Source organism: Chamaea fasciata, unplaced genomic scaffold (genome assembly GCF_029207755.1).
Source record: "Chamaea fasciata isolate MVZ Bird 193981 ecotype frontalis unplaced genomic scaffold, bChaFas1.0.hap1 SCAF_13, whole genome shotgun sequence".
Classification (NCBI taxonomy): domain Eukaryota; kingdom Metazoa; phylum Chordata; class Aves; order Passeriformes; family Sylviidae; genus Chamaea; species Chamaea fasciata.
Genome location: NW_027094098.1, coordinates 4,139,789 through 4,211,877, shown reverse-complemented (window position 1 = coordinate 4,211,877; position 72,089 = coordinate 4,139,789). Strand labels below are relative to the sequence as shown.

General features: G+C 41.8%; 1 protein-coding gene across 3 annotated transcripts; it reads left to right on the top strand.

Annotated features, from left to right (window-relative positions):
* The first annotated feature begins 18,147 nt into the window (after positions 1-18,147).
* PPARG (peroxisome proliferator activated receptor gamma) lies at positions 18,148-71,305 on the top strand. Of its 3 annotated transcripts, none has more exons than XM_066195570.1 (7): positions 18,148-18,204; positions 50,447-50,674; positions 52,804-52,973; positions 54,981-55,119; positions 59,647-59,846; positions 63,034-63,484; positions 70,390-71,305. In XM_066195570.1, exons 2-7 carry the CDS (start codon positions 50,455-50,457, stop codon positions 70,635-70,637), a joined length of 1,428 nt encoding a protein of 475 aa, XP_066051667.1. In that variant the 5' UTR covers positions 18,148-18,204; positions 50,447-50,454; the 3' UTR covers positions 70,638-71,305. The 3 variants fall into 3 exon arrangements, with proteins under 3 accessions (XP_066051667.1, XP_066051665.1, XP_066051666.1); XM_066195568.1 differs by lacking the exon at positions 18,148-18,204 and adding an exon at positions 18,681-18,770; XM_066195569.1 differs by lacking the exon at positions 18,148-18,204 and adding an exon at positions 18,764-18,801.
* Positions 71,306-72,089: the final 784 nt, after the last annotated feature.

The window sequence follows — 72,089 nt, the reverse complement described above, 5'->3', positions numbered from 1 at the left end:
GGCGCTCCCGGCCGTGCCCAGCAGGCGGCGCTGGCGCCCGGGGCTGGCGGCACCGGGGACACCCTGCGGCCCGAACGGCGTCTGGAATTGCGTCCCGAGCTGCATCCCGAACCGCATCCCGAACTGCATCCCGAGCTGCATCCCGAACTGCATCCCGAACCGCATCCCGAACTGCATCCCGAACTGCTACATCCCGAACTGCATCCCGAACTGCATCCCGAACCGCATCCCGAACCGCATCCCGAACTGCATCCCGAACTGCATCCCGAACTGCATCCCTAACTGCTACATCCTGAACATCATCCCGAACTGCATCCCAAACCGCATCCCAAACTACATCCCGAACCGCATCCCGAACTGCTGCATCCCGAACCGCATCCCGAACCGCATCCTGAACTGCATCCCGAACTGCATCCCGAACCGCATCCCGAACTGCTGCATCCCAACCGCATCCTGAACCGCATCCCGAACTGCATCCCGAACTGCATCCCGAACTGCTGCATCCCGAACCACATCCCGAACTGCTGCATCCCAACCGCATCCTGAACCGCATCCCGAACCTCATCCCGGACTGCATCCTGAACGGTGTCCGGAACTACAGCCCGGACCTCATCCTGAACCGCATCCCGAACCGCATCCCGAACTGCTGCATCTCAACCACATCCTGAACCGCATCCCGAACTGCATCCCGAACTGCTGCATCTCAACCGCATCCTGAACCGCATCCCGAACTGCATCCCGAACTGCATCCCAAACCGCATCCCAAACTACATCCCGAACCGCATCCCGAACTGCATCCCGAACTGCATCCTGAACGGTGTCCGGAACTACAGCCCGGACCTCATCCTGAACCGCATCCTGAACCACAGCCCGGACCTCATCCTGAACCGCATCCTGAACCTCATCCCGGACTGCATCCTGAACCGCGTCCGGAACTGCAGCCCAGACCTCATCCCGAACTGCTGCATCCCAAACCCTGTCAGGAACTACAGCCCGGGCCTCACCCCAAACCTCATCCCAAACGGCATCTGGAACTACAGCTCGAACCTCATCCCAAACTGCATCCCGAACAGCGTCTGGAACTACAGCCCAAACCTCATCCCAAACCGCAACCCCAACCCCATCCCACAGCCCAAACCACATCCTGAAGTTCATCCTGAACTTCATCCCGCATCCCTCACCTCGCACCCCGAACTGCATCCCGAACGCAGCCCACAGTCCACATCCCATCCTGCATCCAGCCCTGCAGAACCTCTGCCAGGGCGGGTCCTGGCAAACACCAGGGAGTCACCGCATCCCGCCCTGCCCCTACCCCGCACCCCCCGCACCCAGCTCCGGATCCCGCCCAAAAGCCAGACTCAGTCCCACCCCCTGTCCAGCCCTGCATCCAGGCCTGCATCCCACACCTGCATCCAGCTCCTCATCCCACAATATCCCACCCCACATCCCACCCCATCCCATCCCACTCCACATCCCACCCCAATTCCCACCCCATCCCACCCCAATTCCCACCCCATCCCATCCGACCCCACATCCCACCCCCATCCCATCCGACCCCACATCCCACCCCACATCCGTCCAATCCCACTGCCCAGAGCCACGGGGACACCTCAGGTCATCCCAGAGTCACAAAGCAACAGCCTCGTGTTGGTGCTTGTTCCAAACTCACTCAGTGCTGAGAGCCCCAGCGCTATTAAAACTGAAAGAGTGATCAAATTCAAACACAATTAATCATTTCCTCATTTTTCCTCTTTTTGCTGGACTCAGATTGGGCAGCTTTAGCTTGGAAACTTCCATGTGCACACAATAAGAAATCATATGAAAAGGGTTTGCAAGAGGAGGAAATAATAAGTAACAGAGAGAGAGAAGGCTACAAATAACTGAGTGACCTACAAAAATAATGCCAAATCATGCACTGTGTCTTACCTTTGATAACAAATTCCTTTTCGAAATGATTGCACTATTTAAAAAGCCTGCTGTAAAGGGAAATCCTTAGGTAGAGCTCTAAATTAAAAAAGAAATACACCCGCCCAATTAAAAATTCCACGTTCAGTTCTTTGGCTGACTGCAGGCACACACCACATTTCACTTTCTTTATTGCAGCTGCAGGAAGGAGATTTTCTGGGGCTGTTCCTCCGGCCCTGACCCAAATGCACCTTGGTGCCAATTCCCCCTGTTCACAACAGGGAGATGGAAGGGAAATGAGGGAACAGAAAAAGAGAAACAGTGATTGGGGTTTTTTCCACCCATGGGCTCTGAAACAGATCTTGGCCACGCTACCTACAGGCAAGTTACAACTGCAGTTAAACTCAGAGCTCTAGAGCATCCCAGCTAAGAGACACAAACCCCATTTTTACCACTTTTCCCCTGCAGTTTTGTCCCCAGATTCTGTAATCCCTGCTTTAAAAGGATAAACACCCTCAGCACCGAGCCTTGTGTTAAGGGAATAACTCACCCTTGGGATGGGAGACGGCTCAGAGCACGTGTGGCAGAGCAGGCCTGGGATTATCCTACACACACAGAGAAATATTCCTGCCAACACTGACACGTTGTGCTGATTTATTCCCTGTGTGTTCTCAAATGCCATTGCAGCGCTGCTCGTCACGGACTGGGCTTAAACTGGGCAGCAGTGCATGTTTTGTGTTTTAACTGAAGACCCACGTTGGGTTCTTTGGGGCATATAGAGCTTAAACCTCATCCTGTGTTTTCCTTTCCTTTCTAAAACTAGACTACAGCTGCATACATATCGCAATAAAATGGTTTTGTCTTCCACGTGCCTTAAAAAGGGCATAATCCAGCCAATCCTGTCGCTAATGTAGGAAGTGTGAAGGGAAAATTGCTTTGCTCTGTCCTGAAGGGCTCAAATGCCGGCCTTTTGTACTTCAATGCACACTGGGGAGTCAGAAAACTCACATGGAATTTGCAGCACAAACCAGCCACCGTGTTTAATGCCACCGGTGCTTGAAAGAATAAAGAAATAGGATCCATTTGGAGTATTCCCCCACACACACAAAAAAAAATCGTATATTAAAAAAAAAGAAAAGATAGAAATGTCTGATTTTGAGCTCTGGCATTCCTTGCCCTCCTCCCTCCAACAGGAGTGAAAGCGACCAGCAGGAGCTGAAAGTTTGATCTTTGTTACATTGGGACTACGGAATCCAAGCAGCCCCGTTTTTTTACAAGGCATCGTGATTGTTTGTACTTGCAAAACTGGATGAAGAAATCACTGCTATTCTTAAAGCCCATTTATCACATCCACAGAAAAGTCAGCATATTTCCACCCGGAGCGCGGCCCCAGCCAACCAGAGCGAGCTCCCGCGTTCCGCCCACGCTCGTTCTCTCATCCTCCCCTTCCCCAGAGCAATCCTGCATCTGGCCACTGCAGCCTGGAAAAGTCCCCCCCGAGTCCCAGCAGGGCACACCTGGCCCTGCGCCCCTCACCTGAGCCCTGCTGCTGCTGCCACCGGCCCCAGCTCCCCCAGGAACATTTGGAGTTCTGAACCAAGAAGGTGAAGTTAAGGAAGGATCCCGAGGTGGGGAAGGCACCATCTCTCTTCTCTTCCAAAGGCACTGGGAATGTCAAGCAATCCTGCACAGGGTGACTGAGATGAGGAAAAAAAAATGAGGTTATATAGGGGGTGTCACTGCGCCTCTGGAGATTTTAAGTTTGGGGATTTACAGAACTTTTCACACGAACCACGTTTCCCTGTTATTTAAATCCATTCGTTCTTCGACTGAAGCTTAATTTAAAAAACATGTCTCTTGAGCTGAATGCAAGTCTGACTAATTCTGTTGTAAATGCTGCTGAAGATGAATAAAACTAACACTAGAATTGGGAAAAAAAAAAGAAATCCCAGAAAAGGCCTCATGCCTGCAGAGCAGCCTCATCAGGCTACTGCTGGAGCTGTGAGAGCACAGCTCTGCTTTTGTTAACTGACTCAAAATCAGCTCCCATCCTGCTAAAATCTGTACCAGACATAGGGAAACCCTGATGACAGAATCCAGAAGATGCAGTTCCTCTACCCATCTGTTTTCTCTTTCTGTTTCTTGTATGTTTGCCTCCTCTGTTTTCCTTCCCCAATGAAGTGTCCTTGTTTCCATTTTATCTTTTCCTGGTTCACTCTACCTCACAGCACAAACCAAGTCCTTCAGCACTTTCATCTCTGTCGTGTTGCTGCTCACAGGAGCTGTTGGTCTCCAGGCCCAGCCTCAGTGGGAGGCTGTGCCATTCTTTCCCCACTCTCCAGGGAAAAGGAGGGAAAAACACCATGGATATCATCCTTGCTTCTCACCTCAACCCCTGTGTCCTTCTCCCATGCAAGAAAAGGATTTTTGGGAACCAGAAGAACCAGCAGAAGCCTGGAGCAGCAGTCCTGTACATTCTGATTAATTCTCTTGGCTGTTTCACACTTGCAGAAACTTCTCACGGGCATTCCCAGCCTATTCCTCACGTTAGAATTTCTGTTACTGATATTTTATAAGCAGTGTTACAACTTGGGAGCCAAGGTTGCAGAAAACAACATTTTCATTTGTTATTTTCAGTTCAGGAATGTCTATTTTCCAGATATCCTCTGCCTAATAAGCAAGACGTCCTCGTGTTTTCCACAGGCACTCAGGGCACCCCATATTTTAAATGGCATTTCTTGCTACCTGCAGGGCAGGTTGAGAATTGAGACGTCCACTTTCCTTTCTCCTTCAGTGTTTGCATTCCATCCTTCCTTCTTCTCTTTATGCAACCTCCTCGAACAAGGAAAGTCATTCTAGACTCTTACTGCCCATGAAAAAAAAGCCATTTTCTCGAATGAAACTCCATGGCAGCCCAAAGTGTCGTTCTGCCCCTCTCGCTGGCCGGGGCTGCTGTGCAGCCTTACCTACATCCCACCACTGCCAGAGAAGGAAATGGGTTTTTTTTCCCCTCTTGGCAACTCCTGGGGAGGTTCACTATTGTGTTCTGGGAGTCCTCGTTCTCCGAGGCTATTGTGAAAACTTGTAGTAAACAGAACTTTCAGCCCCAGGATGCGAGGAACGGGATCCAAGGCTGGAGGCTCCTGCCAAGAGTGGATGTGACCGCTGCCCCATTCCGTGGGGATGGTACAGCGCTTCATCCCAGCTGCTGCCTTTAGCACATTCCCCAACCAGGGGGACAAAGGTGGCAATCCCTGACGAGCCAGGGATTGCTGCTGCTCAAAAAACAGCACCAGGATGTACAAAAAAAATTTCCTTCCCATCAGGCGAGGGAAGGATGGATCCCAGCCCCAGAGAGTGGCTGCAGGCCCCATTTGTGTCAGCAGATTTCCATGAATTGCCCTGGAGCCCCAGGATTACGGCAAGGGAGATGATGACAACTGGAGAATTTGGAGCTGAAATGCTCAGAGAACTCCAGTTCCTTTCTCCGCTGTTTGGCAGAGCCTGTGATGTCAGCCTGGCCAAATGGTTCACATTTAGAGAAAAGCAGATAAGGAGCAGAAAGTGGTGGGTCTGAATCTCAGGGATTCAGAGATTAAACACAGTGTTTCAGGGAGTTAAGCTGGAATGCAGAAGTTGTGTTGCATGCTGAAAAAGACAGAATATTTTCTAATAAATAGATTAAAATAATGAATATTATAGAACAAATAACATAAATAAAATACTGTGAGCTGCTAAGAGTTCTGTGTTAAGCTTCCTATGGAGATAGTGATGTTCCTGTCGATTCAGGGAGGAATGAAGGCAACGTGATGATAAATTTAATGCTTAGGGAAAGATCACATGGACTTTACTAGTCATGGAATTATTCAGCACAGAGGAAAGAACGGATGCAAGCAGCTCCAGATGAAGGTAAATAATTGCTTGGTACTACCAATCTCCAACATTCAGAAAAGAAAATTCACAGAAAGAAAAAACATTCACATAAAGAATGATACCGGTGCTGTTAAAGACAGAAGAGGTTTGGTCTGATTTGGTCCCAACCCATTGACCTTGACCTTCTCGGGGTCAGCCCAAGTCCCTGGTGTCTACGGGGCATACCAAAGCTGGAAATTGCTTTTACTCTCTCCCAGCCCAGCTTCCCACACACTGTAAATTACCCTTAGGTTGCACCAACACTCCTCCAGTGGCCTTTGCAATGGAGAAGCCCATTTAAATTGCTAATTAATTCGGAAAACATCACCTGCTTTTGCTAGCACTTCATCACTTCTCGTACCACTGTTAATTGGATTCTTTGGTGGTGTTGAAACCAAGCCTAAAGAAGCTGCTTGCCGTGTCTGTGGGGCCATTCTGGCACAAACCAGAGCCCTGCATCTATCAAAATATTTCTGATCATACAAAAAGATGCAGAAATGTGCCAGGGCCTTTTCTTACTTTCAACACTTCATCAGGAGCCACCAGCAAAGGAGCCAAGCAGCAATATTTGGCACAGTTATCAGGGAGAACAGATAAAAGAAGAGTCAGGGAGAAGATGTCCTTAAGGAGGACAAGCTGAGGGTCATTTTCAGACATAAATTCACCCTTGAGACAGATTTAGAACTTCATACCTTTATGGAATGAGTTTGTCACTTTCCAGCACCTTCCTCGCCCTCAGGAAGGAATCCTGTGCTTGGAGGTCCAAGGAAAAGCTCTTTCACAGTTCCCATTCTTGAAGGCTTTTATATTTTTTTTCTGTACAAAAAGAGTGGTTTGGGGTTTAGCAGGAGTGGATATTTCTGTCTGCACACCAGATTTCAGCCAGGCAACTTGAGTTGCATGGGAGTCTGAAATGGCTTTTCAGACTCGGGTCTTTGAAACAACGTTTTTATTTGTTGTTTTCAGTTCAGGAATGTCTGTTTTCTGTGATGGGCTGCAGATCACTCACCAGAACAGAGAGCTGGGGCAAAGAACCCCCTCAAAACCTGCCCATGGTTATGAGAAAAGGAGCGAGAGCCTAAATTCTGCTCATCCTTCTGTCAGACAGGAATTGAAGCCTTGATTCCTGCAGTCCTGGACACACAAATCGCTCCATGAATATAAATTGTTCCATGGTAGTGACAGCAGACCCGTGTCAGCACGTGTGGCACTGTGGGACAAGGGCTGATGCTACAAGGATATTTTGAAAACTGGCGGAAAATACAGAAGAACTTTGCTGACAGAAAACTTTTGTAGCATCCAAAATCCAGCTTTATTCTTCAGCTCTTGTCCTTTAGGGAAAATCCCTAAAAAAGGCAAATCACCTCACTGGTTTTAGGAGCTAAAACAACCGTAAAAATCAATAATTTATGGTAATGTCTTTATTCACCTATATTCCAGGAATGACTAAAGGCACTTGGCAAAAGGAATTTCCCAAATTCTGCTTTGAGCAGAAAACATTCTGGAAACTTTCACTGTGGCAATGCTTTTAAAATTACCCCCAGCCTAATTAACATCTGCTTTAGGAGCTGAAGTTATTGCAGGGTCATTTATCTGCTCTCAGGATCTTGTACACAGTCGAGCAGATTTTTAATGTTTAACATTTCTGCCCATAAACCACCAGTGAGAGCCATTCACCTAAGGGAGCAGGTAATGGCTAATTCAGGGCTGTGTTTCTCTTCAACATTTCTCACTAATTCCAGCTTTTCTAATCACAGGAGAGGGAACATCACCCATGAGAGAAGCGTTTCAGAAAGCTCAAAGTTAGAAATGGTAGCGCCAGAAGATAAACAAACAACAACAAATTTTAAAAAAATTAATAAATTAAAAAGCAAACGGGAGACCCAATAACTGAGAAAACTCTTCTGCAAAAGGCCAGTTCCCGGTTTATTAGGAAATAAATCTGGAAATATGTTTTGGAAAAATCCTCTCCGAAATCCAGCTTTTTCCACCTGCAGCCTGGCTTTTCTGAAAGGGCTGAAGGGGATAACCAAATCTTCTGCTACCCTCATTTTTTAGGGGAATTATTCCTCTAAGAGGGGAATTTCATTCCGCACTGTTAGACTGGCCAGTTGCTCAGCAGGAGAAATGGAATTTTGGGGCACAGGTCACGGGATGCACCATTCAGGCAGGGAATAAAGTTCCAGAATTTCAGATTAATTTCTCTCAGCTCAGGCAAACTGCAGCACACCTCTGGGTGCCTCTGGGGCTCAGAAAATCCGGGTTTTACTGAGGGAGATTTCAAATTGAAGAGATCTGAAGTCAACCCTTCCTCAATTAATTCTGGCTTTTCCTAATGTTCTCATTATGCAAATCAACCTAAAGACTTCGGAAGGACATTTTGATCGTTGTTCTGGCTGCTACTTCAGTTTTGATTTGGTGTTTGGGATTTTTGTTGTTATTGTTGTGCCCTACATAATGAGCACAAATTTCTAGATCGAGGAATTATCTCTTCTGCCTGGTTTGTGTTGGTCTGGAATCCCCCACTGGTGCTCTTGGTGTGGCCTTTCTGAGAGAAACAAAGAGCAAAAAGAAGATTTTTTTAAAATCTTGGGGGCTGTTGATGTTCCTGCAGCTGAAACCCAAAGGGGATGGTCGAGCAAATTAAAGATCTTAAAAAAATTGCAGTCTGGTCTCATTTAAACGGGGTTTTAAGATTGGTTTAGGTCCAGGGCAACTCTCTACCTTTGAGTCAAATGTTTGAATTCGAAAGGAGCGCTGGGGAGGTTTTCTAATTTATTTAAATGGTCATTGAGAGGAGCTTCAGCACCAGCTCAGTGGTTATTATTCAAGTTTAAGGGAAACAGATAATTGGCTGCCGGAAAAGCAGAGCAGTGGGAAAGTGGGAAGGAAAAGTGTAGCTGGAAGCCAACAGCACTCAGGAGGAAAGATCTATAAAATGGGGTTTAGACACATGAGGGAATGGTCAAATACAGGCTTGTAAATAACTTGAACAGACATTGGAGAAACACAAATAGAAAATATTTAGCAAATCATTTCTAGAAGGTGGGAAGAGGTGAATTTAACAAGTGCCTTTGCTGCCATACCCCCAGATCTCAGAGCAGCTCGTGCGCATTCCCACTCTCACCTGGCTGCTAAAAACTGTTATTTATTAATTTTCTCAATTTCAGTGGTTTCAGAGTATTAGAGAACCAAATAAAAGTCTGTGGGAAATAAGTTATACTGCTGTCTGTTTGGAAAAAAAAAATACCCAGATATTGTTATAAGAACTTTTTCTCAAAAATACGAACATTAATTTAAAGTGAAGTTTGAGAGCACTGAAAAACCTAAGCCAGTTAATGGATCAGACCATAAGAGATCACATCCCACCAGTTAAAAAAATAGGAATATTATAAAATTTAAAAAAAAAAAAAAAGCTGATGTAAAATATCAATGGAGCTGAGATTTTCAACCACAAAAAAAAAAAAATACATTAAAAAAGGTACATTTATGAATCAAACTCCAGACAAAACGAGCCTGGAGCTGTGTGATGAGTAAACAGGAAACTGGAACCAGAAAATAGAGAATGGAAGGAGGCTGCTGCCATAGGTGAGAGCAGTTACCCCAAGTTTTTTCTTTCTTCTGAGCTAAGATGACCAGGTTTAATAACCTAGTTCTGAGGAAAAGGCTGAATTCTTAAAACCAATAACTTTTTTTCCCCAATTTCTAGTAATTTTCTGCACCTATATCTGCAGACAAAGGCAATTCTGTTACCTTTTTTTGTTCTCCTAATCTTAATGGAAGTTCAGAACCTGCAGTCCTCCTGCTCTGCATTACTGCATGGAATATTAAACCTGAAATCTCTGCTTTTCACTTCTTGGGCATTTATTGTTATGCTTTCACTCCGTTGTAAACCACTGTGAGTTCTTGTTGTTTTTTCCTGCCTGCAAAAATGTCCTTGAAGAGCAAAGCTGCCCAAGTCCCAGTCTACAAAAAGCCAGTTTTTTCCCCCAAAAATCTTTCCTGTTGCAACTTCCCTCTCCTCTCAGTAGTAACCCATTTATTTCTAGGAGTGAGAGGAAGAACTCCCCCACAGTGAGCTGAAACTTCTGTGCTTTGTCTGGAAAAAAAACTCCACTTTTTTTTTTCCTCCTCATATTTAAAGGGATGTTTGGTTCACTCTGCGCTCACTGGAAGCAGGTGTAAATTATTCTTAAAAAAAACCAACCCAAAATTATGGAAAATCAGTTGTTTACCCAAAAAAGTGCCTTCAATTGCAACCCAATTTGAGCTGTCACACTCGGAGGAGAGGGGTTAGGATAAGATAATCTTGATTTCTATACACTTTATTGTCTGTATTTTACCCTTAAAATGGCTTTTCAGTGATTTATGATGGAAGTTGAATTACTTATAAAGTCTATTTAGAGGGAAAAAAAAATCCAGCAAAGGGCCAAACTCCACACAACAAAAAAAGTTCTTACAAGTGGAGAGTTCGTTACTAAACATATTTGAGCAGGAATAAATCAAATACAAAATAAATCATGATATACCATGAGAATTTGCCCATTGAATCCAATTTTCTGTCCCTATTTTTGCACTTTGCTGCCAGAGGTTTGGCTTCAGGTTCACCTGCTGGAGCAAAGATTGTGGACACAACAGTGGCCAGGCCCAAACCTCCAAAATTTTCAAATGAAAGTAGAGGGAGTTTATATTAAATTTACTTTTATTTTCAAATAAAAATCCGGGGAGTTTATATTACATTTAATTTAGTTCACTGAAACAACAGAGGGTCGCCAGCTTCTGCTCCATGGTGTGCTGAACTGCTACACTTAATTATTTATTGTTTTATATAAAACTCAAATGCCAGAAATCAGCACAAGGTCCTCTGTAAATTCCCAGAATCGCATTGTTTTGCTCACACACCACCGGGGTAAGAAAATACTGTCAAATGAAGCTCACAGAGGAAAAAACTCCTGTAGGAAAAACTGAGTTTGATGACATCTGCTCCACGTCCCATTGAGCGGGATGCTGCTCTATTATGCAAATAAATGTTATTCTATTTTATGCAAATAAAAGTAAACATTCCAGGGTATGCAAATGAGCTAGTAATAAAAAATTACCACAGCTTACATGTGGATAAAAGACTTTTTGAAGAGCTTTTTCAGCTCTCCTCTGCTAATACTGAGGACTCACGGCCACAGAGAGCAATCACAAGTGCTATTACGATAAAAATAACTCAGATTTCATCCTGAAAAACGCAAAAAATGTAATTTGCATTATCTGCTAGTAAAATCTGAGGGAATAAAAAAAAACCCGAGGATTGTGGAAATATTTTTAATTCGGGTTTGAAACATATTAAACCAACACTACCTCCTGCTCTAAACCTGCCTTGATTTAATCAATTACCTCTTGTAACAAAGAAATTTTTAGCAGGGAGTATTTATATCCTCAATTAGAAATGCCAGGTTTCTGGCTGCTTTGTGTGTTGTTCCTGACCCAGTGTTATTTTTCCTCCATTTCTGCTCCAACCAGCTATTTAAATTCACCAGGATGTTTGCACATGCTTCCTAATTCACTTTATACGTTAGCTAGCACTTTTTTTTTTTTTTTTAATTTTTAATTTTTTTTGGCATTCAATCCTTTCCATGAAAAGGCAAATTCTATAGAGCTCAGGCTGAGTCAGCAGAAGGGCTGCTGCTATAGAATGGCAAAAAAAAAAAAAAAAAACAAACTCCACAGAAATTGTCAAATGTCCTGAGAGAACAGAACATGACAAACCCAGGAGCTTCTCCGGTGATGATGAAGGGTTTCAGGCACACAGTGGGCAGAAGTCCTAAAACACTTGAAAAATATTTAACTGAACAATGATGGAGCCGTGCCAAATACTAAAAGTTACCAAAGATAATTTTAATTGTTGTAGATATAATGGTGTTCAATGACAGCTGTTTTGGAACAAAAAGGTTATTTCCTGAAAATTATTGTAATATTTTTCTCCCAAAATAGCCCCTGATTCACTGCTCCAGTTACCTGGCATCCTCTAATGCTCAGCACAGACTAACAACCAGTTATTAACTTTATTTTTCAGGAGCCTTCAGATCTTAAATGAGAATAATGACTTATTTGAGTCAGTTCAGAAGGGGAGCAGACAGACCGAGAGAACAATTTGCATGGCTGGGATGTGATGCCTTTAATGTAACACCTATTTCAAGCTGCTTTGCCTGGCTATATTTTTTTTTTCTTGAACTTCTGCAAAAAAAAATAATTCAATTAAGGATTAAAGTGACTGCTTCTCTGCCCAGCTGAATTCCCTGCACTTTTTTATGATGGAGATTTAATCACGGAGTAAAGAGATTTTTATTACAATTTTTTAAAAAACCTCATCTGAGGCCTTTGGGTTCAGCATCTTTTGTGTGCAGTTTTACACAAAACAATCCCAGGACGTAGGATGCCCTAACAGGACGAATACTGGGGTCATTTTTCACAGCGTTCTGTCCGGATCTCACACTCCTTGCCTGGGTCCAAGTCAGAAGGCAGAGTTTGGTGTGTGTTTTGTGAGGTCACAACATCTGTGCCTGAAGAAGCCTCTGCAGCACCATCTGGGAGATGTAAGATGAGGATGTTGTGCCCATTTCATTGTTGATTCTCCTGGTGATTCTCCCAGAACTAACAGGACTGAACTGACATTTTTTCAGGACACTTATTGTATATATAAACATCTACAATAATGTAAACGTGCTATAACAATGTATATTAATTACGAAGACAATCAAGAATCTGCTTCATTCAACCTTTGGTCTTTTATCAAAAGCATGCAACCCATTCTCTGTTAAGACTAATGATGGCATTTCAGCAAACATCATTAAATCTATAGGATTAATCTGAATGTCATCTAATTATTTTTCTGTTTTATTACCTATATCCACCCTAAATAATTCCAAAATGTGTTTAAGCATTTAAGTAAATAAACCTGATGCACAGGAAACTTAAAAGAGACCCTGATTCCCTTGGTTTAAAACCCCTTTGCAGCAGAAATAAAACTTGTGATGGTGGGAATGTGAGATCCATGACAGGAGTGCTGGGAGCTGATCCTCAGGACAAGGAGATGTCCCCCATTCCGTGACTTTCCCTGGGATTTAGGAGCTGCAGTGTGAACTGCTGTTCCACAGCATCATCAGCATTTCCTACGTCCATCCGAGCCCCCTGGAGATTTGGGGAAAATATGTAAAAAAAAACAGGGATTTTTTAAAAATAGTGCTTCAAATTAACTCCATCACAACAATGTATAAAAACTATAAAGGGGGACAAAGGTTATAGGAAATGGAAGTACCAAGAGATCTTCAAGCAGTCCTCCAAAAGAAACAATGGGAGGGGGGGGTTAATTATTTTTTCACAATTACGAGGGAGTGAGTACCTTTCTCATACTCTTACAAGGGAAACACAGTCCTCTTCATGAACAAATGTTTGACTGGAATCTGGAGGCAAAGTTGTCCAGATATTTTGAATGAAAGTTTGCACTTTTGAGGTTTTAGTCTCATTGAATCATTGTCTTGCTGTGTAAGACAGCAAATTATCCCAAAGGAGTTACTCCAGGAACACAGCTTTATAACTAGATATATTCCTATAACTTCTGGAATATAGTTGTGACCTGCTGATACAATTCTACACAAATTATGAGCATAAAACAATTGCATGGACAGCAACGACTTGTCTCTCAAAGCTTTAGCGGTGCAGTATTATTGCTATTTTATATGTGAGTAAAATGAGCTGTCCTCCAAAAGTAACAATGAGAGGGGGGGAATTAATTATTTTTCCACAATAATGAGGGAGTGAGTACCTTTCTCATACTCTCACAAGGAAAACACAGTCCTCTTCGTGATGAAAATGTTTAATTGGGACCTGGAAGCAAAGTCCTTGAGACATTTCAAGTTAAAATTTGTACTTTTGAGCTTTTAGTCTTCACTGTTATCATTGACTTGCTGTACAAGACAGCAAATTATCCCGAAGGAGTTACTTGAGGAATACGACTGTGATCTGCTGACACAAAATGTCTTTTATGAGCATAAAACAATTGTATGGACAGCAGTGACTGGTCTTGCAGTGCCTCAGCAATGCAATATTATTTCTATTTTATGCAATATTATTTCTATTTTACGTTTGAGTCAAAGGAGACAGAGCTGGGTGACTTCAGTGCCCCACAGGAAGTCAGTGACACCACCAGGAATAGAAGTGCGACCTCTCAGCAGCTCAGTCCCATGCTTTAACCACAACCCAGCCACCTCCTTCCCATCTCAGATTAGCACAACCCCCAGCCCCGGTTGCATCAGCTCCTCATTTCGGATGTCTAAGGGTGTGTAATTGTAGAAATCTGGATTTCTGAAGTTAAGTTCATAAATCCATCTTAGCTGGAGCACCCCAGAAATTTGGATAAACTGGTCTTAAATGAGGCTCAAAAACGACCTTTTGGTTGCCTTCAAAGGATTCCTTCAGAAGTAAATTTCAGATGGATTAACACATCTGACAGATATCACTATGGGCTTGAGCTCCTTATTTCCTATATTTTCTTTTGCCTGCTGACTGTCTGATGTGCAATTTGGGCCCATTTAACCAGAGCAGGAATATCATATCCAACCACAGAAGAGCCAGAAAGTCCTAGAGAGGAAGTAACTCCCTTCAGGATGAAATCAGAGAAGTTCAGACTTGGGGCGACACTAAAGGTCAGGGAAAAAAAGATTACAATTAGAGGCAGGCAGGCTGGTCTGATCTTGGCTTTAGCGAATTTAAAGCAGGATTGGTTTGGATTTTTTTCTCTTTTTATCCAAGCCTCGAAGCTCAGGCAGACGAGGCTGATTTTTAAGGGGTTCTTGTTTTGACCCGCTCTGCAGTTATCTGCGAAAAATCTGCGTTGTGCTGGTTCTCTCCCTCCTGCTGGATCCCAGGAGAAATTCACCCAGGCACAGTCCTCCACCAGCACTCAAAGGAATGCAGTTTGTATGCAGTTTGTGCCCCAGGTTTTGCCATAGATCTGTGTAAAATGCTACTGATAGCAGCTGAAACTTCGAATTCCCTTCGAGTAAAGAGTGTGCAAGCTGTAGATAGGAGTGTGGTGTGATATTATGACTCGCTTTTTAAAAACATGCCTCTCCAGACCAAAACCTGCCAATAAAGACAGAAGGAGATATGCTGAGGCGAACAAGATAGGCTTTTTATCAATAAAAGGACACCAGATATACTAATTAAAATATTACATTACCCAAGAGAAAGAACACGGGGTAACTTTTAAAAAAAAAAGGCAGCGATACGGGACATTTTAAACTTATTTCAACTCCATTCCTTTAAAGCAATGCAATTTGCACAATCAGAACTTGCTGCTCAGGCTGCCAGATTTCTGGCTGCACTCTCCGAGTAGGAGATTGCCCTCTAGATGTTAAAAGCTTGGCTACTCCTTCATCCCACACCACCAGGATGGGACGCGCTGCCGGAGAGGTGATTTCAAACTGGAATAGTGCACCCCAGACACTGAGAGCTCAGGGGAAACATCAGATGTCAGGAAGAGATGGAATTTGGGTCTTTGCAGAGATGGGAAGGGGGAGAAATCCTTGTGAGGTCACCACTCTTTTCAAGCCAATTTTAAAAAACCACAGCATCACCTCCAATAAATTCGTTTTTTTCTAGCCATAAACGCCTGCCTGGGATTCTTGAGGAAGTGTTGCACAGAATTTCCTTTATCAAGATGGAAAAGAGAAATGAACCTGCTCAAGGGAGGTTATTTTGTCATTGCTGACACCCTTATCCATCTGGAGATTCCACAAAGTACTCATTTCGGTTTCTCATCTCAGTGAGAACTATTTTTGCCATCTGATTCAATTTAATCCACCTCAAATTTTCTGAATAATTGAAACACGTAATGTACAGTCAGTCAGTAATAACTGCAAGCAGAAATAACATTATTTTTCAGATGCAATAAATGCTTCAAAAAGACTCACCACGAAAAACGGGCTGATTAAAGTTAATATAAAATGCAATTCTTCCACATGAAAAGAATTAACTAATGGTTTTATACCCAATAGGAAAAAACAGAGTATAATTGATCTTGTGTGAAGGCAAATTATCTTCTAATTTTAAAAGCAGAACTGATGCTGAGAGAGGCTTTTCTGCTTCTCTTTGAACTGAGGGAAGAGCTGCCCATGGCTCAGGAAGGCCTGAGCCTGACGTTTCATTCTTGTTTCATAACTCTTGGAGGTCCCAGCCAGACTTAGGAATTCTCTCAGATAAGCAGGGGAGAAAGTCTGGATCATCAAAAACTGCACAGCCAAACAATGCAAACAAAAACTTACAAGAAACTGATAAATGTCTTTATTATGACCATTTCAATGCTGTATAAAGCAACTTGATTACAGCTTAGATAATGTATTTGTAGCATGTTTTATTTCTTTACCAATACAGAAATGATTGGCTTTCTCTGAAAAAAAAAAAAAAAAAATCAACAAAAACCAACACTCTTTCTTAAGAAAAAAAAAAAAAAACAGTTTACTTCAGATTATAAATAAGGCATACTTTTAACTACCAGAAGAAATGTATGGGCTTTTCATCTCTTGATTCTTCAAATTAAGACTAGCTGTCTAAAAGAAACATTCAATGAGATATCAAATCCTACCTAAAAATCTCTGTTGAGCAGGAAATCAGAGTAAGTAATCTTTCCCTTTCCTGTCTCAATCTGCTAAATGCATATTTACAAAATCTAAGTAATTTTTACGTAAGTTATCATTCTGGTTTTGCTTCATATTTTATGAGTTCTTTTCAAAAGGTGAACTTGCTAAAGAAAACAATGTTGAGAACAGAAATAGACAGATGCTGTATTTGTAATATTTCTGTGCAAGCTGTGTTTGGCCGATTTCTGCAGACTGACTTAGATAGATCTGTCTCACTCGTGCAATTTAATTAAAATCCAAACTGTGCTTTGTATTTCTGCCTTTATTAAAAGCCTGGGCTCCAAGCAGCACAGCCACAACTGGGTGTTATTGATATCTGCCACTTTTTGGGATGCTTCCAGTTTGAAAAAGTTTGCATGTTCAAACCTTGATTTTTGGGGAGGGATTCTCTCTTTTCAGACTCTTCAGTAACTGGGGAATTCTCCAGCAGCTCAGGCAGAGAGCAGCAGTTCTGTTCTCACCAGGGCTCAGTCAGAACTCTGTGAGTGTCCAGCTCAGATCCTTCTCCTTTTAACTCCCTGCTGAAACTCCACCTCAGCTAGAAATATTAATAACCCGGGTATTTAAAACCTCTTATTGTTAAGATTGTTTGGCCCACGTTTGCCTCTTTGTTCATCCATGGTAATTCTGAGGGTTTGTTTTACTTGTTTTCAGGAGCTGACTTCTAATTCTGAGCCAGGGTATTACTGGAATAGGTTATTACTGCAGTATGTTAAAATATTCTTTAAAATACCCAACCCAAACAATAAAAAATAACCACTTAAAAAAATGTATTTCCACATTTCCAAGGTTTTTAAAAAAAAAAAAAGATGAAAGGGAAAAAGCAGGAATTGAAAAAAAAATTCCTTGATCTGTCAAGGCAGAGGTAACACCTCAAGCCTATACAAACAGAGAGATAATTCTCATAAAAATTAACACAAGGCTTCAAGCCTCTGCAGACGGAGAGATTGTTCTCATAAACAAAAGGCTGGAGGCAAAGTTAGTATCTGTAGGTAGTCCAGGTATTTTGACGTGTTCAACCCTAATCTATAAATTGCCTTCAGTATACAAATAATAGAGCGAATGTGGGCTCTCTTTCAAAACGCTGGATGACTAAGAACCATAATGAGGCAAATTTGGGATCCTCTCAACCTTCCAGTGATGTCCAAGGGATCAGGAGGTTTTCAAGATAAACTGTTGTATCCCGGGGCACCTCCAGTTCCAGGATGACTCTCCAAAGCCTGTTGATCTTATGCCTTTTTTTTTTTTTTTTTTTTCCTACATCTAACTTCTTTTTCAAAGCCTCAGAGGCTGAGATAGAGGAGGTGACAGGCTTGTTGGGGCTTGCTGCCTCTGGAGAGGTACCGAGCACAGCCTCTACCGCTCTGCTCTGCATTCCTGGGAGCGGGGGGAGAGCGCCCGGAGATCATCTCAAGAGAAAAAAAAAAAAAAAAAAAAAAAGGTGAAAAAGAATTCGCTCGACCTCTGTTACTGCTAAGAACCTTTTCAGAAAAGCCTTTACTCCTGTCACGGCAGGACACAGCCTGACGTGAGGTGACCCAGCCAAAGCACCCAGCGCAGAGCGGAGCTTGGCTGCGGAATGGGAAGGCAAAAGAGAAAGCAGCCGGCAGGCGGAAAACGCGAATTTTCAGTTACGGGAGATTACAGGGAGCAGAGATCAAATTCCAGCTGCGTCGCGGGGCCCGCGCTCTGCCCTCAGGTACACGCGGCTCATTCCGCCCCGGAGGGACCGGCCGGGCTGCGGGGACGGCCCGAGGGGGACAGCGGGCAAGGAGCCGCGCCTCCTCCTCCTCCTCCTCCTCATCATCCTCCTCGTCATCCTGCTCGTCCTCCTCACCGCCCCGCTGCCTCTCCCGTCCCGCTCTTCATCGCCATCCCTGTGGCCGCCCCCGTGTCCGTCCCTATCCCGGCCCCCAGCCCCGTGCCCTTCCTGGTGCCCAGCCCCGTCCCTATCCCGGTTCCCAGTCCCGGTCCCCAGCACTGTGCCCAGCCCTACCCCGCTCCCCAGCCCTGTCGCGGTCCCTGTCCCTGTCCTTAGCCCTGTCGCGGTCCCTGTCCCTGTCCCTAGCCCTGTCGCGGCCCCTGTCCCGCTCCCATTGCCGTGCCCGTCCCGCTCCCAGCCCGGTGCCCGGCCCGTCGGCTGCCGTGGGCCGGCGGGAGGCGGCGCCGGGGGGAGGCGGGCCCTGCCCGGGAGGCCGGCCCGAGCGGGGGAGTTTATCCCGCTGGAAGGGAACAGCTTCTCCCGCTGAGAACTGACAGCGCCAGGTCAGTGCGGGCTGCGGGGACCGTCCCCGAGGTGAGGGGCCGGCGGGGGCAGCGCGGGGCTGAGGGAGCCGCGGGGCGAGCGGGCACGGCGGGGAGTGCGGGACGGGAGCGGGGCTGCCGGGGCTGCCGGGGCTGCGGGCGGGCAGGGCGCGGAGCCCCGGCGCTGCGGGGATGCTCCGGGCCGGGCCGGCGGCTCCGCCGAGCGGGGAGAGCCGAGCCCCGGCGGCAGCGCAGCCGCGGAGCCGCGGGCGGTGCGGGCGGGATGCGGTGCCCGGAGCTCCCCGGCCCCGCTCCAGGTGCGGTGCCGGCGCTCCGGCCGGGGCAGCCCGGGCGCTGTGTCCATGGTGCTGCACCGGCTCCGGCAGCGCAGGATGCTCGGGGCCGGAGGGGCGACGTCCCGCCCCGCAGCCCTGGAGGTGATGGGGAGCGCGGATGGATGGGTGGATCCGCTGCGCGCCGACCATTCCTGCCGCCCTTGGGGAAAGCAGTGCTGGGCTCACCTGGCTGTGCTCTCGTAATGAATGAACAGCTCTTCTTCTTTTTTTTCTTTTCTTTTTTTTTTTTTTTTTCTCAATTTCCCAATCGCAGAAAGTCGGGGAGCCTCACTCTCCCAGCCTGCAACAACTGAGATGCTATGTTGAAATATATTGTGTCTTGATGGCATGCCTCAGGTTCGCAGGAGCGTTTTGTAATCTTCCTGGTGTCATTTCTCCCCGGGGTATTCTGCAGCTTAGAGAGTGCAAGTTCCTGTGGTGTTGTAACTTTGTGGCCCTGTGTACACACGACAGTGCTATGCTGACTTAACAGGGATGCGTTCATTAATATCAGTGATGTAAGGCTGGTATTTATCGTGATTAAAAGCCGAGGCAGTTGTCAATTTCTGGATGTCCTGCGGAGTTTAGGTGCCTTTAAATCAGATGGATCAGTTATCATTCTCCTTGAAATAACCAGGGGGTTGGGTTGGATTTGTGTTTGTGACTCGCTGCCCCATCTTTGAACAGGATTTTTTCTGAAGAACACGATTATAATGTTCCATTTTAAAATATCTATTTTCTGGTAGCAATTAGTCCATTATTTAATAAGTAATTTACCTTTTAAAAGGTTACTATGATTTGTTACTAGTTAACTAAAAATCCCCAGTGTACACCAAACGACTGCAACATATGATACAGAGTGCTCTCCTTTGAAAAGAAGTTTCTCATAGTGTGCTCTCGTTAATATCAGAACTTAGTGCATCAAGCGATGTGTTTGACATCATTTTTCACTTTGGCTGTCACAAAAAAAAAATTGCTGCAAAAATTGCTCAGAGATTTAATTATGAGATTACAAGAAATCACTGCTAGCAGTGTGTTAAGGCATGTGGCACAATATAAGCATGGGCTTGTCAAGGGGAGAGAGAGCTGAAAAAAAACCAGTTGGCACTGACTTTGAATGATAACCAATCAGAAATATAATATAAAGGTATTTTTACACAGACAGTTTTTGAATTGGAATGTTCTTAGGCATCAGTTTTGTAAAATATCTCACTCGTTAGTGAGTCCAGAGGTTCAGAGATTCTGGATTTCTAAACAGTCTGGAGATGGTCTGCGCTTCTTAGAAATGCCTCCGTGCCAAATTCCCAGATAATACAATATATTTAATATCAGCATTCAATGAAGCTTCCATTAAAATATGGAATATACAAATCACATTTTTTCCTGATATAAAATTGTATTTCATGTAATGAATTCTGAAATCTTAGAATTTGATTGAAGAATGTTAAAACCATGCCTTTTAACCTTCCTTATGGGACTGATAAAGGCACCCATTATCAACAGTGCTTCTCAATCTGGCTCTTCTGTGGGCTTTTTGAATAACCATAAGTCCATTTCTCAATCAATGAAATAAATTGGGCACTTGTTTCAATTACTTTCAGTGTGATTTCCTACTTAGAGTAATGGCTAATAAAATGAATTTTGAAAAAAAAAATATTATAAAAAAGAGAAAAGTTTAAAAGTAGAATGAAAACTCTGTCTTGTACAAAGCTGGACTAAATAATGAGAAGTAAACTTAATACTTTGTTTCACCTTGATTGGTGAGGCCCTCTTCAGGTATTTTTTATATGTAATCTGCTCAGAGTGGAGTTAAATACTTTTCCTAGCCCTTTTTAGTAGCCTAATTGTGAATCGCTAATTGTGCATGTTTGATATTCAGAATCTGAGTTTCTTTTACAAGCTTTTTCACGAGGGTTATTCCCATGTCCTTCTCTGTCACGCAGTAAAAGTTTCCAGTGCAGTTACTCAAGAGGAATCATCCTACAGTTACAAATTCTCCATGCTAAGTTCTTTAAAGTCATGGCTACAACACTTTCCATTAGTTATTGCTACTGATTTCTTTCTTTAATCACTAATAGGTTTATTAAATCCAGCGTGATATTAGATGATAAGTGCTAATTATTTCACTCTGCATTTCCATAATGGTGTGCAGTTTTTTAACAGCAGGATCTGGTTTGCAAGGTGCTTTATGCCAAATGCTCTTTGTGTGTCAGTTCAGTTTTTGTGAACGAACAAGAGAAATAGTTAGAAATAATCCAAAGCAAGAGAAAATCGTTGTACTCAAGTCCTACTCCTCGTGCCACAAACAGAACTTGGGGGTTCCCATCAAGAGGTCAGTTTGAAGGGCTTCACTTACAGAGTACTTGTGGAAAAAAATCTCCTCCTTGCCCACGACTTTTTCCCTGTGGAGGCTTTTCCAAGGCAGAAGAAAAAACTGAAAGAGCCGTAAGATTTGTCTTCAGATTCTCAGGAATATGAGACATCATTTGATTCCTACATTAAACGATAAACCTTTTATATTTATTTTGTCTCTTCCCCCCTCCACTTTTTATTTTCCACAGAGGGAAGAGCCCAGGGAGGGTTTTTTTCAGCTGTGCTTTGTTTTAAATGTAGAGTAGTCCACCTTCTTCCAGTGGTGCAGCTTTCAGGTTCCAGGGGCAATGCAGAAAATGCTGGTGCTGGGAAAATTATCATCCTGGTACTCAGCCCTGTAGACTCCCAGGTCTTGCAGGTATAAGGAAATAGGAAGAAGAAAATAAATGTGGCAACCATCGGAAACATTGAGTTTCTGCTTCAGCATCAGCTCTTCTTCTGCAACCTGGACTTTCCTCTTTCTCCCACTACAACGTTGTCAGCTCTTCTCACACTGCAGGGCAAATTACAATAAATCTGTCATAGAATTTTGCTCTTTAAATTTAGAGGGAGGGGGAAAAAAGAAAATAAAGCAAGGCCTATTCTGCAGTCTTCCCATCCGGAAACTTTCGCAGAACTGAAGTCAATTTGATGATGTTCACATTTTTCTCCCACTCCACCCACACCTTCCATTATATTATTTGGCCTGTTTGCCCTCTCATAAACCACTCTATAGAACTGAACTAAACAATGACATCATTCTCCAATTAAAATTCATGATACATGAACTATATAGATATTTTTTAATTACCTGTGTTGCAGTAGTACCAAGCAGTTTAGTCAAGACTGGGGCCATCTTCTTACTCAAATGAAATAATTGCCCCTGTCCTCAATACTGTGTGATCTAGGACACGGGAATGCAAAGAGTTCCCCATTTGCAATGGAGAAACAATGTAGGAGGGGAGATTGAGGCAGAAAATGAAATTTGAAATGTCAGTGTGTCCATTTTTGCTTGCAAGAGTGAATGATGCTGGCAGTGATCATTCTAATCATTATTCTAAGCATTCGAAGCATTATGACAGGAAAAGTTAGGTATTTGTGTGGTAAATCCCCAAATTTGCAGCAAAAAACCCCTCCTCAACTCCTCTTCTCTTCAGCTGGCAGTTTCTCAAGCTTTCCCTGGAAATAGGAAAACTTTTCCCCTTAGACAGGGGAGGATCAGGAACCTCCAAATGCGAGCTGTGAATTTCTGGAATGGACTAGCAGGAGATGCTCTGTGGACTTGCATAAGCCACCCCCTTTCCTCATGACTAAGCAGATCTCCTCCATGCCATGCACATTCAGGACAAAGTCTATGAATTCAAGTCTCTGAATCCCAAAGTCTACTCTGCTGGTTGATAATTAGCAGTTTACAGAACACAAAGCTGCCACAGCTCTGGGGGTGCCAGGGCCAGCATTGCGTGGCTGTTGGGGTGACCATGGGGTGTGCTTCTGGACATGCTTATAGGGGATGTGTGTGGGGAGGGAAGGGATTAACCCCGTGTTAGGAATGGCTCCCTACTCATCTCAGCAGTGCTGAAAGGCTCCCTGTAATTTCTGATAACACTGGATAATAAATATTAGGTAATATCCCAACAGAAAATACACAGAGCACTCCACGCTAGCAAAGGAACTTCATGGTTTAATGGAAGATGCATAGAATCCAAAAAAAAAAAAAAAAAAAAGAAATCAAATCCCAGCTTTCTTGAGGTCAGCAGTGGATGAGCTGTTTCAGCAGGATCAGGTTTGCAGTGATAAAAGTTTAGTCCTCTGTGCAGTTTGCTTCCATGCAATTACTGCTGAATTCCTGCGTGGCTGTGGGTTTCTTACGCTTAAAATTGAGGGTCTGGCTCTAAAGGAATTGCTGCTTGCTCTGTGAGACCAAATGCCTGAAACTAAATAACCATGAGTATGTATTATAGCTGAAGTCCTACATGTTTTTTTTTAAAACTTGTAAGAAATGCCAGTGTAACAGGAGGAGTATATTTATCTGCCTTGTTTGTGATCAATTTCTTAACGTGTTTCAACTCCAAATGAAACGCCAACATTTTGGTGCAGACGTTGCTGTTGGTGTTAGTTGATTTCTAGACTTCAAATTAGCCATGAATTCTACTTTTGGTCTTCTAACAGCTATTATTATGCCATTATAAAATAGTCTACTCTGTGCTGCTTTAGGGGCTGTTGGAATTTCATGAGCTCCATGGGGATTGATGTCTTTCCTCTTTATCACAGATCGGATTGTGACATATTTTAGATTCCCTTTTGCCAGAATCCTCCAATTTTTTTAATGGCTCCAATTCCTCTGGCTCACCTGTGTGTATAAAATTCTAAATGTGTGATTTGCATCCAGACACCTTCAGCTGTATGGAATATTTACAGGATCAGGCAAGGCAGTGGAAGTTTTCTTCTTGCATCTTGTGTTTTTCCGCCCCGTTCCAGCATTTGCTCTGCAGAGAATTTCATATTTGCACAAAGCAGTCCTGCCCAGAGTTATGAGCTCGTCTTAAACTTTTTACACAATGCGTGATTACACCGTGTTGCATAAAATGGGATTTTTATGTTATAATGTTGCATGAGAAGTCCATAGTACTTGTGTGTTTGTTTAGATTTATTGAACAGAGAGGTTGTGCAACTGCTGCTACTATTTGTGGCCGTGTAGCAGCAATTTTGAAGTCTGAGAGGCTCTGAACTCAGGTTGCCATCTGTGTACAGACTGATGGACATTTTCACTCCCTGTGCTGGGGGAATATTTGGATGTTGCTGGGAACTAAGTGCTCGACCATGGTGCTGTGAGAGAGATGTCAGGCTACCAAAAGACTCAGGTTGTTCCACCAAAAAAAGGGAACTATGGAAAGAAAAATGTTAATTACAGGCTTTAACACTCACACCAAGATCTTCTAGTAGGGGTGGTCAGAAAAACAGGTTTTACTACCTGGACCTGGTGCTTTGTGGTGCTATCTAATATGGGGGCTCGTGGAAAAATGCAGCCACTTCTATTTACTGCCTTTCATAATGTACATATTTCCTCATGATAGGTTTAGGTCCTGACTTTTTATGTCTACAGTAAATAAAACTGAGAGTTTATCCTTTCATCTCGAATGTGTTTTCCTTGGAGTTGCTGTTCCCTACAGTGGTATTTCAGCTACAGTATTTTATGCTGAATCTCAGCTTTTAAGCTTTGTAGAAGCATGTTATTATGTGGTACGTTGCTAAATTGATTTTTAATCCTACCTATGAATGTAAAAAAAAAAAATTGAGAAACCCAAATTTTATTTTCAGTTACACCCAGAGAAATCTATAGATAAGCAAGTACAGAAGTACATGAGGGCAAAAGGTTGCTTTATTTACTCAGAGTTTATCTCTAAACTTATTCAGGACCATATTCAGGGAGAAATTTTGAAGAGGCCGCAGCAGAGGGTCTCATTCCCTTCAGGATGAGGGAAGAAATAGAATATTTAGTTCCTTTCTAGCAGGTATTATGTCTAAAACAAAGTTCTTGCACTGACTTCATGATGCTCCAATCCTCCTAAAGTTCCCCAGTGATAGGGGATGGATTTATTTCGTGGAGTCACTGAAGTTCTGCAAAGGTTTCACTCATTTTCTTCCCTTTTGTCACTCGCAAATGACAACATTTGCGCTTTAGCTGCAGATTTGAGATGCTTTGTTTGTACATCAAGGCATCATAACGTGTTTGAGGTTTGAAATTATAAGAAACACTAAGAAAAATAGGCAAGTGTTCTATTTCTTTTAAATATGCCATGGTATTGGCAATGTTAACTGAGTGTTACAAATGGGTGCTCATGTAGAGGTGCAGACTTTCCGAGTTTTGCCTAAAACAGGATTAGAGGATGTGGAAACAAAAGTTCTGCAAGTGTGCTTTCACTTTCAGAATTTCCAGCTGTGGCTGAAGATGGTTTGGGATGATAAACAAGATGAAGCTTTAAGCCTTATTTAAAACGAAAGGGTTTCACATTGAATCAGTTCTCTGAATGAAGTAAGCACCGTTTAGAAGGTTTATTTTCCTGCATTTGGTTTGGGTGTTTTTACATTTACATTACAGCTATTGCCAGAACTGCTGAATTGGCCTGGAGTGGATTCTTTAGTAAAGATCTCATCTAAAAAGGACTTGTTCATTTGACTACAGAACAAGTCTCCAAATTGGTGCCACAAAAGTTTCAGGCCTTGAATTTAAAATAGGAAAAAAGCAAATACTCAAGAATTCCATTGAAAGCCTCAGGTTTTTTTACCTACAGTTTCAATGTATTTTTCATCAGTAAGGCAATGCAAAATAATTTTTTAAAATCTCATGGAAGCTTAATTAGTAGTTCCTACCTTACTTCTTTGGGCTATTATCACTGTTGTTGTTGTAATAATAATAATAATAATAATAATAATAATAAATGCTACTGGAAGCAAATTCCACCCCTGCTTTGCCAGCTTTTGGGGCATTATTTGTGGTGTGAGCTCTCCAGTTGTCTCAAACTGGTGAATTTTTGTTTTTGCGACACAGAAGGAAGAACATCAGGCCACGATGAACAGGAAACTCAAGAGGGCTCTTTGCATGGCTTCCTTTGGGCACTGCCCAGATTTTGTCCCCTGACCCTCGTGTGACCAGCTTTACCAGGACATTTATTCTGTTCCCAAAATCTGCTTTACAGACAGGCTTTTTGCAGGAGTCCAACCCCTTTGGATAAAACCCACATTCAAAATCCTTGCAGTGCTTCAGGTTTTCAGACAGGGTAACACCTCAGGTTATGCAAGCTGCATTCTGACACAGGTAATGACATTTGAGGAATTATTTTCTTAGATCAGGATTACTGATTTATTAAGAAATAGTGATTACAGCACAGCTGGCGTGGGCAGGGATTCTTGACAGTGCTTGAAGTACTGGGAAACCCTCTAGCATCAGGCACCCACTTTTCCTACAGCAAAGATGTTTTCTTGCAGATGTCTTCTTGAAAAAGTTTGGGCAAAGAAAACCGCAATCCCAAAATAGAATATTAAATTTCTACATGCTTAATTTATATTTTAAAAAAAACCCCACTCAGCAGGGGAATGTCAGAGTCCACAGTGACAGGTCCCATTATGAAATGAGCCTATCGCTGCTTTCATTGGTATCTCTCAATTTTTTCATGAGTCACAGTTTTGTTGAGAAGGGCATTTTTTGATGCAAGGAAAGGGTTGCGCACAGCACAGCAGCACTGTGAGCTGTACACAATCTGCTGTTTCATCCTTCATGATGTAACCCTGAGGATGTGGAAGTCATGTGCGCTCCTTCCCATTCTTCTTTTTTGGTGCCAATTTCGAGTAGGTGAGAGATCAGCCGAAAACCCAGAAAAACTGCTGTGCATTTTCTCAATCCTGCTCTGAAAAGATAACAATATTACCAGCGCCCTCCTCTTCGCTAATATCCATACACCAGAATTTATGCAGAATAGGTGGAGTGATGTGCAATGTTAAGATTGGCTCCGTGTTTTTTTTTTTTTTAATCTTGTGAAATAGCAAGATTATCTTTAATCTTAATAGAGGCTACTGGTGTGCAGTGTGATTAGATTAATTGCAGTGGTGGATTAGGGCAGGGATCTAAGGCCAGTGTGGGACTTTGGAGTCTCAGCAGAGCAGGGAGTTGGGAAAATGGGAAGAAGCTGTCCACAGTGAATATCAGGAAAGGAAATTAATTAATTAATTAAAGGAAATTTCAGAGGAAGGCAGCGGGCAGATTAGCTGTGCCTGCTGGATTTCTTTATTTATTTAACCTTTTTTTTTTTTCCAATGAAAGTATTGAAAAAAAGCAGGGGGAATTCTTTAAAAAAATACAGATGTTTGACTTTCTTTCTCGAAGCTTAAGAGTTTATTGTTGGAACCCTCTTGATTTTGAATTCTTCTCTCTGGTCTCCTATGAGATTTTCAGCTTTTCTTGGTTGAAGATATGCTGACAATGCCATTACTTGGCCTTTCACTGTATTTTGGCATCCCTGCTCATTGTTCTTTTTCTGCCCAAGTTTGCTCTGTTTTTCAAATCTAGCCTCACTTACGACTCCTCTGAGGACAGGAACTGTGTGCTCTGCTAACAACAAGTGACAGCTTTCCTGTCACTGGGGACGGCAGAGCGGGCAGTGGATGTTCCTGCAGCCCGGGGGAAGTTTAGAATAACAATAACTCGTCCGTACACTGAATTTGCTGTCCTGCAGAGTGCCTACGTCCTGTGACGCAGGCTGGGCAGCAGATTGCTGTCCCCTCCCCTCCCCAAGAACAGGAAGGCACAGCACAATGTTAGAAAGCATGTGGCAATTTCCAATTTTCTGCTCCGGCTTGACCCTTAGACACGAGAGTGGCTCTTTTGTTGGCACCGCTGAAAGAACTGGGCTGGGGATCTTCACGGAGAGGCAGAGGGAGTGGATTTCAATTTAAAAATAAAGCAAAAACCACGGCAAATTGCTGGATGTGCACACAGTGGGACCGTCTCTGCCTTTACTCCCCAAAATTTTGAAGGGAGGAATGAAGGGAGGAGAAGGGTTGAGGTGAATATAGGAAGAGAAAAGCTGTAATTGTCCTGCAAGGAAGGCAGGAAAAAGCAAGGAGGAAGAAGAAGTTGATGCAGGCATGGTTGCCACTTTCCTGACAATTACTCCAGGAAAGGCTAATGAATGTAGTAATTATACCTGGCAGTTACTCTGGGGAAGAAAGGAATTCTCTGGAGTTCCAAAGAGCCCGAGTGATAGAGCACTCATTCAGCCATGAATATGGAAATGAAATAAATGAAGTAAAGACAGTGTAGGCTAAACACTAAACAGACTGTTGTCTGCTTCCAGGGTGGCATTTAAACTGTTCTACAGCTCCTGCAAGGAAAGATCCTCTGCGTGAGAGTTCCTGAAATTAAATCAGAGAAAAAAGTTGGGAAATGTGCTGCGGAGAGGAGAGTGGCAGTGGGGAGATTTACTGACAGAGCCTGGAGGATTTTCCTCCCTGCATCTTCTAAAAGCCTCTAATTCTTCAGAGCAGGTTCCCTTCTTTCCTTTGGCGCTGAGCAGCAAAACTGCTGAAAAAGGGGTTTTCCTCTGAATCCATGGAGGATGTGGATTATCCTAAAAGCTGGGGGTGATTTTGAGGTGCCAGGACATTGTTCACTAGTCTCAGAGTAGGAGATGAGATTAAGATTAATAATTATAAATATGAAGAATTGTAAATATGAGAAAATAGAAATATGAAGAATTAGAAATAAAAATACTTATAACTGCCTTCCAGTTGGCTGCAGGATTGTCATTTTCATATTGGAACCCTGAAGCGGCAAAATATTTCCTGTATTTTTATGAGACATGAAGATGGGTGGGTGAATGCCTCTGTTGGATGGCAACTACAGGAATTGGATCTTTATCGAGAATGGAACTTGTATTTTAGAGTTTTCCATCTCCACAGGGTTTTCTGCACAAATATTTCACTGAAATGAACTTCACATTTGGGGGAAAAGAGGTCAGTGCCTTTATTAGTGGTTAGTAAAGGGGTGTGGACACGAGAAAAGTATCTTTGGTGAGATTTAGGAGAGCCTCGTTCACCTTCACACTGCTGCTGAACACCTCCAGGGTTGTGGGGAATCTCTACAGGTAATTCCCAGCAGAAACTGGCACCACAGGGAGGAAGCAAAGCTGGTCGAAAATTAAATAACTGAATGAATTTGAGGAAAACAAAAAACAACCCCCCAGAGCAATGATACTCCCCAGTCTCATTGAACACAAAGGCTTGAACCCCGGCAGTAAATCAGAGAGTGCTGGAATTTGGGCACAGGTGCAGGAAGTGGAAGGTGCAATGGATAAATTCTTAGAATTGTCCCTGCTCCAGTTTTAGCTAATTAAGATTAATTCAATCACTTCCCTGAAATAATTGAGGAGCCAGCAGAGGCCGTGGACCATTTGCAAGGGGCCAATTACAAATTTTCACCCAGTTTGATAATGGGAGTGGGACAAGCATGGCCAGAGTGGGAGTCCTGGTGCCCTTCAGTTTGTTGGAAGAGCTGAAATGGAATCAGCTGAAATGCCTTTCACAATTGTTACAATTTCTTCCTAAATTTCTTCCTGCCCTCGGAGCAAGATGATCTCTGCTTGATGTTCCACTCACAGATTTTTAGCTCTGCAAGATGAGTGATTTGTAATGTGGAGATCTTTCTTGTGGCACACAAGTCAGAAATTGTGTATTTGATGAAGTAGAGGTCAGAATTTCATGACAAGAAAAGTCTCTGTAGGTCATTTTAGTCTGTTCATTTGGCTGCCATGTAAATAAATGAAAGAAATAAAGCCCCAAATCTTTTCAATTACTCCAAATTTTTTTTTCTCACCCCTGGTGAAACAACAAGTTACAGGAGCTTGTGGCATGATGGCAAAATTCTTTCTCTATTTATCCACTGTCCTGAGCAAACATTAGGACAATACTTGTAAATGATATAGCCAATGCTCTGAAAAATAGTTTGAGTTTTTTATTATCCTACTGTCTGTTCCAAGACAGAGAGACAACACTGTAACTCACCTGTAAAGGATATTTTACAAACTGTTTGCTCTGAAAATTCCTCCTGGCTCTAGTGAAAGCGCAGAGGGCAAACAAAGCTCTGAAATGTGTGCACAAGGTGTGAGAGAAGGGGGCTAAACCTGGGTTTAATTCATGGCTCTGGTCCTTCAGGGCAGCCTGAGCTCTGCCCAATATCTGCTTTGAGTGAGATTGCAAAGGATCCAAGCCACGCTGACGGGTTTGCCCCAGATTGTGTCAACAAATAAACCACAGAATTTTGATTTTGTGGTCATTAAACAGAAAGCACTTTACACTGAAGTGTAAAATCTAGAAGATGAACACGTATTTTCAACACCTGAAAAGTTGGGAGCTAAAATATTTGACAGTTGTGGCACTATTTTAAATTTCATTTCTGCCATAAAAGTTGATAAATACTTTAAGCGTTAAATCCTTTCAGCTCTGTGGTCATTGATTCAATTAAAGGAGCTGAAATTATCCTGTTGTGTTGAGACTTATAAAAGAAATGTCAAGAACCTTTTACAGGAAACTAAACAGGCGAAGCATTCCGGAAGAAATACAGAATAAGTGGTAAGATTTTTCAAAAGGATGAGACATTGACTTCATGATAAAAATTGGGCAGTTCAGAGACTCAAAGCACAATTTCAGAGGAAAATTTTAATATTTTGACTTCAAATAATTGACTGGCAACCTCAGAAACAGCACAGAGAGGAGGAAGCTCTGTTTACCTTTCTAAGGGCACTTGAATATGGGAAACTAGAGAAGTGGAAAGCATTTATTGATGTAGGAAAAACACCCCAAAGCTCCTCGAGCCCTTTTGTTATCCTTAATTAGAGGAGTTTTCAGAGGAATTTTTTTAAAACAAAACTTGTCATTTTTAACTCACCTCAAGCTGGCTAAACAGAAAGGTGGATTTGGGTTGGATATTGGAGGGAAATTCATAATTAGGAGAGTGGGGAGGCACTGGCACAGGGAATCTGTGGCTGCTCCATCCCTGGCAGTGCCCAGGGCCAGGCTGGACAGGAATTGGATCCACCTGGGATAGGGGAAGGTGTCCCTGCCCATGGCTGCTGTGGCACTGGGTGATTTTTGAGGTCCCTTCCGACCAATTAAAGGTTGGAAGATTTTTGAGGTCCTTTACAAGCAAATAAAATAAATAAAATAAATAAGTAGGATTTTGTATAAGTTTTGAAAAGATATAAGCAGCAGCACAACCACAGCCGTTCTAAACAGGAAGAGTAACCCAGAAAGGCAGAGTTCTGGGAGGTATTTTCCTGATTTCTGAACCTTCAAGGCATATTCTTCAAATTTTCTCTGTCTTGGAAAACCTTGGCTAAAATGGGAATTAGGCCATAAAAATGGGTATCTGGTGTGTCAATGTCAAATCAAAATTTTCCTATTTACCTGACCTGAAATGGGAATTAGACCATAAAAATAGATATCTGGTGCGTTAATGTTAAATCAAAATTTTCCAACTTCAGTGGTTTGTAATAAGACTAAGGAACACATAAAGAGAAATAAAGGAAATAATGTGGGAATTATTGTGGCTGTTAAAAAGTGTCACTCTGCCCTTATCCAAACAGTTCTTTGCGCAGTGGAACCAAGTCCCTTGGTTTCCTATGGATATGTCTTTTCGGAATTCTTCTTTTGGATTTTTTGATTTTTTTTTTTTTTTTACAAGTTGAGCTCAAATTGTTGCTCTTTCAGTGGTGACACCAACAACCATTTCAGCCCTTTGTATTCAAACTCCTCCACATTTTTAGTCAGCTCTGGCTGAAAAAAAGCCAAGAGTTTCCAAAGCCCTTGGGATGAAGAGAAAGAGCCCAACAAAGACACGACAGGAAACTGAATATTAGAAGCTTTTTTTCTTTCCAGTGACATTATCAACTGAAAATTTATTTTTTAATGGGCATTATATGAATCAATCTGTTAAACAAACATTAGAACGTGTTCCAAAATTTGAAGTATTCCGCATACCTTTGGGATGTGCTGGCCAACTTCTGGAGCCACTGAAATCCAGGACTTCTGGGAAGTTCCTCATTTCAGAATGGGTCTGGATCTGAGTATTTCACTCCAGGGAACTGGAAGCACCAGAAATCCCACAGGGAAACATTTCCCTTTTGGTAAATCAATCATGGCTTCCAGAGCAGAAGGCATCTAAACATTTCCACTTCAGTCTCAACTACTTTGTCAATCTTTTGAATTTGCTTCCTCTGTATCTGAACCGCGAGCTGTTATTGAAAAATTGTTTCAAATCATCAATTCATAGAGCCTGAAACTTTTCCAAGAGAATAAAAAAGCAGTTTGTGGCCTCTGGGAGAGTAAATTCCAGGGTTAATTTATAACTAAAGCAAATGTATCTATAAAAAGAAGAAAAGCTCCATAAGAAATATGTTAACAAATGACAAGAAAAAAAAAAAAAGAGGCTTGATAAAAGATATCAGGACTTGTTTGGCACCAGTGATTTTATGACTGAGGAATTCAATTATAGGTGTGTTGGGAGTAGCAAATCACAATCCTTTAAATTACTAATGGGAGACAAAGCTCTTTATCATGGCCTGAATGTGTTCACATGAAATGTTCAGTCCTGCCCTCCGCAAATAAACTTTTAGTACTTACACCGTGCATCTGCACTGTGTCACCGCCATAAAAAAAGATCCTCAATGTCTGTTGAATCACTCTTCAAACACTGCTGGATTAGAAATGATGTTATCCATCAGATCCCTTCCTGTAGGCATGGAGTGTTCAGCTGGCCATTTTCTTCCCCCTGCTGTGTTGTTATTAGTATCATTATTTCTCTGGAGCGGTGGTGGATGTGTTGGCAGGAGGGTTCAGGCCGTGTCACATCTCTCCCCGGCGTTATCGGCGCGGGTTTGTTTGCTCTCTTGTTGGACACACGAGTGTCGCAGAGGTCCTGGGCTGGTCGTGCTGAGAATGACTTTGGACTTGCCCAGGAGAGGCAGATTAGGCCGGGATCAATTGCAGATTAAGCCCTGCCTAGAGCCTGACACCGTGGGAAGGCTCTGTCTGATCCCGGCTGTGGGGAGCCCGTATCTCTTACCCTGCCCGTATCTCTCGTATCTCTCGTCAGCCGTGGAAGGAGGAGGAAGGGCTGCTGCTGGAAATGCAAATTTCACTCGTGGGGAGATCCCCGTGCTCAGAGCTGGGGCAGGGACACGCAGAGCATCTGTTCTGAGAGTTCCAGGACTGGGCATGGCTCCTGGAGAGCCGCAGACACGGAAACTCGTAAAGGCGGCGGGGCTGATGTAAGGTCCCTTTGAATCTTGGTTTTGTTGGTTTTGACACTGCCATGCTCCAAATCCTCCCTTTTCACTGGGGCATCCCTGCAGGAATGCTTCATGCACACTGCCCACCCCAAACTGTTCAGCCAGCCAGTGATACAAAGAGTAATTCGCTTTATTTCATCATCACTTCCTTTTCTCCTTTTGGCACGTGTAGAGCTGACAAAAAACGTTGTTTGCCTAGCAAGGGTTCAAGGCATAAAACTTTCACCCTGAATACCCAAAAAGCAAAATATGTCATTATTTTTGGTCATCTCTTTATTGGCCAAACGGCTTTACTCCTAGTGAGAGAATTATTCTCTCCTAAATAAGAGCTTATCAACATTTGTTGGTTTTTACCATCTTCAGCATTTGAAAATCTTAAAATATAAGCAACATCATTCAGATTCTAATTATTTAACTAATTGTCTTTGTTGGTTTCATTGACATAGAGGCAAAAAGACTAAGAAGTGTTGTCTTAGTCTATTAAAAATTATACATAATATGTAATATACATTATACATAATATATAATAAGTATTTAACCACTGGCATTGGTAGCTGGTAATCAGCCCATAGCACTAATTTTGAGAATTAATTTTACAACCTCCTGCTTTTAGTTCAGGTTTATGAAATCCCAGGGAAGTGTGTGATTTTTTGAGACAGAACCTATGTTGTGAAGAGGAAAAAGCAGCTCTGTAGAGACGAATATTCCACAAAGGAATAGGAATGTATTCCAGAAAGCCAGTGCTGCCCTGGTGCTCTGGATGCAAGTCCACAGGCCTTAAAACTCCTCGCAGTTTACTCTCAGATGGCAGCGGAGGGAAAAAAAAAAAACCAACAAAAAACCAGTGAAAGATTCAGGGCAATACCTTTATTAAAATTCTGGGGGTTTTTGGTTAATTCCCTCTCAGCCTCCAGGAATGCACAGGATGTCTGTCAAGCCCACGGGCTTGTCCATGCTGCAGAAATGTATGAATTTGTCTCCATACAGAGCTGCCATTGCCTTTTCCTTATCTGTGAAGGAAACACAGCAACTCCCACTGGGGAAATTTCATCTTAACTCCATCCTAAAATAAAAAAAAATCAAGGGAAAGGTCATATCCTAATAAGCTGTGCAAATCTAAATTCCCAGGGAGCTTCAAAATGACATTGTATGACTAGGGCATTAACAATTTTTCCAGCGTGTATTTTTGAACCGCTTACAACAGTGGTTTTAAGATCCCAGAACAAATAGTAGAAGCAAGACACAACGGGCAAGATGCGAGATGCGGCTGAGCGCTGTGATTCACAGCACGCGGCCCATTGATGATCCAGGGGAGCTGACAGACACAGTGGGCTTGGCGACTTTCTCTGCTTCCATTGAGATGGAAATCTCCGCGAGGGGAGCTTTTTATCGCTCACCCCATGCGATGTCAGGATCCACAGTTTGCAGTTTTCCCGTGGCCTCAGCTTGCAGAGCAGCGATCCCCTGGGATTGCCCGAGGAAAGAAGAGGTTCTGTGTGGTACCTGCACGGTCTGGATGTCTGTGTTGGGGAAGATTCTGGATTGTTGTGGTCAGATCTGAACCCAGGAGGCCCAGCACTCCTGTTCAAAACAGGTGCTGCCATTGCTGTCCTGCAAAAAGGAAATTTGGCGGACTGGTGGAAATTTTACAGCCAGGTTCAACGGAGCCAGTATTTGTCTTCAAATTATCTTGTCTGACTCAGTGGCAGTGTATAGAGAAAGCTGTAAAAAAATAATCCCTTGTTCTGGAATGAACCAGGTCCAGTACCAGATTTCACCAGAAAGAGTTCAGAAATCAGAATTCGACCAATTTCTGACTGTATTAGTGTACTAGGGTGACCAGCTAAAGGCTAAACCAACACAATTAGTTCTGTGCACCACGCCGCAGAGGTTTCAGCAGCCCATCCCTTGTGCTGGGAAGGTGTGCCATGAGGTTAACACTGACTGCTTGGAGCCCAGTGAAAACCAGTCTGCTTCACAAATATTCTGGTGTCTAGCCTGATTTGTGATGCTGCATTGACAGCAGAAAGCAAAGGTGAGAGCTCAACAGCAGGCTCTAAATTCACAAACTCTGCCAGTCTGAGTGGAATGGAATCGGATCATTTCTGATTTCCATCCTGGACACGGCCCTCCACGCCAAGCACCTCATTGCTGGTGAAGAGCCACCAAAGCTGCTGCCAAATAATTCCTCAGTTTGTGCAGGAATAAGGTTTAGAGCAGATGTTCTCACCTTTGTTAGCAAAGGGGACAGGAGGGGAAGGGGGTGGGAAGCACTCAGCTGCTAGAGACCCCTTCTGATCCCATGGATTGGAGATGATCCCAAAGTTTCCAGGGGAAGTTTTGCATCAGGAGTGTCCTACCCTGATATTCAGTGCTCTGTACACTCCAGCTCACTGGATGGAATCCAGATACCCCTTCACAATTTGCTTTTTGGTGATATTCTCTGTAGTACTTGAATGTGATTCTTTTTAAACACAGTCGGATCTTTAAAGAGATTGACCATTAGCATATAGAAATTTGTGACTATTGAGATTTTTTTAGCATCTCAAGAAAACTGAGAACAGTAAAAAGTGCCAGGAGCTCACCCTCAGCCTCCGTCAGAGCCACATGTTCAGCTGTTCACACGCCTGCTCGAGGGGTTACAAAAAGTCACAGCAACCACTTTTAGTTCCTCACACCAAACTTGCTGGCCTAGAAAAGGAATCTCCTCAAAAGGAAAATGGATTCATTTCATTTTCATTCAGGAATATTTTTTTGCAAAGTTAACTGTTCTGGCCCAATTGAAGATAAATTGCTGATTTCAAAATAAACCAGTCCAGTTATCGAATATCCCAGAGTCTGTGGGCAAAATTGTCAGTGTGTGCTTTGTGGTTTGTGTGTGAGAATGGCATGTGTATTTAGACTGAAGAAATAGAATTACACATAATTATTCAAAACAGCACTTCTCAGGAATTTAATTAAAACAGTTTACAGTAGAAAAAAAAAAAAGGCAAGAAATTCCCTATCAATGTTATCAATCTTAGCATTTAACTCTACATTTTTGGCTTGAACTGTGGTATATCCTTATATTTATCCCAACATGAAGCTGAAGGCTTTGCCGTCAGCTGCCCTCTCAGATTCCTTGCAGAAGAAATTCCTACAGCAATTTAAATATAGCAAAACCCAAGACGATGACAAGAACACATGACAGAGAAGGGAACTGAAATTTTCTCAATCTCTTTCTTCCTCTCCTTTTAGTGCTGTTAAAACTTACCACAGCTGCTTTGCTGGTACCACTATTGTTAATGTTGCATAACCCTATAATTATTAATCTTTCTGAAACACTGTTAGAGCTCTGATTATACACTTCTCAAGTGAAAGCAGCTAATGCTGTCAAAGACAGGATGGCAGCTCAGACTTTTTACTGAGAGCAGGTGAGTTTCCATGAGCTGGGATCCCTGTGGACAGATCTCATATCCAGAGTTCCAGAGGGTTCCAGATCCATGGGAGCAGAGGTGCCTGGGGCACACTGAGATGTCCTGACACTCCACTCTCTTTCCACAACACAGAGTGCCGGGGGCTTTCCTCCTTCAGCCAAGCATTGGTAGAGTCTTTCCAGCTGCAAACAAATCTCCAAAAATGACCATTTTTTTTTAGGATTTAGCTGTTAAAAATAGCAGAATTGTAAAATTGGACATAAATAGCTTTGTCCTGAGCTGTTCTTAGCCGTGGATCCTCCGCTTTCTGTCTGTGTCCTCAGATGATGTCACTTTAACTCTTGAACAGTCCCTGTCAAAAATAGCAAGTGCAGTTTTTGAACAGAATGATGGGGACAGTGACAGTGGCCCTGTGAGTGTCACCTACCATGTGCTGACGCTGTGGGTTGAAGGTCACCAATATTAAGAAGAATAACATCACGCACACTTTTTTTTTTTAAACAAAACCAGTAACAAAAGCCATGGAATTCTGTTTATTATTGGCAGGCACAGATATTTAAACACATTTTTAAATATGAATGTAAACAGCCCCTGCTTTGGGGGTGAGGGACACTTAGAGGAGTGACAGGCAGCTCACAAGTATGGAATCATTTTCCACACCTTGGCAGGTGAAAAAATTTGTTCTTTCATGGGCAAAGCAAGGCAATTTCCACGGGGTTATTGGGAAAATTTTACTTCCAAATAGACAGGTTGACAAAAGTAGGAACAAATCCTATCAGGCATGTTCTTAGGATATTAATAACACAGGGAAAGAATAACCCAACAGAAAATAAGATCAAAGAAATCTCTTCCTTTTAGTTTTCAGACACATTATAAAAATCCAAACCATGCCAGATACCTTATTAGAAAATCCAGCAGGTTTTTGAAGCTGTAACAAAGTCAGGACTTTGTAGAATTTCACATTAATGTATCATTATGCAGGTTATATTTAAGTTCTTTTTGAAGTGCATTAATGATTTTGAAATTAAATAAAAGATGAAATCGTGTTCTTTCCCCACAAATATTTTGTCTTTTTTATTGTTATAAAAGGGCTGCAGGGGAATATTCATCTTTTAGTTCAGGTTCAGACAGCATTTCCCCATTGTGCTTGCAGTAAGTTACTCCTGTGTTCTGAAGAGAATTTTATCTTGGGGTTTTGTTCCCTTGAAAAGTACATTTGGAAACGAATTCCGTATTTCCATCAATTCTGTGCTGTGAGGGGTGGGTGGCAGGAGGATTCAAGTCCCCTTCTTGAATTATCGCCTAAAGTTGATCTGATGATCCCCTTTCTGAGCCATGGATTGTGGTGTTTGCTTTTTGAATGGTAAAGGGAGTTGAGTTTATCAGTTTCAGATGGCAGGAAGGAAAATTACATCCCTGAAAATAATTTAATTTGCCCAATGCATAAAGGGACATTCAGGACTACTTGGAGTTAGTTAGGGACGCTGCTGGCCCATAAAATTACAATATTAACCCACTTTATTTAGTTCAGAACTCCAGATAAAACAGTTCTGCTCTGGGGCTTTCTGGTATCATTATTTCACAGCAACTCAGACCCTGGGTGCTGGATCTGAGGCTGTTTGGGTTTTTTTTTCCTCTGGTCAGTAGTTACCATAGCTTTAAGTACCAGTTTGCACAAAGCTTTTCTGAAGTATGTCAAGCAGGAAGATCCTACTGAAATTCTTTTTTTTTTTTTTTTCCTGAAAGTTAGAAATCCAGTAGCACAAAAGAAGGTATGTTGGTGCTAACTTAATTCCCAGTTTTTATAGTGGATGCTTTAGTATTCTTTCTCCCAGCTTGGTATTATTTAGTTGAACACAGGCTTAAAATTAGTATTTATAAAAACAATTCTCAATGCTTAATTTCCTTCAGAAATTTCCCACCTCATTTTCTCCTGGAATAAAATGTTGATCACAATATGATTTAATACAGTATATTTTATGTGGAGCCTCCCCAAAAAAGGAAGAATGGGGAAGATTCTCTTGAAGCTTTTAGTCCTACAGAAGACTCACAAGTGAAACTGCTCAAGGTAACTTCAATTTAGAGCAGAATTCCCCATGGGGAGTTCTTGCTGTGCATTAAATACTCCCCAAGAGTGTTGCAATTGCAGTTACAACAGCTCACCCTCCCAGCCTGAAATCACCTTGACTCCAGGATAGCTCAAAAGCTCCCTGGAAAAAAAATGAATATTTAGAAAGATGGAGCCCAGGAGAGGCAGAGAACATTGATCTAAAGCTGTGATAAGCGCCCAGCAGTATTGAGAGCAATCATTCTGGGATCACATGTGAAAACATGTCAACATGTCTCAGCTGGGAGTTTTTTGGAGGGTCAAAAGTACAGGAGTCAGGTGACAAGGGATTGCTGAAAAGTGGCTGAGCAGGTTGGATGCTTTGCAGTTCGTACAGTTGAGGAGGTTAATTTTATTTTTTTTTAAAGATGAAAGAGATCCATTTGGGCAACAGATGATGGGGGTACAAAAGTTCACGTGTTTTTATTATTGCATTATTTAGTTGGGTACTTGGTGCAGGGTAGGAAGCCTGCTCTTGGATATAATCAATTTGGGGGGGTCCCTTTTACTTTCCTGGTGTTTATCTTGTCAGAATAATGTAGGGACATCACCTCTGGTTTTCCTCTCCAAGCTTAGGAAGTTCTGCTTGAAGAATTTCAGCCCCTAATGAAAATACCCTTCAATAGCTGTGTGTAAATTCTCCACAATATCTGAGGATCCCCAATAAATTAAAAATAAACCAATCCAGTTTTCAAATATCCCAGAGTCTATGGGCAAAACTGCAGTGTGTGATCTGTGGTTTGTGTGAGATGATGAATTTGGGGGCCAGCTAAAAGAGGAGAAAGGTGAATGTTCAGCCCTCTTTGGTATTTTTTAATCCGCTTTCTCAGAATTTTGCTGTGTTTGAATTACCTTGACATCACAGTGGCTGTAGAGGCACAGAGAGCATTTCTACTTATTTATAAATATAGATCTTTATAAAGATTTAGCATATTTTATACTGGCATGTACCAGAAATTCTATCTAATTCTGTATAGGAAATTGTATTTGCTGTCTTACTGAGCTCTGTGTATTTAATGCAGAAATAGTGTTTATGTTCATGAATGAGTTTTGCAACATGGTGCTTTTTCACTTTTACAACTTGGGGATTGTCCAACAGATCCAAACATTTTGCCAAAACCCAGCACTTAGTCAAATCGTGTGGGCCCTGCATCCAGTCTTGCTGTATTCCAATCCATTTTGCATTTTTAGTGCTGGGAAGATGAGAATGGGATGGAAACGACTCATCCCGATAGGAGGGAAGGATCTTTATGGATTATTTGCAGCGTGTTTGACTGCCAGGAAAAACTTCAAAAGTGGGATTTAATTCAAGGAATCAGTTTAAATTCATTTGGCTTTTTTTTTTTTCCCTCCCTCCTCCTCCTCCTCCTCCTCTTCCTGTGGGAGTATTCAGTATTCTGCCATGGCAGGGAACTGCATTTAGGATATTAATGAGTGTATTTCACCCCGCTGCAGTTGTGTGCCTTATTAGCTCATCTCTTGGAAACAATACTGAAGTTTACTGTCTTGTGAACATTAAAAAGCACTGACATGACAGAGTCTGAGGAGGGAGGAAAAATCCCAGGCTTCTTACCAACAGTATTCTGCATCCCTAAATTCCCTGCTACCACCACATGGATTGAGAAAACTCGCTGTGGTTATTTCAGTATTAAAATGACAAAAAAATTCTTCAGGACTAGTATCAAATTTGTTGCATCTATGATGTTTTAGAAGATTACCTGCATGTAACATTTCTTATTAAAGTTATTGACATTTCACAAACAAATATAAACTTCATGTTCTGAACTCCATAATGGAGTACAACTATTTAAAATCCCGTGCTAAATTGATACCTCAGCTGTTAATTATTGGCTAAAGCAGCATTTCAAAAGAATGGAGTCTCTTATTAATTTATTGAACTGCATCAAGACACGCTGATAATGACCTAATGAAACCAGATAAGCAGTGGAGCAGGAGATTGTCCTGTAAAGAGCTGTGCTGCTCACACAGGTCTGTGCTCTGCCACACCACCTGAAATCCTGGAAAATCTCACACAGGCTTAGGGAGCCACGGAGGAACTGGCAAATTTTCATACAACACACCATGTGTGAGCACAGGATAAGTTCAATAAATGTTTTTGTGCTTGAAATTTTCATACAACACACCACGTCTGAGCACAGGATAAACTCAGTAAATGTTTTTGTGCTTGAAATTTTCATACAACACACCATGTGTGAGCACAGGATAAACTCAGTAAATGTTTTTGTGCTGTGTTTGAAGGCTTCAGACAGAGCTGTTCCCTACTGAAGCATCAGCAGGCTCCTGGCTGACAGTGCCACTGGGACTTTGTGGTGCTGGGAGTTTATTTTATTAACTCTGGGCACAGCCCTGCCACTGAAGCAGTCGTTTCACACAGGAAATCGGGTGTTTTATGAGACCCTCATTTCTTCTGGATGTGCATTACGACACACATTGATTTATCTCTGTGCATGAGATATAAATGAATAACAAATCTTAGCTAAAGAAGATTAGCTAAGATTTCTTAGCAATGGAGTTTTTTAAAGTGCTTAACTTCAGGCAGGTGTTTTGATGCCATTAACATGAATTCAATATTCAAAATGAGTGTTTTGCTTAATTTTGAGCCAAACACTGAATTTCTGTCGAAGCCGGAAAACTTTCTGTTGACTTCAGATTTGACACCTGAAAGTGCAGTCACAAATTCTGCAGACGAAACTTCTGAATGGGTCACTTGCTCTTAAAATACTTTCAATGGCATTTTGGAACTCTGTTAATTTCTTGTAGCCGGTAAAGCTTTTGCTAGACCCGGCAATACAAAGCCTGCCCAGTACAAATAAATGCCAATTATTAAAGCATGTTGAGCCTGGGAGCCAAGCACAGCCCTGAGAATGTTATCAATTGAATTGTGTGGTGCTGTTCCAGCTGACAAGGCTCTGCTATCTTGTGTCCCACACGGCGTTTTGGGGGGATATTTTGGAATCAATGACTTCCTTCAGCCTGGGGAGGCACCTCCAGGGCTGGAGCAGACCTTCCCCTCAGCTCCCTGCCAAAGGGGGCAAAGGGCTCTCCCAAGAAGTCAGCTCTGGCTGATTACAAAATCCAAAGTGATTCATTGCCTGTCTATCAGGATCCTATTTTAAATCACAATGATTCATAGAGAGCAACGCCCACATTTTATATAATGAGGTCGTTTTACAATGCTGCCAGCACAAGTCAGGGACGTGCTGTTTGTTTCTGCTTCCCTCAAATCCCTCAAAACCAACAGGAGGCACATTTCTGTTCCACCAAGGCACATTGTAAGTGCCCATTCGTGCCCCTCCAGAGGTTTATTCTGATTTTATATTACCGGATTATATTATTTTATTATTTACATTATTTATAATTTTATTTATATTATTTTATTATTCTTATCTTATATTTCCAGATGATACCTTATTTTTCAGATTTTTAATGCTTCTGGAGGTGTGTATATATATATATTTTTTTTTTAACAAAGAAACAAAATAATAATAATTTCTATTTTGAAGAGTGGGAGAGACTTTTAAGATCTTTTTGAACCAAAGGCATTGGAAGAGAAGTCTTTCAGCAGGATTACTTTTAGCTTCAGCCCATGGTTCCTCACAAAGCACGACTGGAAGTGGGAAAGTGCAGTTTCCCTGCTCAGGGGTTTCTAGGAACAGTTTGAGAATCCTTTCCCACAAACTTTGAATCTGATTTAACAGAAATTATCTCATCTCGCTGTTCTGCCAGTGCTGTGACTGCAGTAGAGCACTTCTATTTCTCTTGTAGTCAGTTTTTACCACCAGGAGCCCAGCTCTGTCACTCCCAGAAATTTGTAGTGAAGTTCTCCATGGTTTTGAAGTGCTGTTCCTTTTACATCTGACCCACCTGCCTGTGAGTTTGTCAGATCTATAAATCAGTGTTTCTTATACAGAAATTTCCCCTTTTCCAATATTCTCACTTTCTATTTAAGCCACTTGAGCACAGCCTTGCCATCAGTTGCTTTCATCCCCTGGAATGACCTGAACTTTCATGGATCTCTCTCCAGTATCAGAATGTAACAAACCCTACATTAACAAATGAAAATAGGATGGGAGGATTTGTAGCGTATCTGAGTAGCCCGTGGCATTTTTCAACTTGTTTCTCATTTGCAATTACATTTACAAGGGTTTGTGTTGCTGCAAGGGTATAAAATGCTGCTGTTCCAAGCAGTCCAGGCCATTTGGTGTGAATTCCATAGAACAGAAAATATATTTCACACTAAACAGCTCTATTATTCCCTGAATGGGCTTTTCTTCCTTGTTTTCATTAACAACTGCCTCTTAAACATTGTGGTAAGTTTTATGGACTGTGCTTTTAGTGAGCACAGCTTGTAGTTATAACTCAGCCATAGGAATCAAATACATTCCCTACTGATTTATGAGTTGCCTTTTTGTTTTTTTCGGCCTTTCCAAGTGTTTGGGTTTATACAGCTTCTCCTGGCGTTTTACTGTGCAGCCTCGCGGAGAGGATGGATGGGTTTCCCCCCTCTTTTACCTTTTATTTGGCTTTTTGAAGGATGTGGTTGTCACCCTCACCCCACTGGGATTTCTGAGCCATCCAGCACTGGTCAGACTGGGAGGTGGGACAGAAAGGAGCATCCCCCAGCTGTGTCTGAAGGTGGTTTTGGGTTTGCTGGCACACCTTCAACATTCCACTCAGCCCCAGGTCGCTGCTTTTCCTTCTTGCTCTCAGGATTTGGGCCCTGTGCTGGTTCTGCAGGTTGGGACAGTGGGTGGGAGAGGAGCCTTTCCTCAGCTCCTGCCCCTCCTACTCACTGATTAACCCTTGAGCTGGGCTCACCAACGCTTGTGCCCTGGCCTGGCAAATCCATTTGGTCCGGAATCTTCCCCTTGTTTTATTCCTTAAAAACACAGAGGGTTTTCTCCCTTCTTTCCAGAGTATATTCTCCATGCGGCATCCTTTTGGGGATTTTCATGTTAATTGGGACATGTTAATTTTCATGTTAATTAATGGACATGTTGAATTTTTGGGGCCATTTCTAGATGGCTTCAGAGCTGGACCTGAGGAAGGGAGAAGAAAATATCATCTCTAGTCTTGAAGTGCTTTTAAAGCCATCTATGTTTAAAAATGCTGTGATCCATCATTTGTGAACTCATCTTTTCACTGAGTTATTTTTTATCACGGAGCTGTTTTGACAATGAATATCTGCTGGAGACACTGGGCATTTTCTTTGTTTTCACAGCTAAATTTTGGCATTCAACATTTGCTGCAGACACTAGGTATTCTCTTTGTTTTCACAGCTAAATTGAGGCGTGGGGAGCTTTACTTTACAGTTCTTTAATTGGAATAAACCCATAAAAATTTTGCTTCTTCCACCCTGTGGTGAGGTCTCTTTTCATTCCTGTAAGTGTTTTGGATAAATTCCTCCTTGGAAAGGAAATTCCGGGGTCTGGTGAGGCAGTGGTGCCCCCAGGAGTGGGTCTGGCAGGGGGAGCGACACCATGGCTTAAAAAACCCTTTGAATTTACCATCAAAAATTTCACAATACTCATTCTCTCAGTAGCCTGGACCCTTTCCCCACATCCACAGTGGTTTCTAATGTTTAATTTGTTTGGGAAATGCTTTGGATAACTATTTTAATCCCATCAATATTACTGTTCAGTGGGCTTGTTCATCATCACATCATTGAAACATTTTCGGCCCTGAATTCTGACAATGTTTTGAGTGTGTGCCTGGATTTAAAAAAAATATACAACAACAACAACAATAACAAACTTTATATCTGTCCTTTTAAACAACAAAAATTCTTTTAAAGAATTTTTTAAAGGATTTTTTTTTTTAAAGCGAGGCTTTATAGGTTTTTTGCTGTTCCTTTGCTTTTCCTGCTGCAGTTGGCAGAGCACTGATTTTGTCAAACACAGAATCGGGGGCATCAGCCACCGAGGCTCTTTTCCCGTCCTTCTTTTTTTTTTTTTTTTCTTGTTTGTTTGTTTAGGAGCATCGCTGGCTGTGCCAGCAGAGTTCTTGGAAAGAGGTTTTGGGTTGTTTTTTTTTTTTTTTTTAGTTACGTTGTGCTCCCTCTGCTGACTCTGCAGCAACAGGACACGGAGAGGTTCAGGTCCTGTGCCGGGAAACGGGGGGATAATCGGGAATCTGCCAGCCGGGAATGCTTGAAACAACAACAGAAAACAGCTTTGAGTCATTGTTCGAGAGACAAAAAAAAAATTCACAGAGTTTGGTTAAACCAAAAAGTATTTATCTCTGTTTTATACAAACGTTGTCTGTTGGATAAAGTCCATTATAGTGGCAGTAGCTATTAGTGAAAAATCGATAATTTTCATTCTTGAGGCAGGTATCTCCTGAAGATTTAAAGCTTAGAGCTCCACTGTGCTCTGGTATAAGCAGAAATATTAAAAATCTGTGGAGTAATCCCACACCTGCTGGAGAGGGGTGATGTTTTGTGGAGAGCACAGAGAATGGAGGGCAGGGAGGGGAGATAATGTTCTTGCACTGGAGAAATAGAGAACTGGGACAAAAATCTGAGGGTTTGTTTTTTGGGGGTTTTTTTACCAGGAAAAAGCAAATGCAGTAAGATGTGATTTTCCTCTCAATAGCCTGAAATGCAATGATCCCTCACATCTGAGGGACCTGAGAGCTGCACTGATAAAATGCAGCCGTGAGCTGCTCCACCATTGCCACCCAGAATTTCTGTGTCAGAGGCAGGGAGAGAACTGAGCTATTGCAAGGGGAATGCCACGGGGTTATCACAATGAACTGATCTAATTAATAATTATTAATAACAATGCATAATAATTCATTACAATTAATAAGCAATAATTTAAAGGGCCTGCTCCCTTTTTATAGCCCTTCTGTAGCCTTCCCCTCTCAAAGCTCAGTGCAGGGCTTTATCTCAGTGCATGTGGTGCCATCATTTAGGGGAAATCGGTTTTTGCAAAGCACACAGAAAATGTGTTGTTATTCTTCCAAACAGATGAATAAATTGAATCTCTGGGGGATCAAGCTTCCCCTTCACCATCTCTAAGTTTTTTCCTAAAAGCTGAGAAAGATTGTGTGATTTTCACCCACTGATGTAGGACATTATTTCACAGAGGGTCTGAGCTGCCTTAATGAAATTAATTGGCAGAAGTCCCATTAAGTTCTGCAGGACTTGCGTATGAGTTTACTTGACAAACTCTGACACATTTATACACGGGAGGAAATCCAATCTGTTCCATGGAATTTGTTTTCATTAAGAAAAACCCCACAGCATTATTTAGCTCACCTATCAATTTGTCCATATTTCTACCTGCCCGTGTCACGTTGTTGATTTTAATAATGTTGCCTTGATTTTAATAATGTTTCAAAGCTGAGAGGCTTCACCTCTTCATTTTTCTCCTCTTATTTTCTGTAACTCCTGTCAGTTGGGATGTTCTGGTTGCTTCATTAAATACCTGTAGGGTCATATTTTGGTAGTTTTGTCTGGAAAGAGCGAGTCTAGAATGCAGCACAACAGGCCCTTCAGGTTACCTGAGCACAGGTAGTGTTTATGGTAAAGAGCAGCTCGTGTTCCAGGATGTTTTTCATACCATGGCAATCTCCTCTGGCAGATTTTATTTTTTCCAGGTAGGAGAAATGCAGGGAATAACTGTCTGAGGAACTGGAGAGCAGATCAATCAGGGGATGGGGTGATTAATGTGAGGAGATTTCTGCCTATCAGCAGCAGAATAACCAAGGGTGGCTGTGCCGGGTGAGTTCAGTGCCTTGGGTTCCTCCACATAACCCTGAGCAGTTCCACGGGAGATGAAACAGAGTGAAGGCACTTAGGAAGCCCCATATCTCAGAATTAAATGTGATCTCAGCAGCTTTATCTCTTTCACTCCTGCTCCTTTGGAGGATTCAATGTCCAAGCTCCTCCATCTGACTTCCCCAATAACACCTCTGCTGCTGTTCTGCACAGCCTCTTGCTGGCTGAGGTGGAGTTTTGCACACCAAAATCTCCTAAATCAGAGAAATGCTTACAGATCTATTACCTGGAGGTCACACAAGCAGCTGTGAGTTATAAAAGCTACATACTATAGCTATATTATATTTTATATACTATACTAAATATATATATATATACACACACATATACACTGTATTCTCTAGTCTGTTCATTGGACTTATCCACTGGATTTTTTTTTTAAATCTTGGTTGTTGTTCTTTTTTGGTTCTTTTAAAGCCCTGAGAAGACTACAATTAGTTATTTTGCGGGTTTTTTTTCCAGAGGGAAATGTTGTCGTTCCTCTTTCCTGGAGAGGGAAAAAGATGAAGTACACAGCAAAAATCAGGCTACATGCAAAATAGGAGTGTTTGTAAAATATAACCATTAAACATAGGAACAGTCTTCACATTTTGGTTTTCAATAATGCAAGAATAAAAATAGCGTGGAAAATGCTTCCTTCATTTTAATATCTCTAATATAAATTCATCTGAAAATTGAAATGAATTGTTTCTACTGTAACAGGAAATTTTGTTAAATTGAACTAGATACCCATCATTTGCTTAGATCATATGTGAAGATTGGAACTTTAAGGCTGTAACAAGATGCTCTGTGTTTTATACCCCAAACCTGAGCAAACCTGGAAATTCTCATCCTTCAGGAATGCTTATGAGCAATATTACTCTGGGATCCTGACAGTCACGGGATGTTAACCTCTGGAAGGGGTGGAGTTTATAGGCTTTTGACTAAAGATTTGTAAATGGCTGCTGGCTCAATAATCAGACTTTATTACCTTACAGCAGAAATTGGAGTAGGAAAGGGCAGAATTACTCTGTGACTTGCAGCAGCTGATAGGTACAGCCACAATTCCCTGGTTTTCTCTTCTGTGGAATCTTGGCATTTGTGGTTCCTCTGCTCTCAGCTTATAGAGCATGTGTGTGATTTGGACAGACACAGAGAAAAAAAAAAAAAAAACAATTAGTAAGGGAAAACCAGCAGGCATGAAACCAAATCCCTTCTATTCAGTGATGCTTGAAACAACAGGTTACTCGTTAATTATTTAATTTAATTTTGTTTATTCTAAAACATAATAAAAACATAAACCATCACCATTCTAGGCTAGAAATACTTCTACCCTGAAACCACTCTGGCATTTTTTGGTAGACTTTGCTGAAATGATTTGGCTGTGCTGACTGGGAACCAAGATTTCTAATAAGGAATTCCTACAAGCTCTTAGATTTTGGAGCTTTGTGCACGCCAAGCCAGACCTCTGGACTCACCTGCTTGCCTGAGTTTTTCTGAGCTGTGAGATTCCTGTACTTGGGGAAATTCATGCACACTCTGGGTTGTAATGATGCAGGAGTTTCGCAGATCTACTCATCAGCAACTTCTCCAGAATATCCCGAATCCAGCTTATCTTTTGTTTTTCCTAACTTGCATCCTAGTCAATGTAAATTGCTTCTAACCCTTGGCTAAAACCTTAACTCTTTAAAATCATGATTCAATCCCAGCCACAGGCTGAGGGCAGTGAAATCCAGCCCAGCTCTCACTTGCTGTTCAGCTCACAGGGGTTTTCAAACTGAAGCTTTTTAACTTGGAAAGACTAAGTGATGAGGTCTCGAGATTGGGAGAATATTTTTTGATGGAGAATGCAGGAAAACTGTTGATTTTTCAGGGAGCTCATCTCTCCTCAGTGCGTTGTCCTTGCCTTTAGGCAGGTGCTGAAGCTCTCCAGGTGCTGCCCCAGAGCCGGGAGGTGTCTGTGCCAGGGCAGCTGTGGGTATGAGTCCTCCTGCCTTTTGATAATTTGGTTTCCCAGTTATTCCTTGTCCACACAGCAGCCTGGGAGTTCCTGGGATGAACGTGGGCTCCAACTGGGAATGTGCCTGTAGCCATCCTTCACCCTTGAGGCAGAGCTCCAGCAGAAAGTCTTAACCCTTGATGGCACTTGCTTAAAGCAATATAAACCGATTTAAAACGTCTCTTGGATTTTGTATTTTTCTAAAGAAAACGTCTGCTCGTTACAAGAAATGGGCTCTGAAGAAGGAGTCTGTTCTGGTCTATTGTTTCACTGGGAAATCTGTTTCGGGAAGACTCCTCCCAGTGTTGATGGCCAGGGATTTGCACTTTGTGCTCACAGAACATGTCAGAGAAGCTCCCGACTTGGAAGGGACCCACATGGATCATGTGTCCGGCCCTTGATCCTGCACAGCCACCCCACCAATCCCACCCTGGGCATTCCTGGAGCTCTGGCAGCTTCGGGGCTGTGCCCATTCCCTGGGGAGCCTGGGCAGAGCTCTTGGCTTGAGCCCTAGACTTCGAACTTGACAATTTAGGAGATAACACACAACACCAAGGTACCCTGACAAGCTGTCATGTATTTCCCCAGGGATTTGTCACCTGTGGCAATTAGAAATCCTGTTGTTTCCTCACTTTCACTAAGGAGAACATCCTTAATGTCCCATCCAGTGGGCTCAGGGGGTGGCTGGGGTGCAGCAGCTCCTCTTTGTTCCTGCTGCAGTGAGCATCTCCCCTCTCACATTTCAGAATTGAAAAGATCCCTCTCAGCCTTTGTTGTCCAACTCAGGCTGAAGAACTGGAGGGTTGTGCTGGGAGTCCTAAAAGTGGGAAGAATGCTGGTGGCATTCCTGAGGGAAGGCAAAGAGAAATGCAACCATTTCTAGGCACTGGGATTTCAGCAGAGCTGGTCACAGCTTCACTCACCTGTCAAAAACAGCGTGAGCTCCAAATTCTAGAGCACCTCTGTTCCAGTATCTTCATTTTGCAACAGCTCTTTTGGCTCTGTGACAGAGCAGTTTTGATTCAACGCAGATCAAATCAAACTTTCTGTTATCTGGAGGTTAAAGGCCACTCACTTGATTGGGTCTAAAGTCCAAATTAAACAGCCAAAGTGTCCAAGCTATTTTAGCTCTGAAACATCTCTTCTATTTTTAGGGTAGAATGTTCTTTTTATAAATCGTGGAAAATTAAACCCAGACACTGGTTATAAAATGGCCTTTGCACTTGCTGTAACTCACAAACTTTTTCATGGTTGAAATCTGTCTAAATCAAGAATTTTGGTTCACTTGCTGTAACTGACAAACTTTTCCATAGTTGAAATATGTCTAACTAAAGGATTTTGGTTCAGCTATCTGTCAGGAGAGGACTTGGAAAAACATTTCTTGTCTCAATCTAAATTCACTCAGTTTGCAGAAGATTTTTTTGCAGACAGAATTTTCTTATTTGTTTACTGCCTTCAAGGTTTGCGTGGATATATATGGAATTTGAAAAGTCATAACTTACATTTCCTTGGGTTCAAGACTGGGATGAAACTTTTTGGCCAACTCGGATGAGCACAGTTTTCAAATATTTCTGGTTGTTTGGAGGAAAACCACCACTATTTAATACCAGCTACTTTGGGGTTTTTTTCCTTAATATGAAAATCTTTGAGATTTTCAGGCCCTTGGGAAGAATGGTGCTTAGAAATTGCAAAAATGTGAATTATTTGTGGAAGGCTCTTGATTTTGTTGATGTGCATGCTATGGAGAGGTGGAGTTAATGTTTTCATCTCAAGCCTGTGAAGATGGGACACTCGGACCTCAGCTTGGGGCTGAACAAATTGGAGATAAAGTCCTTCTCCAAATGTCTTTTTCTTGTTGTTTGCAGGGGTTACAATGGTTGACACAGAAATGCCGTTTTGGCCCATGAATTTTGGAATCAGCCCCGTGGATCTGTCAGCCATGGACGAGCACACGCACTCCTTTGACATCAAGCCCTTCACCACCGTGGACTTCTCCAGCATTTCCTCCCCGCACTACGAAGATCTTCCCCTTGCCAGAGCTGAGCAGTCAGGCCTGGATTATAAATATGATATCAAACTCCAGGATTGCCAAAGTAAGCTTTGCCTCTTCTGAAGGGTTTCCCTCATGTCCACGTCCCCTCCATTCCCTGGAACACGTGCGAGCGGCAAATTTGGGGTTAGAATTCATAGATTTGGAATTCAGATCTCCTGTGCCAGCAGGGATCACCTTGCAGGGCAGAGAGAAAAAAGGAAATCCCCATTGCAGACCTTCCCCTTGCCACAGCAGCAGCTGGAGTTTAGGAAAGGTGTCCTAAAGTATCCAAAATTACATTTTGTTAGACACATGAAGCCCCCCATTGTCTCCTGTACCTCGTGTGCAGCTTGAAGCTCAGTGCCCACCATGCCGAATAAACACCCTGAATATTGAAGAATGCCCAGCATAGAGAGAGCATTTGAATTATTAATATGTGCAGCTTTTAAATTCCAGCCAGCCTCCGAAGGGGATGGAGTAGAAACATCGGCTCCACCTGAGCCACAGCAGTGCTACAACTCTGTCACAGCTCCTGGATTATTTACTCGCTGTGAAACATGCTGCTCTCTCACAATTCACACTGACAAAATGACACTAAATCCTCCTTTTAGGAAAGGAAGTGGCCTACTCCTAAATAAATTGTCGCTGCATTCCTGCTCAGGGTTGGAATGTGAGGTTTTGTCCTCTTTTGAGGATCTGCTTCTGCTTGGATGTGACCTCACTTTTACTTGTAGTAATCTGTGCAAGAGCTCTTTCGGGGAATTGTTGCTGGGGAAATTGGCGGTATTTAATTTTGGCGGTGTATCTCTGCACTACTACTGCAATAAATGAATGGACATTTTTCCAGGTGGTCATTTATTTTTCTTTTGTATAATTAGAAATATTCATAACACTTTAATGCCAAGTAGTTTTAAAGAGTGCAGCAGAGTTTAAATGCCATAAATCCTCATCTAAACTCTAGATGATTTCTTCCCAGTTTATATAGGAATAAATCTTTCTAGTTTGTATAGTATTACCAATCTGGAAAAATAAAAATATTCACCTTCGTTAATGCTCTCTTACATCACGTAATGCAACACTCAAATGTCACAGCTCTCTCTATGATCAGTGATGATCGATTTAAAGACATATTTGCTTGTTTGAGCTCGTTAAATATTAGAAATTGCTCTCTCAATTAGAAACTTTCAGAAGAGAACATTTATCTCTAAACTGCACCCAAGTTCAACAGTTTTCCCCAGGAGAGAGCTAAATCTCTTGAAATGTCCACTACTATATATATATATATATATATATATATATATATATATATATCAATTGAATAATATATTAGTCAATATATAGCTCTATTAGACACTTGAATATGTTTTAAAGTAGATTAGACACTCCAGCCCATCTCCTGTAGGATTTTTCAACACCTTAAAGGAATAAACCAGGTAGAGACTGAGTAAAGCCTGAGTTCTCCATACATGTACTGAAATACATTAACACAAATAAAACTGAATTAATACAGATATTACTACAAATAAAACTGAAATGCATAAATACAAATGTACTGCAATAAATACAAATGTACTGAAATACATTAATTTTTAATATCCCTTTCTTTAAACCATCTCACACCACAGAGCTGAAAGCTGGATCTGCATTGCACTTTCTCCATCAGGATCTGCCCCTTCCAGCTTTTCCAGCCCCTGAAATGCAGCTGCAGCTCCTTTTGCAGCCTTTGCCTGCTGCTGGCTTTGCTGTGCAGCAAATCCCAACATCCCAACAACCCTGGGATGCCTCGAGGTTATTACTCGCTGCTTCCTCCATGAATCCATAAATCTAGAATAATTTATTCTATGAAAAAATAAATCCTATGTCTATGAAATTGTAAGATAGGAGGGCTTGATTCGCAACGCTCCTTGTTGTTAATGAATTGTTCTATTTAAAATATACTTTATAATGAGGCTATAAATTTAGAATTTTATTAACCCTAAAATACATTTGAGTCCTGATCAGCTATTCTTTTGATGGGATGGAGTCTCCTGCCAGTGGGATTCCAGGTTCTGAACCTGCTTGTGCAAACCTCAGCTCTCAGGGGCAGCCCCACAACAGAACCATTCCCCGCCGGTGGTCAGGGTAATTTAATATACAGGACACCCGAGTGACTGTGAAAAATCAGAGTTTATCACTTCACTCTTCCCACAGGTGCCATCAAGATGGAGCCTCCCTCCCCACCCTACTTCTCAGAGAAGGTGCAGCTGTACAACAAACCTCACGAGGAGGCGACCAACTCGCTGATGGCCATCGAGTGCCGCGTGTGCGGGGACAAAGCCTCCGGCTTCCACTACGGCGTGCACGCCTGCGAGGGCTGCAAGGTGAGCTCCCAAAACAGCATCCCCCCTCAACATTTCACACCTTTTTCATCTCAATAATCACTTGGTTAAATCACATTTTTGAGCATTTAAAAAAAAATATCAATTTCTTTACATCAGTTTTCCCAGTGTTTTTCTTATTCATCAATTCAAATTTTTAGTGCGGGGGGCACGCCTTCAAGGGCTGCACGGTGAGCTCCCAAAAAAGAATCTCCCTCAACATTTCACAGTATTTTCATCTAAATAACCACTTTTTACAATCATTCTTTTACACTTTTTTGTTTTGTTTTGTTTTTTTTTAAGTCAATTTCTTTATGTCAGTTTCCCCCATTTTTTTCTTATCAATGTATTCAAATTTTTAGTGCAGGGCACACTAAAATGCTGCAAGGTGAGCTGCCAGAAGAGCATCTCCCTGAACATTTGACATCATTTTCATCTAAATAATCACTTGGTAAAATCACACTTTTGGGCTTTTTTTTTTTTTTTTAAAGTCAGTTTCTTTACGTCAATTTTTTTACATCAATCTCTTTACATCGTTTTTCCCGTGTATAAGTTACAGCTTAAAAAGCAGGAGGTGTTTAAAACCTAGCTTGCTTTTTTCTTGTTGCTTTCCTCAACGTTTGGCATCATGTTCATCTGAATAACCACTTGGTAAAATCACACTTTTGTGCTATTAAAAAAAAAGAAAAAAGTCAATTTCTTTAAGTCAATTTTCCCTGCATATAATTTATGGCTTAATAAACAGGTAACGCCTGCTTGCTTTTTTGGCTAACTTTTTATAAAAAAAAAAAACAAACCTAGCTTGCTTTTTTTCTTGTTGGTGTTATTGATTTATTCGAATTTTTTTGTGGATTTTTTCTCCTTCTTTTCCATCATGCAAGCAGATTTCATTCCTGCTGCCTTGAAGGTCATGTGCAAAAAATCCGAATTTTTAGAACGCAGCCAGAGCAAACTCATGCCCACAACCAAAACTTTGAGCAATTAAAATTCAGGCTCTGTTCTTGTCATTAATTCGAGATTCTTTACCCATTTCACACATTTTAGGTGACCGCAGAGAAGTCTGATGGTCTTGAGGAATGTGCTTTCTGCTTTGAAACCCCACAGATTTTTTAATGCCAGTGATATTTAGGGTTTATGACATGCAAAGGACAAATGAACGGTGTAAAAAATTGCAGTCCTCAAGAATGAGAGAAGAAATGTCAGAGAATCAAATCATTAATAATTCATTGAGTTCAAAGAGAAACATTAATGTGAAATTCCCATCTTCTCCATCTTCAGCATCTTGAGGAAAATAACTAAAAGGAAAGAACCAATCCAGAGCTTAAATAAAATTCTTAACAGTGAATTAGGAACACACACAAAGCAATAAGTACAAAGTATATTATTTAAATTACAGTTAATTATAGAAATAAAAGTTGGCATTATGCTTTTACTGTTATTATTCCCTGTGAGGAAAAAATAATTTTTACAAGGACAAAGGAGTGATAACTCTAGATGAACTTTTTTAATTAATTATGACTGATCAAAAAAAAAGCGTCTTCAAACTGTCAAAAGTGAAATAACCCAGAACCATTTTCATTTACTAGAAATTGAACTGCTGTGGGCAGAATTTTTGGTTTGCCATTGTTTACAACCAATTTTCTACATCGGTAGCGAACTTTAAATTTTGAAAATGTCATGTTTGGTTGGTAATAATTGTCCCACGAGCAGTGGGACAAACGGAGCTTTGCTTCCTTTGGAGTTGTGCTCTTAAATTACATCCCTAATGTCCTTTAAACCCCAACGATCCCCTAAAGCTTCTCCAGCTTCTGGAGAATTTTATCCCTCTGTCAAACTGAAACAACAGATTAGAGCAGCCCAGGAGAAGAGAGGAGGTAACAGGAGCTTGGCTTCCTTTGGAAATCCACCTGGCAGGTGTTCTGGATGGGTGGAGAAGGGCCAGGATGGCCCTGGCAGTTTCCGGCATCCTTTTCCATGTTGTTTTTTTTTCTTTCTTTCTTTCTCCTGCAGGGCTTTTTTCGAAGAACAATCAGGTTAAAGCTAATTTACGACAGATGCGACCTGAACTGCCGGATCCATAAGAAAAGCAGGAATAAATGTCAGTACTGCAGGTTTCAGAAGTGCCTGGCCGTTGGAATGTCACACAATGGTGAGTGCACGTGGAGTTTCAAGTTTCCATCTGGAAAACAGCACGCAACATCAACACAACCGCTGAACGTGCTGCTGGAATGCCCACATCTCCAGCTTAGAAATAGGTGTCAGAGAGATTGCCCTGGCTTTAGGAGCCTCTCAATGATTTGAGATGGCGTTAAGGCCAAAATCAGATAGGTGGAGATTTGCTTTCCTTGCTTTATTCTATAATGTGACATGAGTTGGTTTTACTCTCCATCATTCCTGCTCATTGGTGGTTCCTCTTGAATACATTCCTTATGTAATTGCTGTTTCTTCCTGAACGTATTCCTCATGTTTACTGCTATTTTGCACTTCACTCTCCTCTTTTCTGACCAGACCCTTTTGCCTGCTGGAGCTCAAGATGCCTTTCCTGGAAGCCAAAAACTTAATTCTGAAATATGGATTAGAGAATCTGAAGCTCTGTGAATAACGGCAGCTTGAATTTGCTGCACAGGTCACTTACCAAGGGCTGTTGGCATCACTGAGTTAGCACTTCTCGTCCTGAAACACAACAGAATTGAAATGAAAATATTCATTTTCATGAATTGTACGCTTCTAAAAATCCCTGTCCTCCTCCTTCCTGGGACACCCACATCTGTGGTTGTCTTCTTTACCATAAATAATGGCATGAAGAATATCACAATGCTGCTCGAGAAGAAAATCCCTCTGAACTTTAAAATTAACAGAGCAATTCATGTGGAAATAGTTCAGAATGTTTGGGCAGAAGGGACATAATGAAGATTCTTTCTTGCCTTGCTTTGGCAAAGCCGAGTAAAAACAGGAATTAAATGTCATAACACAGAGACTTATGTAATTCTAAGGGTAAAGAATTGCAAACATGACTGGGAAAATAATTTCTCTGTGGTTTTTTTAGAACTTTCATTATTTTCAATATAAAAAATGAGTGTGCTGTCCCCAAGAGGAAAGCTGGACTGTGGTTTGCAAAGTTAATACATGCACTGAATATAAATTGGTCTGGGAAATGTTTTGCTAATACAAAATACTGTTTTCAAATTCCTGGGATGCAACAGTAACACTTAAAAATAAATCTAATTTTGAAATGCTACTGTGGGTATTTTCATAGTAATTCAGGAGGGTTTTTTATTATTATTATTTTCAAGGTGCATGCCAAATTCTCCCCTGGCCTGGCAGCTCCCAGTTGTGTCCGTGGGATCCATGGACAGTTCCATCAGGAAGGGATGGCCCAGACCATTCTCTCTGGCTTACAACATCTAGAACAGCTTTAAAATTCACATTTCACCTGCATTTTTCCCTCTTTGGCCACTGCCAGGCAGAAGCCGTGGCACCAACAAGGTTCTGGGAGTTGAGAAAGGCATAAAAAGGGACAAAGCCATTTGCCCCAGGGCTCCAAAGAACATTTTCCTTTGCTCCAACCAGGAGTTCTCCCAACAAGGACTCAGTGTTTCTATTCAAACTTTGCCTTCTACGCTTCCCTTCTTTATTTTGCCCTCTCTGGTTACGTTGCCTTGCACAAAACACCCTCGCTCCTTCAAAGCTTATAAATCAATTTATAAAAAAAGAACTGAATGTCAGCTTTGAGGACCCAGAAGCATTAAGAAATGCAACACTGGAGGTGTTCCTACCCAAGTTCCTACCCTAAGCCAGCAGAACTTTAATATCTTAAATATTCTTTACATTTTCTGGAGATTGGAGGTAGAGCCAGGGGGGTTCACCAGTGACACTGAGGCACGTTTTGATGTTACATCTCCAGATTACACTTCTGCCACTCGGGGAGGGAAATTATCAGAATTGGAAATGCTTTGGAGCAGAATGTGGGTTATTTGTGCCTGAGGGTTGCAGCCTGTGCCTGCCCTTGTGTGGATGCATTGTTGCAAAATGATCAGCACAAAAGGGGCACTGCAAGGAGACACTCAGCAGCTACAGCCACATTTTTTCACGTAGAAATGCTCCATACCACTTGGCTAAAGGTTAAAAAAGACAGTGGTGTTCTCATGCTTGGAATATTGTTTTCCTTTCCTTCTCCAGCCACAAGTGCTGCTCTGGGCTTAACCCTGAGTTGTGCAGATTTTGTTCTGAAGTGCCACTGAGCAGAAAAAAAGGTTCTTTTTAGTATTAAAATGTCATTTATTTTGTTCTCTTCTGCTAAAAGTACTGCTGGTATTAACCCAGCTACTGGAATGGGAAAAAAAGAACACATGGCCATGTCTTTGTCATCAGTTCTGGGAGCAGGGGATTGCTCAATCTGGGCACATCTCCACTAAAATCAGCCAGGTATCCCGCCTGGCTTTACCCTGTGTTTTCTAATGTGACAAACTGTATTTATGGGCTATTTGGGCTCTCCTTTATGCCCAGGAATAATCCAGACTGTCAGAAGAGCAGTGGCCCTACAGAACAGTCCATAAAAATCATCTTTTTCACATGTAACTTCTCCAAGCAGTAAAACCTGGGGTGAGGATAAATATTGCAGTTCTTGCACAGAAAGCCAAAGGACAGAATGCAGCATGAGGGACTGACTGTGCTCACTGCTGGCTTTCTGTCCCTGACGTTTGGAGAATGCTGGAAATGCAAGGAGAAGAAGGAGCTGCCAAAGGAAAGGGAGAAATCCACGTCCCAGCTGCAAGATCCTGCCCAAACTGGCAGAGTCTGGCATTGCTGGGAGAGGAGCTGCCCCCTGAGCCCCTCTCGGCTCCCAGAGCTCTCCCAGGCTTTTCCCATTCCCATTGATCTCTCCCCAGGCTCTCCTTTCCCCAGCCTAACCTTTGGAAGTGGCATCATCATCATCATCATCAGCCCTTCCTTCTCCTCTCATCCAAAATCCCCCTTTCCCAGTTCCTCCCATAAACCTCTCACTGCCTGACCCCTCCCTGATTTTTGTCTCAGCCCCCTGGAAATGACAGTGACAAGGAATTTTACCTGCTAGGCTAGTCCCACAAAATTGATTTTCCTCCAAATTTTGGCTGCTTACACATTGAACAGAATCTGCTGCATCTCACCAATAAAATATATTCTAAATAAATTCAGAATAATTTATTCTATGAAAAAATAAATCCTGTATCTATGAAATTGTAAGGCAGGAATGCTTGATTCACAATGCTCCTTGTTGTTAATGAGTTGGTATATTTAAAATATGCTTTATAATGAAATGTTATATTTAAATACATTTGGGCCCTGATCACCTTTTCTTTTGATGGGATGGAGTCTCCTGCCAGTGGGATTCCAGGTTCTGAACCTGCTTTTGCAAACCTCAGCTCTCAGGAACAGCCCCACAGCAGAACCATTCCCTGCTGATGGTCAGGGTAATTTAATATAAAGGACACCCAAGTAACTCTGAAATATCCAGCACGTGTCACTCACAGACTGGGGCTGCTGAAAGAGGAGTTCAGTCACAAAAATAAACAGCTTTGTTTCTACAGCTCTGAAATAAGACAACTGATCAATAAATATAATAAAAGAAAAATGGAGAGGGGTGATCTGTTCTGGCACAATAATTTATTCTTGTGAAAAAAATGTCCTGTTTGCCCATTGCAGCAAACTCATGGAAAAGTGGCTGCTTGTTTCCAAGATAAACATCCCCGGTAAAATTATCTCTATATGATCCTAGCAGCACTTTTCCTTCATCCAAGGAACACACCAATCACTGAAAAAATATTCATAATATTTCTATTTCCCCCTAGGGCCAAAATGCAAACCTTGATGTCTTCCTTCCGTTTTTTGTTTGGATGCTCTTTTGTTCTGTTTTGTTTTCATAAAACAAAATAAATTCTGTTTACTGAAGCACCCTGTGATAAATCAGTCTTGATTTTGATGGCTCATTTGAAACATTCTCCAGCCAGCCCCCATATGAATAAATAGTCTTGGATAGGAAGGACATGGACGGAAAAGCAGGAGGTGCAGAGGAGATTTGAGCATTTTTGAGCTCATACGATGAGGTAGAGCCATTTCCTGGTTTTTTTTCAATGCTGCACATCCACAGAGGTACCATGAACAACTCAGCCTTTTCCAGCTTTTTATTCCAGCTTCTTCCCCATTCCTTAACTCTTAAATTAACATTTTGCTACGTTAAATTCTGCTGGACTGTTTAGGAATTTATTACTGCAAGGTGTGTGCGGGTTTTGTTTCTAAACAAATTAAGAACCTCAGATCTGTGCGGTGATTTGCCCAAAAGAATAGAGGGCTCCTTGAAGTTCCAAGAGAACTTTCATATCTTAAATATCCTTTGCATTTTGTGTGGATTGGAGGTAGAACCCAGGGAGGGGAGTTTCACCAACAGCTGACTGGCGGCTTTCTGCATTTCTAAGCGAGGTATTCTAATGGCCACAGAGGTGATTTCCTCTTTGAGATTTGTTTGCATTTCTTGTAAGCTGTTTTGCCCAAATGACTGCAGCAAACCCTCTTTCCCTGCCTGGGTAACACAAAGCGTCAGGCACCCGAAAGGCGACAAAAAAATTCAAATGAGGTGCAGAAAGGTGGCAGAAAAACCACTTCAGTGTGCTTTTTTGTTTGTAACTCTTGTGCTCCTCAGCCATCAGGTTCGGGCGGATGCCGCAGGCGGAGAAGGAGAAGCTGCTGGCCGAGATCTCCAGCGACATCGACCAGCTGAACCCCGAGTCCGCCGACCTGCGGGCGCTGGCCAAGCACCTGTACGACTCCTACATCAAGTCCTTCCCTCTGACCAAAGCCAAGGCGAGGGCCATCCTGACAGGAAAGACCACAGACAAATCAGTCAGTTCCCTCTTCTCTTTTGTTCCTTCCTTTTTTCCCAGTAAACGATTTGCCAAGCTGACAACGCTCTTAAAAAAAAATACAGAACGTTGAACCTAAAAAAGCCACCCCACTTTGCTGTTACACGTTTCAAGCTGTGCCTGAAACACAGGAAATGTTTTTGGATAGAATAAGTAAACATTATTTGAAAAAACTCCAAGTTCACCTAATCAAATACTTGAAACCGGGACAAGAATTTGAAGGTCACCTTGACCTTTTTGTATTCCCTGATCCTCTCTTCCCGTTTTCCTTCTCCTTGCCCGGAGGTTATCTCCCACACTATCTGGTTAGGGTGGCTCTGGAGCTGTCAGGAATTGCTGTTCCCTGAGGAATATCCCTTTTCCTAAGTGCCAAAAGATCCCAGCCACGAGGCTGAGCTGTGATGCTCCTGCTTGGGATGCTCTAATGAATTCCTGCTTTTCCCTGGGTTATCCCAGGTCACATCAGTGCCCCGTGTTGGTACAGTTGGAATTTTAGGAGAATGGACAGGAAAATCTTGGAAAAGTAAGGAATAGTGATAAGTGGGGCTTGTGGGTTGCCTTGGAAACTTCATTTGCAATGCATAAAAATCTAAAAATGCATTAAAAAAATTTAAAAATGCATAAAAAGCAAGAGGAGGATAAATAATACCTGGCCATTTTGATAACAGTATTTTAATACCTAAAGAACAAAATAGCTTTCCAAAGCTTGTAACTCTTAGCTTGATGTACCTTCTAGAACCACGGGCAGAGATTTTATTGTCAGGATTACAACAGAGACTGTATTTTATTTTCCCTAATAATCTCAAAGACAGCGAAGAACTCAGAGGTATTTCAGGCTCCAAAAAGGTATTTCTTCCTTTCCTTAAGGACAATTAAAATAATAATTTTGGTGTTGTCCAGAAATTGGTTGTACGCCTCACACAAAAGCTTTAGATGTGGCAGGCACTTACAATGTGAGTAACCTTTTCTATTAAGTTTGAATTAGCTAAGTTCATTTATTCTGCAGAAGCTGATGTGCAGGCTGCTCATGCCTGAAAGCTCCACCACTGCAATTCTCCCCAAGTAAATGTAGAATTGCATCAATTAATTCTCCTTTTTGCTTGGAATTTTTTAAATGTTGGCACATTAGAAACAGCAATAAACCAGTAGACAGAATCCAGCTCTTCAGTGCTGCCAATTTTCAAGCCTTTTTTGAAAATACCAATGAAAGAGTGGCACTCGGCATTTAATGGTTACAACTTTTATGTTTTTATCAATGGATTTGGTGCTCTGGAGCAGCAGAGTGTTTACTATGGGCATAGTTTAAATTTGTGTTATTTTTTAGTTGCTGTATGATCTGAATTAATTTAAAATGTTTGGATATTCAAGAGAAAAACTAGAATGTGTTATTCATCATCTCCTGGGACATAAGATTCTACTCTCAAGTTCATCTGAATCCTTATATTATTAAAAAAAAAAAATCTTTGGCTATTTTGAACTTTTTCTTGATTTTCATCTATCATGAACAGGCTGGTGGTGTAATACAGGCTTTTTAAAGCACGTGGACATGGACCAACAAAGACTTTTTCTTGTACTTGGTGCTCCCACTAGAAAGAACAGAAAGAAATGACCTGCTAGAACCAAAATATGCATTTAAAAAGCATCTTCCGCTGCCTTGTTACTCCACTGTTCCATGTGTGCGCATATCCACATGTGCAGATAGGTATTTAATGGTTTTGCTGCTGCCAAAATATCATTACCTGAAAAATTCCTTCTCCTCCTGGCTTTTCTCAGTGCAGTGTGTTTGTTGTTTCAGTTTCACCCTGCAATCCTCAATGCAAGTGGGAAGATAATTTAATCCCTCACACTGTCCCTGCTGGAATGTCGTGGTCTGGAGCTGTAAATATAAACCCACGAGAATCCCTATAATTGCAGAGTAGAATCTGCAATCGTAAATGACCTTCAATTTTAAAACTTGTCTCGTTAGTCCAATTGTTGGAGTACAATCCCTCGTTATTTTAATTAATTAATCAAGTATGTTAACAAACCTATTCAGATCAGTGGGATTTGTTCAGTGCAGCAATGAACTATTCAGTCATTAATCCTCAGAGGGAAAGATTCTTCCAATGAATTTGAGAAATCCTCACATAACCACTTCTTTAAACCCAGGAGCTTCTTTTTGCATATTCTGGAACAGTTTGTTTCCAGATCCTAATGAAAGTATTCTGGCACTACTTTTTCTAAGCTGCTTTCAAAATTGATTTGTTCCAGTTGAGTTTATTTCAACCTCATCCCTGTGTTCTGAATTGTGGTTTGTAGCATGGTATTTGTTTGTTCTTTCCCAAAGACAAGTTGAGGGGGTTTAAATATATCCTAAAGTTGTTATTTTTAAAGGAGTTAACAGCAAAAGTTTTCGTTTATCAGGTAATCAATACCATAAAGTTGATGCTACTTGCAGTGTTTCCTAGGATAGAACATGAAAGGAACATGAAAGTAAACACAGGAATCAAAATGGGAATATTCTCTGTCTTTCTAGAAAACAAAATGAAGGTTCCTTTACACTCATTAGATGCTCTTTCTCTTTTTTAGAAGCTGTCAGAATTCAGGTTAAAGTAGTATCATTTTAGCCTTTTCTTAAACATTCCAAACTTTGAATGAACATGAACTACAGAACATTTTCTAAAACATAAAGCAAACAAAGTAAAAGGCAAAACTCTAGACACTTTAAAATAATATTCTTCCCCCCCCACCCCCAACAACCTTTACTTGCCCTTTCTGTAAATCATTTTAGCATTGTGAGGATATTTGTTTTTATAGGTTTAGGCTAATTAAATATTTGGGGAGCCCTTGACAGGTTCCTCAGGACAATTTAACTATTTGGGTGATGCCTTCAGCCTAGGGCATGATGGGGAACCATTGATAGGTTCCTCAGGACAATTTAACATTTTGGGGACCCTTAATAGGTTCTTCAGGACAATTTATTTGGGGAACCCTTGATAGGTTTCTCAGGACAATTTTAACTATTTGGGGGACCCTTAATAGGTTCCTCGAGACCTTTTTGGGGAATCCTTGATGGGTTCCTCAGGGATGTCTGAGGGGCTGCTGCTGAGCTCTCTTTGGGTCTCTCAGGCATTGGGCGCTCTTGGAAAGGCCATTTGGGAGTAACCGGGATTTCCTTTTGTTTCCAGCCCTTCGTTATTTACGACATGAACTCTTTAATGATGGGGGAGGACCAGATCAAGTGCAAGCACGTGTCCCCCCTGCAGGAGGAGAACAAGGAGGTGGCCATCCGCATCTTCCAGCGCTGCCAGTTCCGCTCCGTGGAGGCCGTGCAGGAGATCACGGAGTTCGCCAAGAACATCCCGGGATTCGTCAACCTCGACCTCAACGACCAAGTGACTCTCCTGAAGTACGGGGTGCACGAGATCATCTACACCCTGCTGGCCTCTCTGATGAACAAGGACGGGGTTCTCATATCCGACGGACAGGGGTTCATGACGAGGGAGTTCCTGAAGAGCCTGAGGAAACCTTTTTGTGACTTTATGGAGCCCAAGTTTGAGTTTGCTGTGAAGTTCAATGCACTGGAATTAGACGACAGTGACCTGGCAATATTTATAGCTGTCATTATCCTAAGTGGAGGTGAGTGCTCTCTTATTTATATGGGGTTTTAGAGGATAGAATTGGCACTTTGAACTCCTGCCCAAACAGCACTGCAGGGTGGGAGTGCATTTACACTGAGCTTTTTTAGTTGTTTTCAAATTTCCTTTACGTTGTTTGCCCTTTATTGGGTTTCAGACAGAAACTGAAAATGGAAATGCCCCGATATCAGTGATGGAGCTGGAAGTGCCTGCTGAGTCATCAGCTCATTTAGGCAGAAAACAAAAATCAGAGCTATCTTTTGGAAAACAGGAAGGGTGGAATTCTGCTAAAATTCTGCAGCAGATTTGTGTGTGTGTGTGTGTGTGTGTTTTGGGGTTTTTTGGTGGTTTTGTTTTTGGGGGGTTTTTTTTGTTTGTTTTTTTGAACCTGCAATTAGATTGTGTGGCTTGCTAATTGAACACAAATAGCTTTGGCTCCAGCACAATTCCAAAGGGATAGGTGGCATTGGGCTTACCAGGTTATGGTGCTTTTCATTGCTCTTTCCTTTCTGCAAGGTTTTATTTGCCTTTAGAAGGAGGGGGAAATGCATTTGTCAGGAAAATTATGGTCTCCTAAAAAAAAAACCAGTCAGGCATAATGTGTTTCTTCAGCTTTCCTCAGCTGCTCTGCTTTATTTTCATACATCCCACTTTGGGCAAAGCATGAACCTGCAATCCCAGGTATCAGACTGCCCACATCCAACACCTCACTGAACAAACACCGAATCCCAACTTTTCTGCAGCTTTTCAGGCCGAGTGTCCTCTGCTCCTGGGGTGATGTCACCATTCTGTCCCATGAATTAGTGATGCCTACCAGGATTTATTTCACTCAGACACCCTCAGACACATTTCAGGCACATCGAAGCTCTGTTGCTTTGGCCAACACTCCCAAGGCAGTGATGTTGCACAAATAAAATCTTGCCCTCCTGATTTGTGTGTATTTTGGCCCAAGGTGGAGCTGCACATATCCACGGCAGGAATGTGCTGAATGCTCCGGATTTGGCTCCTCTGCGGAGCGACACCGAGAATTTTGTTATTAAATTACATTTCAGCAATCAAACACAACCTCCTGCTATTGTTCTAAAAGCAGCCCAGCTGCTGGGAGGGCACTCTGAGGTGTAACTGCATTTAAAATCACCTCCAGTTCCTCCTGGCACTGTGTTTCAGTCAGGGAAAAGAAGGGGTCACAATATAATTTATCCCACTAATTCCGCTTCCAACAGGAATTCCTCCCAGAAATTTCCTTGCGCTTGATTCCTGAGGAATCTGCATTAACTCAGGAAGGAAAACACCTTGCTGCTGTATTTTTAGTTGGTTTTGGTGAGAGAGGAGAGATGGTCCAGGCCTGTCAGGGCACTGCTCCAAACATGCCGATATTTTGTGGTTTTTAGTATAATGAAATGTGGCAGATGAGAAAAAGGCCTCTCAAAATTCTAACTGCAAAAAGGGAACTTGTGTTCTGCAAAGCCCTGCCCTCAGCAGTGTTTGGTTTCCAGCAGAGGAAATAGGAATGATGTGACCAGTCTCACATTTTAGATTGCAGGAGGACAGTGATTCACTTACAATAGTTAACTGCGTTGTATGTGAATCATTGTTAATGAATAATGACATTAATAATAATATGAAGAATAATATTAATTGAATAATTAACTGTGTTGAACCAGATTTATCAGCATGTCTCCTTTTTCTCCAGAATAATTTGTAAACATGGACCTGTAAAGAATTAATGAATTTGAATCAAGTAACTGGAGCAAAACTCTGAAACAAATCTATAGAGACAAATAAATCCATATAAATATAAATCAGTCCTTTCCAGGAAGATCCTTTAATTTCTTGATAACAAAGACCTCCCTATCTTTTTTCAGAGCTTCTTTTTTCTTTCCAAAAAGCGTGATAGCTGCTTGAAAAAAAAAAAGTTTATGTTTTGAAAAAAATTAAGCTTTATTGCTGATTAAAGAAAGCTTTTATCATAGAATTTACAGCCAGATATGATATCTATTGAACTGGAAGCATTCTATATAAGGATTCTATATAAGGATTAAAATATCTCGTGTGGTATAAAACTGAGTCCTATTTCTCAGCTGTCTGAGACGTTTCTGAAGAGCTACACCCTTGCAAAATTGGATTTCTGTAAGAACCATTTGAATACAGCAGGATGATTTCACTGGGAACGGGATTTCAAAACGAGAGCACCTCGAGGACTTGCGTTGCTGCAGGAATCCTGCAAAGCTGAAATGCCTTCACCAAATCCCATGTACAAACGTCTCTAACAGAAAACCAGTTTGTGAAACCCAAAAAGATCCCAGCCAGGGGCTCTGAATGTCAGTGGATCTGTTACTACCTAGTGAAATTATGCTAATTCTTCTGGCTCCCGGGGGGCTGGCTCTTGTGCAGCTCTAACAGAAGAGGAGAAGGGAAAGGGGAAGATAATTCCAGCTGGAACATCACACGTAGAAAGCTTCTCGTTGGGAAGTGTTTGGAATTTGCCACAAATCCTATAAAACTCTTCAGCCTTTTGATAACCAAACAGCTGCTTTTTGCATGTTATCTAAAGAAGGCAAAAAGCCCAAAGCACAGCCATAAGGAGCTGACAAATTAACTGTAATAGCAACAGATGGAAAATACTCCCACTGCCACAGTTGGTTTTATTGTTCCTGAGCTGCTCAGTGCAGCCTCTCTCTGCCTCAGCTATTCCAAATGTTTCTCTGAACTCCTTTTTGGAGAGCTGCTCTCACTGTTGGTGCTGTAAAGCAAAGTAAATGGCAAACAAAGTCATGTATTCTGGTTTTAATGCTGATCAGAGAGAGAATGTGTCTGAGTGTAGGATTTCTTGTTTGTACAACAGAAATGCTTTCGGCCATCAACAGCAGCACCAAACCCTCACTACAACATCTCCCAGTTGTGGTGACTGTAAAAGACACACTTTGGCTAAATGAGATTTGGAAAGCGTTTTTTCAGGAGACATTCTTCCTCTGTGCCACTGAGGTTCATCCTCAGTCAGCAGTGAGTGCTCTGCTATACATGAAAAAGAACTGAAGCATCTTTTAAAAAGATCCCATCCACCTGAGCTGAAAATGAGCTCTGTCACAAGAAGGTTTGGGGAGAACAGGTTGGATGCCTCTGTTTGGGCAGGAAAGAAAACCCTCCAAGCCTTATTGGGGCAATTCACATCTAGGAACGGAGCAAACTCACTCAAGCAGGCTGTTGTCAAACAAAGAAAAAGCTCAAAAGGGAATTGTGTAGCAAGGATGGACTCGAATTGTTGTGTGTTATCTTCTGCAGTGGTTGGATACAGGAATATTTGGGTACAGGAATATTTGGGTACAGGAATATTTGGGGCAGAGTATCCCTGTAAAGACCCACACTCTGTCTGTCAAACTGGTGTTTAAGTCCAGAGAAGTTTCTAAAGTCATTTTTCTGTTCTCAGTGTTGTTTTGACCCTAATTTTTAAGCCCCGAGTCCCTGCTCCTGGTGTTAAATACTGTATTCAATCATTTTGCTGCATTCTCAGATCAGCCAAATCTGAAGTTTTATCACTGACTGTCACCAAGGAGTAGTTCCTATTTCACTGCCACACAAATCCTGCACTGTGTCAGAACAAAGAAATGCTTTGTAATCAGAGCAAGAGCTGCAGATCCTCACTGAACCAAAGTCCTGGTGGCTCCAACACATGTGACAGTCTCAGAAGACAAACCTCAAACTGATGAGTCACATCTGCCTCAGCAAAAGAAAAAAGGAGGAGTGCACGTGTTCCCTCAGCCAGATCTTTGTCTGTTTATTACTGAAATTTTAGAAACTGAGATTTTAGAATGTGCATTTCAATGCCAAATGCATTTATTCAAAGATAATGAAATGTAAAGACATGCAGGTGGCAAATTTCACATGTGTGGAACAGGTAAAAAAGATTGTAATTATTGTTAGGGATGTGAAAGAGGCAACCAAATAAGTAAGGAAATAAAGAAATAAAGTATTTTCCCCCGAGACTGTATAGAATATCGATTTACACCCAGTGGTACTGCTGGCACTCAGAACTTTGGGGTTATTGGCCTTTCCCAGCCACTGTGAACATTTTCTGACTGAGAAGTTTCCTGCACAGTTTTCAAACCAACTGTAGGACAATGAGTGAAAACATAAAGAAAATGTGAATAAAGAAGCATAATAAATAACAGGGAACTGTGGTGCTCTCCTGGCATTTTCCTTTTTACTGCAAGGCACATACCTCTGCACAAAACTCACCTTTTGGCACAAAACCAAATTCATCTGGAGCATTTACATATATATATATATATATATATCTAAGAGCATTTCAACAGCTTGAAATATACCATAATAGCTGGATGTTTAAGCTTTTGCCTCTTGTTTCCTTTTTTTCCTGGTTTAGATAAGTTTCTTGGAACAGAAGCAGCATTTTCCTCTGGAAGAGGATTTTACTGAGAAAATACAGCAAACTGTCAACACCCAAAAAACACTGCCCATATCCTGAAGTTCTCATTCATGAAAAATCTCTCTTGCCTTCAATGGGAATTTTCCTTCCTCTTGAATTGGCTTATTTAAAAATAACATCCGATGATCTCCTCGGCTTTTGTCAGAGTCATCTTTTCTGCCTCTGCTTCCACTGGGTCGTTAGAAAATCAGCAGATTGGGGTTTTTCGAGGGGTTTCAGGATTTTAGCCACTGCAGTCCCACTGAACTCCAACTGACCTCAGGCACCCAAATTCAGGGGTAAGAGGATAAATTCCAGACCCAGAGGAGTTTCCTCCTGGATTCCGGAGCACAGCATTTGAATTTGGGATTCGCTCCTGAAAAACTCACACCCCAAAAAAACTCCCATCCCACAGGAGCAGAGGGCAAAGGGAGATGAATCTCAGAGGAGATCGAGGCCACCTCTTTGTGCTCTCTGATTTTTTCTGTCCCTGCACACTGAGTCATGCCCAGCTAGCTCAGAGTTCAGCTGCAACACACAGGGAAAATTTAAAGCTATCCCAGCCCCAAATCAAACAAACCATTTACCAAAGTTCAGCAGCTTCCATTGCTTAGACATTCAACATTTCATTAGCTTTCGGTGCTGGAGAATCAAATAAACTGCAGACATTGAGTTGATGCCTTCCTTTTTTTTTTTAATTTTGATGGGTTCATATCCACCTTAGCGGGAAACATTTTTAGTGGCAGCAGCTACACACAAATCCATTAGAGTGTATGCTGATTTTCCAGCTCTGAAGGGCTGAAATTTGGCAAGTTTCAGAAAGATGTCAACTCGATTCTGCAGCCCATGCAATGCACTCAGGTAATCGAAAAAATAAACATCTAACATTTATCAAAAATTCTTTAGGTATCCTTTAAAAATTTGCTTACATTAAAAAAAATATATATAAATATATATATTGCATATATATTAATAATATCATATTTATACATAATGTTATATTATATTTTTAAATAGAATATAATGTAATATAATATAATATAATATAATATAATATAATATAATATAATATAATATAATATAATATAATATAACCTTTTGTTATATTTACTCCAAGGCTTTCAGAACCAAATTTTATGGGGTGATTAGTTGAATGGGATAAATGAATGATGCCTGCAAGACAAGCACATTGACAAACAAATATCCAGGTTCACATTCCAAATTACTTTCATTCTTATCTTTGAAACACTCTGCCTAAACCTCACCTCTTGGAGAGCTGTGTATCTTTTCTTGATCTGTGACCCTTGTGTTCACGGCTGTGCACTCACTGGTTTTCCTGCCAGCTTTGCCTTTTAGTTTACGCTGCAGGTTTTTTTTTTCCCCATGTAAAATAAGTAAAGCCACGATGTACTTATAAAGAGCTTTGTTTTCTCTCAGCCTTTTTGCCAGTGCACAGCACGAGTCGAGCTGAGCCAGGAGAACTCGGTGCTCAGAAAGGTTACCAAGATCACAGGAAATAACAGCTTATTTTTTATGTTTTTAATAGAGATCAGCCTCTCGTCCTTGCTGAAATGGAATTATTGCCTTGGGGAAGAGATTTAAGGCTTGCAGTAGGCACTGCTTTTTATTGATCAACCTATGAAATTAATTTCGTAGCTACACAGCAAACTGTATTTAAATTATTGACTCTTTTCACGATGTATTATGATATTTGGGATGTGTTACCCAGGATGAAGTATTTTGGCAGTATCAAATTCATGGTGGTCATTGTCATATGTGAGGGTTTAACAAAGTTAAGCAGCTTTTATTGCTTAGACATTCAAGATTTCATTAGCTTTCGGTGCTGGAGAATCAAATAAACTGCAGACATTGAGTTGATGCCTTTTTTTTTTTTTTTAAATTTTGTTGGGTTCACATCCACCCCAGCAGGAAACATTTTTAGTGGCAGCAGCTACACACAAATCCATCAGTGTATATGTTGATTTTCTAGAAGTGAACTACCTGATACAGATTGTTTATCCCTCAACTATCTCACTCTTTTTTCCCCACACACTCCCAGTTTACTGTGGAAAATCCACTGTAGTGGAGTATAAACCTAGTTCTAGAGCATAAAACCAGTTCTAAAACCCCTCTGAGCAAGTCCCAGGGAAATCTTACAAACCACCTGATGGTCAGGCAGCTCCCAGAAAATGCCAGCTGAATTTGCTGAGAAATGTGTAAGAAATCAATGCACAGATTGATGTTACGATGTTCATAAACTCACAACCCTTTCTTTTCCGAGACCACCCAGTGGAAATGTTTCCAAGACAAGTCCTAAAACCCCTCTGAGCCAATCCCAGTAAAATCTCAGAAACTACCTGATGGTCAGGCAGCGCCCAAGAAATGCCCCCTGAATTTGTTAAGCAAGGTGTAAGAAATCAATGCGCGAGATCAATGTTATGACGCTGAGAAACTCACAACCCATTTTTCCTTTTTCCCCCCAGACCGCCCAGGGTTGTTAAATGTGAAACCCATTGAGGACATCCAGGACAACCTTTTGCAAGCCCTGGAGCTGCAGCTGAAGCTGAACCACCCCGAGTCCTCGCAGCTGTTTGCAAAGCTGCTGCAGAAAATGACGGACCTCAGGCAGATCGTCACGGAGCACGTGCAGCTCCTGCAGGTCATCAAGAAAACCGAGACGGACATGAGCCTCCACCCACTGCTCCAGGAGATCTACAAGGACTTGTATTAATGAGCAGAGCAGTTCTTAATCCCCTGACATGATGTATGTTCTTCAGATTGCACTATCTCTTTGAGGGAAAAAAAAAACACAAAACTTTGCGTACCTAAGAAATTACTGTGAAACAGCATTTAAGAAGAGAGAGCTTAGTATAGCAGATCTATTTTATGCATATTGTTTATAAAGACACATTTACAATTTACTTTTAATATTAAAAGTATCTATATCATGAAATTGTTGGCAGTATTTTCAGAATTAATTTTTTAAACTACGTTATTTCTTAAAATCGCTTGTTCCAAGTATGATCGATGCTTCACTCGAGCATGCAGTTAAATTTTCAGCTAAATAAAAACCTTTCTCCTTGAACATTTCCAGGGAAATGTTTGAAGTATTAACGTTCGATTTTTGTGCTCCCGAGGCAAGAGCAAAAACAAAGATTTAGTCCCAGATTAGTGTAACTTCCCAGGAGAGTTTCAAAGGCCAAAGGGAGAAGTGTCAGGTCTGAAAATGTTTGTGCCTTCCACTGTAAGATTTGAATATTTTCAGGTCTGAAAATGTTCGTGCCTTCCACAGTAAGATTTGACACGGACAGAGCTCTGTAAAGGGGGCTTGGTGTGAGGAAAAATCAGGCCACTCATCTGTGGGCAAACTGAAAAATTAGATGCCATTTCAAGAGTTAATTAAGGAAGGAATGTGCACTCTTAGGAAACAGAGTCCTTCTGATTCCTCTGCTCGTGCAAGATTGAGAGAGGTGGAGCAGCAGCTCCTCCAATTCCCACCCCACAGCAGCCAGAACTGAGCTGGAATAGGTTGGTACAAACCTCTTGGCCCGAGACCTTCCCCAGTTATTTGATAAGCTGCCATTGGACAACGGCCAAAATTGGCAATGTTGTGACAAATTAACTCCAAAACAAAAGCAAGGTTTGGACTAATTCTTGTGTAAAGATGGAGCTGTGATGGAAACCCTGCAACCTGAGTTGGACTTGAACTCTGGATGTTCATCCAAAGATGCTGGGAGGCGTTCCTGCTCTTGTCATTGGTTTTCTTGCATGTGTTGCCTTATAATGTCACCTAAGAGTTCCACAGGGAGCAGAGCACAGCAGAGCCAGCAAATTTAACAGGAGATAAATTTCCTAACAACGTCATTTTGGGGTATTCTTGGTACCGAGGTGAGAGATTCACATTTCACCTGCCCACATTTGAGAGTTTGTGAATGTGACCCCTGACTAAATCCCACAGTGGTGGACCAGAAGAGGCAATACTGGGGGAAAATGCCACTTTTTGTAACTTTTATATCAAAATAAGGAGAGGTCCCCAATATCCTTGGTTTCCTCCCCATGACTATATTCTATTATGTAGCAAAAAATGTGCCTTAAACTGAGAGAAGGTGATCCCTGAGTGGACAAAGAGGTGATGTAGGTGTGAGTAGAACCTTCAGGGAGTAGAAATTGGCTTTGCTCCTAA

Bases quoted from the DNA above. Each gene is read 5' to 3' on its own strand.
- PPARG (XM_066195570.1), top strand. From the start codon at position 50,455: ATGGTTGACACAGAAATGCCGTTTTGGCCCATGAATTTTGGAATCAGC. The intron at 52,974-54,980 runs GTGAGCTCCCAA...TTTCTCCTGCAG, and splicing joins ACGCCTGCGAGGGCTGCAAG to GGCTTTTTTCGAAGAACAAT. The intron at 55,120-59,646 runs GTGAGTGCACGT...TGTGCTCCTCAG, and splicing joins CGTTGGAATGTCACACAATG to CCATCAGGTTCGGGCGGATG.